Source organism: Alexandromys fortis, unplaced genomic scaffold (genome assembly GCF_014885135.2).
Source record: "Alexandromys fortis isolate MF-2015 unplaced genomic scaffold, M_Fortis_MF-2015_v1.1 scaffold_2_1_26212458, whole genome shotgun sequence".
Classification (NCBI taxonomy): domain Eukaryota; kingdom Metazoa; phylum Chordata; class Mammalia; order Rodentia; family Cricetidae; genus Alexandromys; species Alexandromys fortis.
The window spans coordinates 15,440,844-15,504,268 of NW_026067930.1; the positions used below are offsets into that span (position 1 = coordinate 15,440,844).

The 63,425-nt window shown below is 42.5% G+C and overlaps 1 protein-coding gene and 1 pseudogene across 1 annotated transcript; both read left to right on the forward strand.

Annotated features, from left to right (window-relative positions):
* Positions 1-23,242: 23,242 nt before the first annotated feature.
* Tmem65 (transmembrane protein 65) lies at positions 23,243-60,561 on the forward strand. Its single transcript, XM_050145149.1, has 8 exons — positions 23,243-23,966; positions 38,389-38,469; positions 45,947-45,991; positions 49,119-49,186; positions 53,417-53,471; positions 54,145-54,187; positions 55,883-55,988; positions 57,745-60,561. Exons 1-8 carry the CDS (start codon positions 23,681-23,683, stop codon positions 57,844-57,846), a joined length of 786 nt encoding a protein of 261 aa, XP_050001106.1. The 5' UTR covers positions 23,243-23,680; the 3' UTR covers positions 57,847-60,561.
* Positions 27,820-27,958, forward strand: LOC126503615 (uncharacterized; annotated as a pseudogene).
* Positions 60,562-63,425: the final 2,864 nt, after the last annotated feature.

Sequence of the window (63,425 nt, forward strand, 5' to 3'; positions counted from 1 at the left end):
TGACTTGCACTTGGGGGAGCGCATCCAGGCGTTTTGATGGACCGATTTCCATGGGCAGCCTGAGGAGCAGCAGCAGGAGGGGTAACAAGGTGGAAGACTGGCCCGAGATGGGTGGTTGTTCACAGAAAGACCATTTGGTCAGTCCCAAGTCCTAACATGGCGTCTTTATGTCTCTGCTTCTTATGTTAAAGGTAGCAGGATGTGTCTAAGGGACTCTACTGGGCTCTTACAGGGTGGCAAAGCTTTGCAGGCCTCTTGTTTCCCTATCAATTGAGAATTAAACAAAGTCTACGATTGTCCAAGCACGTCTATTCTTTCTTACAGGGGAGCATTTTAACAAAACCATAGTGCCCCCCCCCCCGCCTGGCTTCCCCAACAGCCCAGTGAATAAGTGAACATTCAGCATGGAGCCAGACAAGCTGTTGAATTACTTCCCCACACCCCCAAGCTTCTAACCATATACAAAGTGAGTTTGTTCTGGCCCTTAATGGACATCTTATCCAAATACTAACCGCCTGGACTCTGCCACCACCACTCCCTGGGAGGAGAGAGACATTGGTGCTGGTGCTCTGGTGGGAATATCCAAGCAGCCAGGTCGCAGCCATTCACACAGCTCAGGCAGAAAGCATCAGTCTCTGAGTTTCATCCGCACCCCATTCATCTTTTGTGGTCGCTGCTCTCCACATCCCTAAGATGCCATGATTGGTATTGGCTACTTAACCACAGCCCCGAATTTTTGGTTCCCCAGGTTATACCTCATTTATTATACATGCCGCTTTACAATTCGTATGGCTTTGCATATCCTTTGAGGTTTGGTTGGCAATAACACTACATTACAATTCATATGAATAGTTGGGCATATACGGAAATGACTCCAGAGGCATTCTGAAGAATGTCGTGCAAACAGATGGAGTGGGTGGAATAGCGGTTTCCCCTCCTGGTGTTTGCCTGGGAGCTCACCTGACCTTGCATGGTCATTGCAGAGGTAGTCAGGACGGAGTTATACCGGATTAAGATGGCTATGAAATCTGGTGGCTGGTGGCCTTACGTGAAGAGCCGGGGACCCACAAAGACACTCGAAGAAGGCAGTGTGACTTTGAGATCAGACAGAGGAGTGATGGCCCTACAAGCCAAAGGCTCTCCAGAGCCACCTGGACAAATCAGGGAGAAGTTTCCTCTTAACCCCCCAGAGAGGGCACGGTCTTGCCAACATCTCAACTTTAGACTTAAGGCCTGGAGGACAATGAGGGCCTAGACTCTCATCCGTTAAGCACTTAGTTTGTGCCAAATTGTGGCTGCCATCTTAGTGAATGACACCCAGTCTTAGGGGAACGTTTTCCACGACTCATCTGTTCACGCATTCACTCATCCACCACTTTTGTATTCCAGGTGCAGAGGGACACCCACCTGCACCTAGGGAACACGTGGGTCACTGGTGCAACTTCTGCCCTCAGTGGTTTTAGCACTGGGTTCAAGGCTGTGCGGCCTCTGCAGTTGTGCACAGTTCAAAGTTCAGAAGCACTGGATCCTGTGTTTGGCCCTCTGCTGTTGCTGTCTTGAAAAAAAAAATCCTAATTTTTGAATAAGTAACTCTCCACTTTATCTTGCACTGAGCCCCACTAGTTGTTATGATGTGTCTTGTCCTCACTGGGGCAATTATGCCATTACTGATGGTATCGAGAGGACACACAGGAGGACCCACTAAGGTAATGTGGAAGGATTCCTTGGCGGGGGTGTTCATAGAGTGAATTAGAAAAGCAGGCATCTACAAAGCTGTATGCTGTGGCCACGTAAGCACCTGCCGAGAAATAAATCTTTAACAAATGTGTGAACTCACTTTTTTTAAAGTTGTGTTTTTCTGTGTGCTTATCACGTGCAACAATAGTAGTACAATAACTCGTGCGCGTATAACCTTAAAATATGTCGTGTACATTGGGGTCCTCTTTCACTAGTGTGTATTCATGCTACAGACTAAGGGATTTCCGTGTGGTGTTCCTACATACATGGGAGGCACGTGATATTCTTCACGCCTTGAATAAACCTTCTCATTTCCCCTCCCATACAACCTTTCCTTCTCTGCATCCCAAATAGTTCTTCTTTGCTTTCGTGTCCTTTCTGGATGTCCTAGATCCCACAAGTAAGAGCGAACATGCAGGACTTGTCCTTCTGAACCTGGCTTGGTGTGTGTGTGTGTGTGTGTGTGTGTGTGTGTGCGCGCGCGCGCGCGCGCGAAGGTCTGTGTGTATCTCCCGTTTTATTTCTCTCTCCATTCACGGATAGGCTCTAGGCTGATGCCACAATTTGGGCTGTTGTGGTCAGTGCAGCGGTCATGATGGGTGTGTAGATATCGTGACAGTAAACAGACCTTGACTTGAGAATGTCCCGGAAGTGGTATAGATGCTTCATATGGAAGTTCTTTTTTAAAGTTTTTGAGGAAACTTCACACTGATTTGCATAACAGCTGTTCCCATTTACATCCCTAAGTACCAATTGGCCAGGATTCTCTCATCCTGGCCAACATTTGATGTTTTTTTTCTTTCCTTAATGGCAGTTGTTCTGGCTGGGGTGGGAAGGAATTTCAATGTAATTTTTAATTTGCATTTCCCTGATGGTGAAACATATTGATTATTAAGGTCTTTTCTGACTCTTGGAATCAGCAAGAAACCTTCAAGGGCCATAATGGCTTACAGGAAGGAGACTCAGCAAAATACGAGGAAACTACCTAGAAAGTCCTTATTTTTTATGTGACAGCTTCAGAGAACAAGATGGACACTTAAGAATAATAGTATATAAGTATATAAGCAAGTGAGATCCCAAGCCCGGGGCCTCGCTCGACTGCGTTACCAAATGACCGTAAGCTCCATGTGCACATTGAAGTCAAGGTGGCATTTGCTTATCTTTTGCATTGCCTTTTAGAAAAAGATTGCTTGAGATGTATTTCTGTTAAGAGAGTGAGTATTATAGTAAGTCGATAAGGTCTAAATTTTTAGTATATGTCATCAAGTCTATTCTTTTAAAATTTATTGTATGTGTATGAGCACATCATAGGAATGTATGCTCTGTACCACATGAGTGCCTGGCATTCTTGGAAGCCTGAAATGGGCATTAGATTCCCTTGGAACTGGAGTTACAGATGGTTGTAAGCCGCCACGTGGTTGCTGGGAATTGAACTCAGGTCCTCTGGAGGAGCAGTCAGTGCTCTTAACTACTGATCCATCTCTCCAGGCACTAAATAAATATTTTATAGAGCTAAATATCTTTTTTTTTAAAAAAAAAAAATAGGGCTCACATCCTAGGCCTGATTGACTGGCACCCCAGGCAACAGTCCAAACCAGGGACATCCACATGGACTTCGGTGGTGACATGGGCCATGGACATTGACACAGATCCCCGTTACTACATGGCCATGGACTCAGACATGACCCTCAGCGGCAGCATGGGCTGGGTCTTCGCCATGGTCTCAGGTGGTTAGGCAGGCTACTCACACATCTGGCGATTCCTTTCTACCCTTGCGTCTTAGATCCGCCTCTCTTCATGGTGCTCAAACCATTCTGCTTCTATTTCTCTCCCATCTCTCCACTCCAAAGGTGGTTCGTCCTGCAGGGGCCAAGAATTGGGTGGGGTCTCTAAGTGTCTTCTTCCTGCCCACTCTGTGTGGTGGCAGGCAGGGCCTCTTGGAGTCTTCAAGTGTTTGTGCAATCGAACAGTAGTTCAACATAGAGTTGCGGTCTTATGGTTGAACGGCCACCACAACCAACTAGAGAGTTCAGCGGATGGGCCAAGGGTGAGAAAGACATGTCCAGTCAGTTGTGGGGTCTCCATTCTGCAGGTACTGCTCTTCTTTCCTGGGCTAGAATTGCAGCTCTGGGAGTCACAGGACTCATGCGTGGTCTGTTTTCTTAAAGGAAGAAGGCATAGGCCCATAGCACTTGAGTTTGTTACCGGCTCTATTGATGGGCAGTGTCAGTCACCCTTTCCCAAGGAGCAAGCACAGCAACCAACCGCCTTCACGTCTCCAGTTCTGCCTCACTTCATCATGAGCAAAGCATTTCTCCACGACCTATTTGCTCGCTCTTTTCTCCCCCAACACTCCATCACCTACTTGGTCCCCGACAGGGTGCCCAGCATTGTTGTCTTTGTGCTTCCAGGAGTGCCCAGCTAGCACCTGCAGAGTTGTCTGTCTCTAAACAAGTGCAAACATGTTTTGTATAGAAACTGATGTTGAGAAATGGGAGGTCTTTGACAAAGAAAAGCTTGTTTGTGATTCTGGGCTTTCCTAAATCTTGCCTTTAGTTTGGTTCTTAGATGTCCCCTAAAGACATCTAAAGCGCTAAAGGCACGATCCCCAGAGCTCTACTCAGAGGCAGAGCCTTTAAGAGGTAGGGCCCATCGGGAGGCCTTTAGGTCACTGGGAGGTGCCCTTGAAGGGGGCAGTGGGGCATCAGCCCCTCCCCCTTTGTCTCTTTTGCTCTTGGCTATGAAATGAGTTTTGCTCCCTCACACGGTCCTACTGTGATATGCTGTGTTGCTCAAAGTAATGTGGCCAATCAATCATAGACTAGAACCTCTTAAACTGTGACTTACAAGAAGCTTTTTGTCGCAAGCTGATTACCTCATGCATTTGTTAAAGTAAAAAAAAAATCAGTTTAATATAAGATCCTTGAAGACAGTCATTAATATGCCCAGATATAGAGTGGGAGAAATGGCTCAGTGTTTAAGAGAGAGAATGCTGCTCTTGTATAGGAACTGATTTCGGTTCTAACAACCATGCCAGGTTAACTGCTGTGCCTAGGGATATGAGGTGATGGCCCCTTCTGGCCTCTACAGGTACTGCACCCATATGTGCATATTCCAACACAGACAGACACACACACACATATTCACATAATTTAAAAAAATTATAAAAATTTTAACATGTTCAGATAATTGTGACTCTCAAAATTAACACATAGTTCTTGCCCTCAAGGAATTTGTAGTCATGTAGGACTTTAAGGACTTACAGATTGTTAGTGCACTGATCTTTGGAACCTGGATCAGCCAGTTCCTCATTATGTCACACCTTCTGGTATCAAAAAAATACCCAAGGGTAATGGTTTCAAAGGTTGTTCTGCTTAACCAGGGAACACTTCAGATTCTGGCAGGATATTGTTCATTAAGTACGTTGGGTTTATTAATCATTAAGAGTTATTCTGTGTGATTTCTTGTTGATGAGATACCACGGTCTATCTTTATTTATGTTAATCTCATCAATTCTGAACTGCATTTGAACACATGCACTGAAGGCTACTCACAGGGAGAGGAGCCACGTTTTAAGTAGCAACAATAAATTGCTTAGCCAAGGCTGTTTAGTGGATGTTAGTCAAGAATGCAAGTAAATTTCCAAACACAGTAAGTACTGGAATATGTCAAGGTCAAAGTCAGACTAGGCAAGGGGTCTTAGATATTTTTGGAAGTAGCTATAATTAAGACTCAGCAACCCTTCTTATGTCTGGAAAATGTTGTGTCATGCACTTGTTCCCGTGTTGACATTTGTTGAGGAGCCCACAATCACAGGGTGTGGAGAGGCCAGCAGAGGGTGTTTTCTGACTGCCAGCTATGAAGAGGGTGCTCTGTGTCTTCTCTGACAAATGACATCACTGAATCATTAGGACACTTCTGTGATTTTTTTTAAGCCCCGTTTTGCAGATGGGGAAACAATTTTCTCTAGGTTATGGAGTTAGTAAATTGAAGAGATAAAAAAGTGTAAACCCATACAATGAAATACGAGAGTTATCCAGGAAACCAGGTACAGTGGATGTTGTATCGGAATGTACTGGTTAGCAGTAAAATATACTAGAACATAAATAAATACAATAGTGCATCCATCTGAGCTTGTCCTGCTGATTGGAAAAGACTGGTTATTTGAATACCTGGTGAATAGAATCTCTTTTAAGAGATGTAATTGCAAGCCCCAATTTATTCATTTCAGAGAGTTTTGTTTTGATATATCCATTTCAGTACCTGGCACTGAACCCAGGGTCTCATGTATACCAGGCAAGCCCCTCACCACTATGTTATATCTCAAGCCCCCTAAAGACTCCAATTTTTGTTTTTCTTTTATTGCAATGATGGCAGTTCTACCCAGAGCCTTGTGTGTGCTAAGCAAGCCCTGTACCACTGAGTTCCATCCTACCTCAGATGGGCGAAACTAAATTGACTTCTTGTATTCTTTCATTTTTCCAAAACTGTTTTTGTATCTGGTAAACTACACTCTTTTTTTTGGGGGGTGGGGAAGATACAGAAAGAACATCTGAACTTGTTAGAAGTTTTTATTTATTTATTTATTGAGACTCTGCTTTGTTGCCAGGTCTAGCTAGGTACTGGGGGATATAACTGGATATTGGGGGGATGAAGTTCTCACTATCAGGTAGTCATGTATTCTAGTACCAATCTGTTGGATGAGAAGATATCATATAATTGCACAAGGTGGCATTTGATCATGACAAACGCAATGGAGAAAATAAAGATGAAGTGACAGAGGGGTGTGTGTGTGTGTATGTGTGTGTGTGCATGTGTGTGTGTATGCGGGTGTGTGTGTGTGTGTGAGAGAGAGAGAGAGAGAGAGAAAGAGAGAGAGAGAGAGAGCGTACAGTGTGTCTACTGTCTACTCCCAGAATATGCAGAGGTGCCCATGATGCTCAAGTCCCTTGAGTTTATCAGAAACCTGCAGGAGAAAGCAAGATAGAGTTTTCACATCCAATTTGGATTAGCATTAAATAGCCAGAAGCCAAAAATGCCATAGCTGTAGCCACTGTTCTATTGTTCTAATAATGTGGTGAAAAAGTAAAATTTGCATTTTACAGTGTTTTTATGGTTTCCAATAAGCTTAGTCTTTATGTAGTATAGGTATAGCTGTGGCTAGATTAACAAAGACTCTCTTCCCCTCCTCTCCCTCCCCCCCCTCCTTTCTATCTGCCTCTTTCCCTATCTCTCTCTCCGTGTATGACCTCATGGGAGTATTCCTCCTGCCTGAGGGAGGAAAATGTCAGAGAAATTTTTCAAAGAGGCAATACTATTCAGTTGAGACTGTGTAGGAGCAAACCCAGTAGATGGAGCAGAAATGAGGAGGGGAGGGAGGCTTCAAGACAGTGTCTGATGGAGGAGGAAGCTTGCACAGGGTTCCAGGAAGCACTGCCTACCAGTGTGTCAAGAGCTGGTACGTGTGAAGCTGGCAGTGTAAGGTTGTGCGGGGGTGTGGCAACGCCGTGCCTTATCAAGACAGCAATTGGAAGTCACCAAGGAGTTTGAAGACAGTGAATGACATTCTTTTTACAAAAAAGAATTAGCATATATTCATTGTACAAAGTGATATTTAAATAAAAGTCTCATTCAGGAGTGTCATGCAATTTCCCAGTGAGTGACATTCTTCAGAGTGCATTTTGCAGATAACTGTGGCAGCTGCAAACAATAGACCCAGGTGCCGGTGCAGCTCAGTGGGAGAGGACCCCTCGCTCTGGAGAAACGGCCATGAGGTAGACAGCAGCCGGCCTAGGGTCTGCCTGTGAGGAGGGAGGATCGTTCCACGTTTCTCCAGTTTCAGGCGACAAGTTCCAAGTCCTGGCTTGGGCAGTCTGGGGAACAGTGATTGAAGTTCACTAAAAGAAAAGGCTGAAGGAGGGGGTGAAAAAGGACCAGGCCCCAAGGAGGGTGCCCTTTGCCTGCACGCAAGGGGACCTGTCCGACCTTGAGAGTGATTGTGAAGATTATTTTAACTCAGGATGTTTGAGAATCTGTCAGCTGCAGCAGAAACCTCAGTTTCCCTTATCACTCCAGAAGCAGAAAGTCTGGGAGTGTGATTGCTATAAATCCTCTCTCCGGGGAATTTATACAATCACGAACACACACACACACACACACACACACACACACACACACACACACACACACACACGCCACCACCACCACCACGAGTACCCACGGGGACTACTCACACATACATAATTAAGCATAAGCACCCACTTCCTTTTCTAACCTCTGATCTAGAGCTCACTTGCTGAGTTCCTCGCCCTAGTCTGTTCATCCTGGAAACCCCTGTTCGTTCTCGAGAGAGCCACTCCTTCCGTGCCCTCCCTACCTGCCTCGCATATCTAAAGGCTATGCGGTTTTTCTTTTTTCTCTTATTAATATGCCTTTGTCAGTTTCACTTGTAAATACTTAAGCCTAAGAGAGGATCACCTCGCTAACACCACTAAACTGTGGTAGATATTCCTTTGCAGACTTCAAAGAGAAACCCAGGAACTAGGGTCCTGCTTGAAATCACACTCCGTAGCTGGGATTTGAACCTTTGTCGTCGTTGTTTCGTTTCTTATACCACATCTCGGGTTTTTCTTGTTTTATGTTCTGGCTTAATGCTGAGTTGTCTGAATTCCACTGTGGTAGAGAGTGGGGGTTTCAAGATGAACGCTTCGGGGAGGGATGCAGACGATGTGTAATGAGACCCGACAGACAGCACCTCTTGGTGCAGGTTTGTGCAAAGGACTGGGTCCAAACAGAAGGGACTTTCCTCCAAGCTTCAGAGACCCTGCCTGTGCTGCCAGCAGCGAGCGCTGAACTTTACTGTCCTGTGACTAGGATCTGAAAGCGAAAGAGACAAGAAAAAGGAATGTGTGCTGTGGAGAAATGGAAATGGTGTGGAAATACTTCCTGCCCAGAGAAGTCACAGCTGCTCAGGAATCCCAGCAGAGGTCATCAACGGTCATGTGCACCTGTGGAACTCAGGATATTTTGAGATAATCATTTTGCTAGGCATGGTAATCCCAGGAGAAGGACGTGCCAGGACCTTACCGGGTAAGCCACAGCCACGCGGCAATACACAGATGAATAAAAATGGGTCATTTTAAGATGTAAGCGTTAGCTAATAAAAAGCCCGGGCTAATAGGCCAAACAGTGTTGCAATTAATATAGTTTCTGTGTGATTACTTGGGTCTGAGCAATCAGGAAATGAAAGAGCAGTCTCAGCCTACACCACTCCCTGTGGGGCCACACCTACTCAAAAAACCACCTCGTGGCTGTATCTTTTGTGATGAAAGGGCACCATCCAGCCTAGTACAGCTTGGCGATTACTAATTTACTTTTAGACTTCATAGAATTGCCTATTCTAGACACTTCACAATGGGATTTTGACTCAAGAACTTGGACGGATACTAGTGCTGTGTGGTGGTTTGAATGAGATGTCCCCATAAGTCTTGGATATTTAAACACTTGATCCCTAGTTGGTGGAAGATTAGGAGGTGTGGCCTTTCTGGAAGAAGTATATCACGTGGGACAGGCTTTGAGGTTTCAAGAGTCTTTCTGTTCTCAATGTGTTCTGTGCCTCCAACTTGTAGTTCAATGTGAGCTCTCAGCTGTTCTTCTCTCCTTGCCTTTGTGCGGTCATCACAGACTCTAGCCCTTGAGAAGTGAAAGTCTAACTAAATGCTTTCTTTTATAGGTTGCCTTGGTCATGGTGCTTTATCATAGCAATAGAAACCCTAAGATATGTTGCCTAGTTAGAGTAGATTGAGGGTAAATAGTGTAGACTCTAGATCTTTAGCCCATGTTGTATTGGAAATGCCTACTGGAGATTCAAGTCTAGAAGTGAAGTGAGCATCTAGACACACAGATCTGGACAGGGTCACCTGGAAGTGAATGTGGGAATCACTGGCATGTAGGACCAGTTACAACTAAGAAGTCACTCGGGGTGAAGAGGAGAGGGAAAGAGAAGTGTGCTGGGCACTCACAGGGGGATGAGGAGGGATGTTTATAGAAGACGTAGAAGAAGGAATGATCGATGAGAAGGTAGGAAACTCAGCAGAGTGTTGTGGATCGATTAATAAAAACCCAGAGACAGATATTGGGGTTCAACCTGAAGGTCAGAAGAGCAAAACAGCCAGCCACTGGCTCTTACCTCTACCTCAGTCTGAAATGGTGATCCTGCCTTCAAGAATCCTCAGAATGGGACTAACTGCGAGCAGTCTCCTTCTGTTTTATATTTCTCTCTAGTGCTGAGATTAAAGGTGTGCCCCACTATTGCCTGGTGTCTATGGCAACTAGTGTGCCTACTGGGATTAAAGGTGTGTGTCACCACTGCCTGGTCTGTAAGGGTGGCCATGATGGCTGTTTTACTCTCTGATCTTCAGGAGTGCTTTATTTATTAAAATACAAATGAAATATCACCATAGAGTGTCTTCACAGAAGAAAAAAGTTTTTGTTTATTTTAAGAATGAGGGAACAGCTCATTGTTTCACACTCTTGAGGTTGATGGAAAATCATAAAATACAAGTAAGCACTGTGTTTGGCAACTATATTTATTAATCAGGAATCTCCAGAGAAACAGAACAATGGGACAAATGTAAATATTTAAGGACAAGGGACAGGGCTGTAGCTCAGTGGTAGAGTACTTGTCTACTATAGATGAGGCTCTAAGTTCAAACCAAGACCCCAGGGCTGCTAATAAAATCATTGTAAATATTTAAGAGGCTGTGCATTCTGGGAACTGGTAATGACAGTGTGGAGGCCAAGAAGTCTAAGGACATGCTGTCTAAAAACCGGAGAAGGAGAAAAGCCAGTGGTATCATTTCAGTTAAGTTAACAGATAAAATTAAACATCACAACCATGGAGACCTCACTATTCCTCTGATAAAAAGCAGCTTGATGGAGTAGTTGGGGGTGAAGGCTATCTGGTGAGTGTGGGAATAAATGTATTACAAGGAAGTGGAAATTCTGGTCACTACCTTTCCACCCAGACAGTCTTTCCTGAAAGAAAATAGAAAAATCACGTTTTCTGTTATGGATCTGGAGGTTTGTCCTGCTCTGAAGATTGGGGATAATGGACTATGCTTTTATGCCGTGAAAGTTCTCAGTGCAGGGACTTAACCAAGCAAGAGAGATTCCTGGAATCGTTTTGTTGAGAAGACAGGGTTGAAAGAACAAATCTCTGATAATAGACTCAGAGATTTGTGTATTAAAGGAAGGGAAGACCTCGAGAGCTACAGAAAGTTATGGTAGAGAGACAGAGACTCTTCCGGCCACGTTTTGATGTCTAAAGAACGGTGCTGTTTGGTAAGATCTGTGTTCAGCCGGTTCCCTTGTGGGACGGAGTCAGAGGAGAGCAAAGACAACAGTGATGAGTTACTTTACAAGGAACTTGTAAGGTCTTGGTCTCCAAACTGAGTTCAAAGGGAAGGAAGAACATGGACAATGGGCATGGGGTAGAATCGATAGGTCAGAGGCAAGGGAAGGGTCATAGGTCTGAGGTGACAAGGTCTGAGGATGAATGATCCAGAATAGCAGAGGCTGCAGCAGAAAGTGTTTGTGTTGCCCTGCCATGGCTGTGACTGTGAACACAGGGAGCTGCAGTGAGGGCCAGTGCTCGGTCAGCCAGGAGAACAGAGGGCAGGGTGCCTGCACCACGCCGGGCAGAGGAGAGATGGCCAATGGGCATGGCAAGTGAACAAGACTGAAATGTATCAGTTCTTTGTGCTTCGGTTGCTTTTTTCCGGAGACAGTGAAAGATCTGTGTTTAACTGGCTATTTTGGCTCTTGGTCAATAGGAGAATTGGTCCGTACCTAGGATCCTAAGTACATACTAGGAGAAAGCCCAAGAAAAACAGAGAATTAACAATAGCTTGGTGTCTGATTAGGACATGCCGGTTTGGTTACTCCTAATGAATCTTGTATTTAGGGTTATCACATTGAAACATTTCCTCAAAGATATATTTTCTAGTATCTCAAGGGTGTCATTAATTGAAGCAATTATTTGGGGGTGGTTAAAAAGGATAATGATAAGGGGAGATTAATAAATCATTACATATGAAGCTTGAGGCAGGTAATAGATAATTTACAGAGGGATGCTGCCCCTGGAGTTATCAGGAAGAAAAACAGACTTTTGAATTCAAGAGACCTTGAAGCTCACCTAAGGACAAGGCTGAAATAACTCAGTGTCTCTCAGTTTTAAGGTCAGCACGTTGGTACTTGAATTTGACTAGGCTTTGCAGGGGAAAACATTTGAACTCTGGAACTCTAGAAACCAAAGGCTTAAGTTCTCCTTATCACTTATTAGCTTAGTGACCTTGGAAATTTACTTAACCTATGGGCACTTCCAGTTTCTCATTAAAAAAAAAAAGGAAGATTAAAATTGCTCCTACCTCGTAAGGTTATAAATGGAGATGAGAAAAAGCAATCAAGGGTTTAGTACAGTAACTGACTATGCTAAGTCTGCCAAACTGAACAGTCATCATCCATGAACTAGGGATAGCAAAAGCTTCATTGCAGGCCTTTAAGAAGATTGGGGTGAAATAGGCAATGTATCAAGGACACAGTCGCACACTAAAGGCCAAGTAATAGTTAGCTGCCATGACTTTGCCATGGCGCATCAAATTTAGTTCCAACTCTTTATAGTAACTGAAAGCGAGGGAGAAAAAGCCAAGCTCTTCATCACCTGCACACACCACCCTTGTTCATGCCGACCTCTGGGGTCTTTGTACAGGTGGAACAGATTTTCATGGCAGTAGATTCCAGAAGCAGGGTCATTTACTGGGTCTAAAAAGATAAAGTGTGAAGTAAACAGAGTCTCATTTAGCCATGTTATATTTGGGAGCCTACAACTGCCCCGAATCTCACTAGTCTTGATCTGCTCTTTCCTCTGCAGACATTACTGTTGTTTAAGAACCACCTGTGAGTCCTGAGCCAGAGCTCTTGTTAACAGCCGGTGACTGTTCTCAACCCTGAGAGCAGAACCGGAGCCTAATTTTTACAATATGGTCTAGCTGTTTGTACAAAACTCTTTCCATGAGCTACTGATACAGACACACAGCTTCAGAAACACGGCTACCATCATTCTCTGAATTTGTCCAGGAATGGAATTGAGGCTCAAGACGTTAAATTGATCCAAAGGTTGCGGCTTCTGAGAAGTAAAGGCAAACTCTTAGTCTAGATTCTCTGTGATTCTTACAGCTTTGCTCTCAACTATTATGTATATATACAGTGGACATGACATTCAACGTTTTCATATTACTTACTTTTCCTTTTAGCAATTAAAAAATTTCCCTTAGCAATCTAATGATCATGTTCCCATCCTGGTAGAAGCCAGGGCAGCATCAGTGGGTCCTGTTATGACAGTTCCCTAAGCTTACTCTTCCCCTTTGCCTTTCAAATGACAGCGTGCCATAAAATCTAAGGTTGACTGACCACATAGTTTAAAAATCCAATGAACGTGTTGAGGATTCCACGAGCAGGACGAAATGCTATCGACAACGACGAATTTGAAGGCGGGATCATTCAGGGAGGCTCCTGGGTCCTAGAGTACACCAGAGACGGTGGCGGGGGTTCCTTAGAAGAATTCATCACTCCTGGAAAACATCTCCAAGAATTCCCTGGGAATGAAGAAGCTATTAGACCTTCCCCCTTGAAGAAAGGGAAAGAGTGGACAAGTAGAGAATATGAAGGCAATGGTGGCAGGACTGTGGGTACGGAGCGGAGCGTGGGGACAGTGGCTAGTTCTGAGGGAGTGGTGTTTGGCCCGAGGACAGGGAAGGAATGAGACATTCAGCTAGACAAGCAGAATCCAGTCAGATCCATACATCCATTTTAAGATGTGGATGTTTTGCAAAGATAGTTTTTTTTTTTTTTTTTTTTTTTTTTTTTTTTTTTTTTTTTTTTTTTTTTTTTTTTTTGCAAAGGGGTAGTTTTCCAAGTATAGACAGGTGACACCACTCAGCAAATCCCGATGGTCAAACCCCACCAAGGACAGGCGGGCTGGACAGGAGGAAGTACTAGCTGTCAAGCTTTATGGGAAGGAGTGTTTGAAACTGCTCAGGCACGGCCATTGTATCTTTGAACTCACTTCAGTGACGGTGACCCACACAAGACCTGTACAAGATCAACCCAACATGCCAGTCGGCATCCAACACAGGCAGCACTTGTTGGCCTCAGCGGGTTACGAAAACAGGGAGAGGAGCTGAAAGCAAGTAATATTAAAGCAGCAGACACACAAGACTACCATTCCTGTTAGGTGCTAGTCACAAGCCCCAAGCTGTTTCCAGGACCCACTGTTCTAAACCAGGGTTCCCACATCCTAGGATCAGTTCACAGACCTCAGGGAAATACATTTGTCAGCTTATCCTCAGGAATGGTACTGAGAATCCAGATGAAGAGATGTACAGGAAGAAGCATAGGGGAGGGGAGGGGAGGGGGAGCTTCCTCTTCTTCCTAGACATGCTTCTCTCCTGGGTTCTATGAGGCTAGCTATCCTGAAGCTCTCCAAACCCTTTTGGGTGTTCATGGAGATTTCATCATACAACTTTTCATTGCCTCATTTCCAGGTAGACCAGTTGTCTAGAGGTATAATTCTGTTGATTAATGGGCCTCTGCCCTGTATTTGATCCCATTTCCTGAACCTCTTGGCTTGCCTTTTTGATATGATAAAGCATACCTGATATGAACCACAAAACACAGTTTTAGACTTCAATGCCTAATAATTGTATAATCTGCCCTCACCCTAGACTTCTGGAAATAGATTTCTAGGTTGGAAATAATTTATTTGGTTGAGTCTCTTCTGGATTCCAGAGATCACTGTTCAGACATCAGACACCACCCTCAAATGAAATCCTTCCTACTTGGACTTCCCCCACCAACAATCACCATGAACTTTGCATCTAGAAAGTTAAGTAAGAGTCTTTTCTTTATCCATAATGATTGGAATGTCATGATGAAATATATCAAAGAACATTTTTTCCCCAACAATTGTTCTGAGACCCCAGTAGACCCTCTCAGTATAGAAATTTGTTACCTACAACTTTGGGAACTTTGTTGACGTATGTTTCTTTGACCATTTTCTCCTTAACATAAGCAAAATTCCTTTTAAAAATCACATCTAGGGCTTCATGGAAGAAGCAATCGCTTTGCCATGAACTTATACTTTGAATTCTATTGACTATTTTGGACTTCTTAGGTTGATTTTTTTTTCATTTTTGTCATATGTTTATGTTTCTCACATTGTGGTGGGCGTGCCTGCAGGGAAATGAACTGCCAGAGACAAGAAGGAGCTTGCACAACTTACCTGGTGCTCATTCCAACCTCTAGAGTCCAACACCAGGTCAACTTGTTTTAGACATGTTTAAGTATGGTATAATTTTGGAAAAAAGTTTCTTGGTAACAATTATCCCAATCCCATATGCACGATAAAGCTTAAGGTGTGAGTCCACCAAGACTCCTTTATAAAGTTCATGTGACCTCGGCTGTGAAGATGGACTGGTGTGGTCTCTGATGAAGATAGCATAGAGGCCAGCATGCTGTAAAGTATGCGTGACACCTCCTCTAAGAATGGCTCTATTGACCTAGAGAGGAAGCCAAAGGTCTAGGGAGGAGACCTCTGGGATAAACGTAATAGTCTGGGGGACGTGAGTGTGACCCAGCCCTTTAGATAGCAAAGGTCACCAGGTTATCAACAATTCCAACTCCCATCCTTACCTGAGGAAAAGGTATCCATTTCCTCCAGCGAGGAGAAAACCCTGCATGACTAACATTGCTGGTTTTTCCAGTGCTGATCTGTGAGTGCTCCTGCCCTCTACATCACTTCATCTACTTAATTTTTTTACTGCAATATTATCATTTAGACACGCATCGCTTGGCATATTTTAAATTTGACCTATGTTTCATTATTATTTTTCGAGAATTTCATGCATGAGTACAAAGGTACATTACTTCCACCCCACACTCTCCACTCCTCCCATATTCCTCCCTTCCTCTCGACCTCATGACCTCTTCTTCTTTAATTATTGTTACACACATACGCACATGAACATATAAATAGGACCCGATGGCCGTGTAGTGTTGCTCATACGTATGTGTGTTTAGGGATGGCCACTTAGGATTGGCTAATCTACCAGGAGGTTCATTTTTAATTTTTAAGAGATTTTCTTATGTGTTTTGAATGTCCCCACTTTTGTATACTCCTAGTTTTATAGATGTCGTATTTCTCCTGATTTTGCAAGGAATGTTTGTGTTACCACCTTTGTTTTGACACTTTTTGAGGCAGGGCCCCACCATGTAGCCCAGACTAGCTTCAAACTCAGGATCACCCTGCTTCTGTCTTCTGAGTGCTGGTAGTACCGGTCTGTGCCGCCCTACCTGGCTTATGTTATGCATTTTCAAAAGTTTTGATTTGTTTCCTGTGTTTTTTTTTAGAGCTACCCAAAAGCAACAAGAAGTAGTAGCTGTTTTGGATGTGTCTTTCTGGCTTCCATTAACTAGTGAGTTTCATCTCCTGGGTCAGTTTGTATTCAAGAATGAACGTCAACGCACTGCGGTGGCAGGACTCGTCAAACCATGGGCCGTGTTGTAGGCCAGTCTGGCTCAACTCTTTCGTCGGATGCTCAGAAAAGACTCCTTTTCTGCATGGGTACCAGTGTTCTAGAAGCAGAGCGGAAGAATGGCAGCAGGCCCAGAGGTCAGAACCATGTGTGTTTCTCCCCCTTTGCTTACGTGTGCAGCTTCTGCCTGCTGATGTCCCTCTGGCAGGAAGCGTCTAGATCTTTCCTCGTATGAGGAAGAGGCAAAGTCCCAGCTGCATGGGTTTATATTCCTCTTTTTTAATATTTGTAGCTCAAGTATATCAACGTCTCTATTTTCACAAGTGCCCCCCGTCTTTGAGGCTTTGTTTGGATCCAACTCTGCTCCATTTCAGCGTTGGTCTTCCCCCATCCGTAGCTTGCCAGGCTGCTCCCCTCTGCTTTAACTACTGTGCATCTTTTACTTTGTTGCTCCTATTTATTCTCCCACTGACTATGAGTCTGATTTCTTTTAAACCCATTTATACCAATCTCAGTGTCTTTTGCCACATAGAATCATGAAATAAGCATATTTTCATTCCTAATTTACTTGATTTTGATGATACATTTGAAGATTTATTTTTAATTATGTATGGGCAGGCTGGGAGTGGGGTTTTTACATTTGAGTACAGTTCCCACAGAGGGCAGAAGAGGGTGCTGGATCCCCCAGAACTGGAGTTATGGGGGTTGTGTGCCTCCTGATTTGGGAGCTGGGCACTGAACCTCAGTCTTCTCCACCAGCCGTCGAAGCTTTTAGCCGCTGAGCCACCATTCCACTCTTTGTTGGTGCATTTGAACCAGGTTTATGCCTCTGTGAACCTCATCACTCTTTGGTTTCTATGGCCATAATTTTTCTCTCTTGACATAATATTCCAAGTTTTGCTTTGACTGTCCTCGTCTGTTGTTTATCCCTTAATTTCCTCCCTGATACTCAGCTCCTCTTATGTTTCTTCTTTCCTCCCTCCCTCCCTCTCTCCCTCCCTTCCCTCTCCTTACCTTTCTCCAGCCCTCCTTTTCCTTTCTTTCTCTCCTCCTTCTCCTCCTTCTGTTTTGATACTGAGCCCCCCCCCCCCGTGTTTGCAGGCACCCTACCACTAAGGTATGCCTCTACCTTACTTCCTTTTTGTGTTTTTTATTTTGAGACAGGGGTTCATAAAGCTACCCAGGCCGACCTTGAACTTGCAACCCTTCTACTTCAGCCTCTGCGCATCTGGGATCAAGGGCCTGCAGGACTAGGTGGCTAGGAGGGTTATTTTCATTTGCACATATTCCATAGATTTAACTCTTTCCTTATCACTGTTGATTCGCAAATCTACACCTGTGGCTCCGAATTCACAGACAGCTTAGAAACCAGAGAGAACAGAGTCTTTCTTCCTGTACCCCAGACGGGAAAACAACACATTATGGAGTCAAAATTAGTTACTTTAGGCAGATTTGGGAAGTAGCAAGAGTGAAAGAAAGCATCAACTTCACAAGACTAACATCTGGAGCCCCAAAGGATCAATTATTGCCCACATGTGCGCTTAGCTACATATCCAGCATCCCTAATCGCAGTAACCCAGCAGAGGAAGGCATATTTCTCCACCATGAAAAGTCTGCTTAGTGTTGAACCACCTTACCAGACAGCTAGTATTCTTACGGGAGCTTGGTGATTTGGAATCCATGGAACTTCAGTTTCAGCACGTGTGAATCTCTCCATGGTAGGAGTGAGTCGCATGGTTGAACAGAGACACACACAGAGGGAATATGTCACATCTCTGTTCATTGTCCAAGGCAAGTCACGTGGCCATTTCTGACTGTTGGACAACAATGACAGGTAGCTTTGATAAAATTAGGTCAGAAGAGGCCTTATAGAGTTTATAGGGTCCCTCCACTCCCGGTAACTTCCTGAGTGACTGGTACAGAGTGTACTGAGTGGAACTCAGATGGATTTTGGGATGGTGATACATCTTTTTGAAAGGTGTTCAGAAAAGTCTTAATCAATGTCTCATTTTTCTTCCAAAAGAACAGGGACATTGAAATCCTTCCGCTGACCTTTCTGCTGGCCTCCAAGGTAGAATCATTTGTCAATCATTTCAAAGCCTTCCTATTTTTACCTTGATTAAAATATTTCTCCAAACTCCAACATAGAGAGCATGCTGGAAACAAGAAAAGTTACAAAGTATTTCCCTGAAGAGAGGTGTGTATGTGTTCATGTGTGCCTGTATGGGTCTAGGTATGTATATGCCTCCCTTTCTGTGTTTACATGCATGTGTGCTTGTTATGTTGGACATGGATGCAGTTGTATTCTTGCTGATTGTGGGTAAATAAAGATGAGCCTCATGGGGCAACTTGACCAAAGCAGCTTTCAGTTTTGGATCTAGTTCATAGCCCTTTCTTAGATTTATTTTTTTTTTTTTTGAGACAGGGTTTCTCTGTGGCTTTTGTAGCCTGTCCTGGAACTAGCTTTTGTAGACCAGGCTGGCCTCAAACTCACACAGATCCGCCTGCCTCTGCCTTCAAGTGCTGGGATGTCTTTTACTACCTCCCAGTAATGCTATCCCGTTATGAATCCATTAAGTGATTACTCTATTGATTAAGTCAGAGCCCTCATGATTTAATCGTCTCTGAAAATGCCATTATAAGCACCTAGAGGTGTGATTCGCTAATCCCCCAAGGCCTCTATTAATCCAATCACTTGACAATCAAGATTAAGCATGGCCAGTCTACAGACCCCACTTCTACATGGGAACAAAAGAATTTCAAGGCATGCTCTTAAAACTCTATATAGACAATGTGACTCAAGGGCCTTGATTTGGTCTGTCTGGCTGTGTGATCTGTGACCTGTGGAACAACTCAATTTGGTGGACATATTTGGAGGCTGCTATCATAATCCTCTGGATGACTTTGGAATTTTTCAAATCTAGTTGCCGAACAAAGAAATCCGAAGTATCCTTTGAAACGACCTCTTGGAGGAGAGGCCCTGAGCCTCCAGCCATGAGTGCAATGTCAGGTACATGCATGAGGTCATCTTGGACCATCCAGCCCGCTCAGGCTTCAGATGACAATAGCTGAAAGAATGTGCTAGAGCCACAGTCCTTGGATTTGAGTCTTTACTGTGAATTGGCTGCACTGCCCCCATGATAACCGTCAGCTTTTCTATTGCTCGTCTGTCTGAGATGAAGACATAGCGTACAGTTAGCTGATCTGTTGAATGGGCATACATCTGCTTTATAGGGCTGTGATAAAAACCAATGAGGTGCTACATATGAAGTGTTTGGAACAGCATCTGACACATAGTCAATGTTCAGCAACGCTAGTCGCCATTACCCGGCTCCCATAGACACCCCCAAACCTATATTTGACTGGACCCTAATTTGATAACTTCCTAGCCAGCTGATGGATGCGAACTAGCCAGACCTTCTAACCACTTCCTTTCTCTGAAAACCTGAATAGCCCAGAGCTGAGCAAAGAGAGAAGAGAGGGAGTAAGAGGTTTTGTGGTTTGTACGTGTATATTCTGTGGAGAGGCACAGGATAAATCAGGCCTGCAGGTGGGTAGCAAGAAAGGCACTGAGTATATATGACATGTCAGAGAGGTGACGCTGTTAACAGGGTTAGAATGTGGGAGAGGGAGAGAAGGGGTGGAGCTCCAGGAGGTGTATTTAGCCTGGGCTCATCCCAGCCAGTTCTTCACTTCTAAAGGTAACAAACAGCATACTCTAGTTCAACACATATGCATTTCTTCTAGGTGCAGCCTGTCTCATAAGTGTCTTGCGTCTCCATTTCATTTTTCCTACTATTTTACACATGAAAGGCATTCCAGTAAGTCCCCATATGAACAAATACTTTTCAGGTCAGGTTTGTAGTATCTCTTTTATCATCTAAGGCAAATCACAAGGAAAAGCCCACAGTTAGTAGGCAGGTGGGCTATCCAAGCCAGTGGACAACAGGAATTTAATTTGTTGAGTGTAGTTGAACTTTCTTTGGGACTGCCAGCTCCCCAGTGATAATACAGAGACTTATTATTAATTATGAAAGCTTGGCCTTTAACTTAGGCTTGCCCCACTAGCTCCATAACTTAAATTAACCTGCTTCTACTAATCTACGTTCTGCCACACTTTTTTTTACCTCTCTTCCTTTCTGTATGTCCAACTCTCTTCCTGTGTCTTGCTCGCATATTACATGTAAGCCTAGATTCTTCCCAAGTTCCTCTTTTTCCCGGGAAGTCCCACCTAACCTCTCTTGCCTAGCTATTGGTTATTCAGCTCTTTACCAAACCAATCAGGCGCCCTAGGCAGGCAAGGTAAAACAGTGACCCATACTGTTTGCTCAAATATCCTGCAGCAGTTGGGAATGACTATTGACAATATACTACTTAAATTTTAAAGAAAAGGTTTTTTTTTTTTTTATGTAGTTCAGGCTGGACTTGAACTTACTATGTAGTTAAGGCTGGCCTAGAACTCCTTGATCCTCCTCCCTCTGCCTTCTAAGTGCTGAGATTACAAGTGTGCCCCACCAGTCCCAGCTTAATAATGTACTATTAATATGTTTAGGAAATGGCTGATTAGTGCATCAGGCAGGGTTCTGCAGAGAAACATAATCTATAGTGTGTGTGTGTGTGTGTGCACATGCATGCGCGCTTTCAGTCCATCAATGACCATCTGCATGCTAGAGAGGCTGAGAACACAAAAGCCACTCAGTATTGTGAGGATGAGTGGTCACAGATCAGCACTGGAAGAACCAGGAATGTTAATCACACAGCGTTGTCTCCTCAATGGAGGAAATGGATACATTTTCCTCCCAGAAGGCTGGCAGTGGATTTTTTTTTTTGTTTTTCGGATAGGGTTTCTCTGTAGCTTTGGAGCCTGTTCTGGAACTAGCTCTTGTAGACCAGGCTGGCCTTGAACTCTCAGAGACCGGCCTGCCTCCCGAGTGCTGGGATTAAGGGTGTGCGCCACTGTGGCCTGGCTAGGCAGGCAGTGGATGTTGTTAATGACCTGGTGACCTTTGCTATCTGTAAGCGCCAGGCCTCACCTACATCTCCCAGAATGCTTGTCCCAGGCTCTTCCTCCCCAGACCTTTAGCTTTGTTTCTCAGTCAGTAGAACCCATGTTTACCTCTATGCTATCTCAGTTAGAGACTTGACCAGATCCTAGGCCCTTAAACTCTACATCCCAGCTTCATGGTAGAGGTCACATGGTACACTGCCAAAGACATTCGATGAGGTACATCTTACCCTTTATTGTGCACATGGGATTGGGACAGTTGTTACCAGGAAACTTTCTTCAAGAGTTATACTGTACTTAACTATGTCTAAGATAAACTAGCCTGGTGTCAGACTCCAGACTAAGTCATGCTGAACCCAGTTCCCTCCTTGTCTCTGGTGGTGTGTTCCTCTGCTGGCTGTAGAGCTAGCAGGGACTCCTACACAGTACAGGAAGCACAGTCCAAACCCGGTGCCGAGGACCTGGGAGATTCCTGGAGGGTTTCTGGTCTGCATTCCAGATCGGAAGGTTGAAGAAGCGTCAGTAACAAAGATGGACATGTTCACCAGTAAGATTCAAAGGCAGGCAAACAAGCGGCACTGACTTCCCAAAGTCTTCTTCCTCTCTGGTCACCTGGCAGAAGGTGCTACCCAATCTAGCCAAGGGTCTTTCCCCCTCAGCTTGGACACATCAATTTTAACTAAAGCGTTTATGAAAATACAACTGATTGGGCCCTCTGACATACTTTAGATCACCTCTCAATTATTTGCAGTAACCAAGGAAGTCTAAGTACATGAAATAGTTATTACTCTGATATATTAAGGGAATAATCACAAGAAAAAAAAAAGACATGTGCTCCAGGCAGGTGCACATTTTTTCCAAATACTTTGGATCTGAGGCTGATTTCATCTGCAGATTCAGAACCATAGTTAGAGAGGGCTGACAGTACCGTCTTACCCGCTTATAGCATATTTACGAGACACAAGGTCTGAGCTGGCAGCAGCCGTGGTTACGATAAAGATGGGGATTTGGAGCTTGATTACACTTGAGTAGATTTATCGTCTAAGCAGATTTATTTTCTAAGATAGGGTGCCTAAGTGTCCTTAGATAGGTTCAGATAAAGCTGTGATCTTCCCCCTTACAAAGAAGGGAAAGCTTCATGGAGTAGGGGACACCTGACCCAGGCCTCGGAGATATCTAGGGTCTGGAGACGAAGGACCACGGAATTTTCTCTTCTGCGTGGCACACAGAAAGACGTAAATCACTAGAGACCACTCACATAAGGTTTTACTACATGTTTGCCTCTGGCTCCAGAATTAGCAATCTGCAAGTAAGCGGCTGTCATCAGGCTAGGGAAAAGGTGTTTTCCTCCCTAAACCTTGAAGTCTCAGTCTCAAACCCATCCGCCTCTTCTAGGGACGGGTAGAACCGGCCCAGCTCTCCCCAGGGAGCGGCCAGAGCGGGCGTTTCAGCGCCGAGCTGTCTGGCTGCGGTGGGCACCGACTCCGCAAAGGGCGCGGCTCTTTGTGCTCCATTTCCCACAGGCCTGGGCAGGTGCGGTGACCCCACGAGGCTCTTAGGCGCCCCGCTGTTCCACCAGGATCATTCAAGCTCCGGATTTAGAGAGATGCTGCAGAGAGCCGCGCGGCAGCCGTAGCACCGCGCCGACCGCGGGTCCTAAACTCTGCTGTTCCCTGCTGTGCATTTAACAAAAGCAGACACCACGAACCCGGGTACGAGCCCCTTCCTTCCCTCGCTACGCAAGGGAGTGGGCGGAGACTCCAGGGTGAGGTTCCTCTAGGGAGACTTTGCGCCTGCGTGGCTCCGCCCAAGCCCCGCCTCCTCTCCGCCGCCCCGCCCTGCCATCCCGCGCTCCACCGCTAGGGGTGGCGGCTGCGGCTCCGGTCTGATTGACGGCGCGGTAGCTTTGAGGGCGCAGCAGCCCTACCGAGCAGGGACTGCGGGAGGCCGGAGGGTGGGAAAGCGGCCGGCGGCGGAGGGCGGCGCCGAAGGAGGGCGGCGCGCGGTGACTCATCCCTCTGGAAGATCAGACACGCTCGCTGAGCCCGCCCGCCCGCGCCGCCGCTCCTCAACCGGGAGGCGCCCGCCCGCTCGCACCGCCCTCCCCGCTCCGAGCTCCCGGCCCGGCTGCCGCACAGAAAGTTTTTCCGGGCTCAGGGCCTGCGGGAAGCGGGGCTGGCACGGCAGGGGAGGCGATCGCCGTGCGGGCCCTCCGAGTGCATGGTGCCCGGTGCCCGGGCCGTGCGTCTGGAGGAGCCGGGGCGGGGCGGGGCTGAGCCCAGCTCCTGAGCCTCTGTCCAGCTGCGTCCGAAGCCAGGGACTGTCGCGGGGGTCGCGCTCCAACGCCATGTCCCGGCTGCTGCCGCTGCTGGGGAGCCGGACGGTGCGCAGCCTGAGGCCGGGCCCTGCCGCCGCGCCCCGCCCGCCGTCCTGGTGCGGCTGTGGCCGGGGACTGCTGGCGCTCGGGGTCCCCGGCGGTCCCCGGCTCCTGGGCACCCACCCCAAGAAGGAGCCCATGGAGGCGCTGAACACTGCGCAAGGCGCGCGCGATTTCATCTACAGTCTGCACTCCACCGAGAGGAGCTGCTTGCTCAAAGAGCTGCACCGCTTCGAGTCCATTGCCATCGCCCAAGGTAAGCGGGTGGGGCCGCCTGGGAAGACCTCGTTCTTGGACCCCTGTCACCTCCCCACCCGCTGACCCCGCGCCTGGGACCGACCGAAAGGGGAAACTTTCCACCTCCTAAGTGTCCCCGAGGCAGGTAGGACACGCACACGCACGGGTCGTGCCTGGCAGCTGGGGCCAAGCCTGGCTGGGGCCTCGCTAGCCATGGAATTCAGGAGCTTCAGCCTGAAATGCCTGCTGACTCTTGGGATTGTGTTTTGGTTTGTCCCGTGTGCCTCCTCTCTCCGGCCCTCCATTCCCTAAGCCTTTGGTGTCTTCCTGAAACATGCACCCATGCAGGTGGCATGCCCTGCCTGCTCTAAGAAAGGGCTACGAACTGAGCAGGCAAGAAGAAACTTTCTTGAAGGTGCGTGGATGTCCCCCTCAAAAGGGGTGTAACTTCCCGAGTCAGGGATGCTCTAGGGTGTGCGTTGTTGCATCTGGTTGTGGACCGGCCCAAGGAAATCTTTTCGCGGAATGGAAAGAATGTATCGAGCCAGTCACTATGTGTGTCCTGGAAGCCTGGAGATTCGAATTGAACTCCAGTTTTTGTTTCCTTCGAGTTGGAAAGAATAAGGGAGTTCTGGGGTGGCTGAAGTTAGGGAATCTGTGGCTTGACAATGAAGAGCACGCGTCTACTTAAAAATAATTGGGAAAGGATGAAGGGACAGCTATTTTTAAACAGACACGTTAAGATAGGATATTTTTAAGACGAGCGCGGAATGTGGTAGGTCAGATTTGAGTGTAGGTGAAAAGGCCAAAAGTTCAGAAAAAGACTCAAAAGGATGCAAAGATAAAAATGGATTAAGTCTTAAAATATATTTTTTGCTACATAAAATTCTGTTGTATACACAGAACACACTACTGTTTTATATCACGCTCGAATGTGTCGGAAAGTTTTTAGATAGTTGAAGTTGGCACTGTATAATGTATAAACATTCCATACATTCTGAAGTGTGGAGCGCATGTATTTGGAATGTGTCTTTCAGGCCCCTTAAAAGTTTGTCCATTGGCCTGTGCCTGAGAGGAAAGTGAGTTTTACCTCGTATTAACATACCTTACCTTTATTAATTAAGAAACTTTTTTTTTTATTAGTTATACCCTTTAACTACTTTAGTTTTTTTTTCTCAGTTTAGGGGATTGTGAACTAATATAAAGTAGTGGATAATTTCAAACATTGCTTACCCACAATGCTTTTTACAGGAAAATGCAGCATCCCAATCACTTCAGTCGGCGAATCACAGTATTACAGGAAGTCATACTGAATACGAGCACATTTTTAGTCTGTGTGTGTTCTCTGTGTGTGGCTTAAAAATATGTTCTCTGAAAAGCAATATAGATCGTCTTGTCTTAGAAGGTCAAATTTTGTCGCTCAGGCAAGACTATGTCAACGTCCAGTTTCCCTTTTCCAAAGCAAGACCTTGGAAGTTCTACGTCGTCAACATGTTATGTTATGAGCGAGGACGCTGTGACTATAATTTTATAGTCGTTATTGAAAAGCGTGTTCCACAATACCTGACCTGCTCAGTTTTATCTCACACGTTACTATTTTTGCACACGCTGGCAGTGCATCAGGTAGGAGTGCCACATTTTCCAACGAAGGCAGTACTTTTAAATCTAAGATGGTTTTAGATATCCTTGGAAGAACCTAGAAACTCAAGTCCATGGAGGTCATTAGCATCAGTAAAGCCTAACGACCTAAGTTATTTGAGGATGCCATTGGTAATGTAAACGTGTTTGTTCAGGAGAAAAGGGTGAATATCTAGGAAAGGATGTGGTGGGTGAATGCTCCCTGTTTATAGGCCAGAGGACTTTGGCGTTTGCCCAGCTGTTTCTGTTGATGCTCCTGACTAAATCATTGCCTTTTGAGTTAAGTGACACTTAGAGGTGCTGCTGCATTAATTTTTTAGCCCGCCTCGGTGCTCACTTACAGTTTCCATCACCAGTACATGTAGTTATGAGGACAGCTGGACTTACTTAGTAAGTTACTTTTGATCAATCACGAGGGGTCTTACTGCATTGGGAATGTGTGCAGCTCATGTATGCTATTGCTGAAATCGATGTAGCTTCCCCCCCAAAAGAAAACCTCTCATGTTTTTCTTTGCTTTCCCAGCGTTTCTTCTTAATTTTTAATTATATTTTAATCTCTTATTTTTGTATGTGAGTGTGCCTCTTCATGCTTTTGGAGGCCAGAGGACAATGTAGTGGGAGTCATCCCGTCTTTCCTCCCAATGATATCACACCCAACCCTTTGGCTGGGCAGCAAGCGCCTAGTGAGCCCTCTCACCCGTCTTCATGATGTTTTAAAATGCTATCTAGTGTACTAATGTATTAAAATATGAGTACTAGCTGTCCTTTCTAATGACAGCCAATCACTTGAAAGGGCTGTTTCTTACTATAGAAAGCCTGTGTGCCCTTGGGAAGATGCTTAGATCATCCAAGGAAGTGTTCTGACTTTGATGAAACATTACAGAAAGAAAAAAAAATCATCTTTCTTTGAGATGGGTCGTGAGATCTGCTGAAATTTGGCACTTGGTCCATATCTTTCTTGTGTGCCACAGCAGGCCTGTGGTAGGATTTGTGAGAAGATAGCAGCTCTCCAGAATTAGTTCACAGCCGTGAGGCCGACTTTGCGGGGTTGCTTATCTTAGTGAGTTGGGTTGTATTGATTTTAAAATTACAAGCCGATTTCTTTCCCAATTTGAAGAAGTTTATGTCGCACTCTGACCTGCACACTGGCTCTCTCTCCCAGAAGCGGGCTGCATTCCGCTGATGGCTCTTTGGTAGGACTAAAGACAAGCCGAAGTTGTTACAGTTGCCTTTTAGAAGCTGAAGTTGTTACAGTTGCCGTTTACATTCCCTTTACAAGCCGAAGTTGTTACAGTTGCCTTTTAGCTTTAGCCAAGTTTTTATTTTTATTTTTATTTTTGAGACAGGGTTTCTCCGTAGCTTTTTTGGTTTCTGTCCTGGAACTAGCTCTTCTAGACCAGGCTGGCCTCGAACTCACAGAGATCCGCCTGCCTCTGCCCCCCAAGTGCTGGGATTAAAGGCATGCGCCACCATCGCCGGGCTTTTTAAGCCAAGATTTTAAAACAGTCTTTCTTCTTCCTCATTTTTGTTTATAACATTTCTGTTTACATTTTTTTTTTTGGTTTTGAACCAAGGTAACAGTCACTGTATTAGTTGTTACCTGATACAGGAAAACAAATTATGCAGAAACACAGAGCAAGTCTCTCACACTTTCCTTCACAGTTCTGGATTCCTGGAGCCACTGACTTGGGTTTTCCTTATTCTTAGTGTTTCATGATATGGAAATCAAGCTTTTGGCTTTTTGAGATCTTGGCTGGGGCATTCCCTCCCAGCAGGACTCACATGGCTATTGGCTGGCATTGTCGGTTCTTTGTAACATGGACCTTTCTACAGGGTTGGTAGCTTTCAAGGTAGAATTCCTGGAGAGGTGGGTGATAGAGGAGGCAAGATGGGTGCTCAGGGAAGGAAGGATGTCTGGAAGCCAGTCTTTTATAGTGCAGTCTTAGGAGTAACAGCTCTTGTGTGCTGTGGTACCTTGTAGGAGGGTCCTCTACAGGATGTGAATATTGCATCAGTGATTGGGAGCCAATGAGGTCATGCTGGAGGCTGATTGCCATACTTACTGAGGTTTAATGGGCAGTTACTGGAGAGTTACGTAAGACAAGAGCTGGCTTTGGGAGAGATACCATAAGAGACGAGATTTGAAAAAAGCTTCTTAGGGAATATTATTGTTAAATGTATTCAAAACTTTAAAAAAGATTTATTTTATATGGCAAATAAGCTATACCAAGGTGACACTTACCTGGCTGAGGGGATACCATAATCAAGTAGGTGGTTTTCCTAGGATGTGCTCACCCCTGCGGTTTCCCCAAATGGGGCAAACTTGACTGTATATTTTGTGGTAGGGAGGGACTGTGTTCATGTTTTACTCTGAAAAGAAAAAAATATTTCAAGGTGAATAGTGCAGTTTTTCTGACAACAGGAGACGCATTTGCTTACAATTTTGCTTCTTTGTGTAAACAGTAATTGTGTACTTTTAAAGTTTATTTTTACCACTTACGTACTCCACTCCATGTTATCTAGATAATTCTAAACTGTATGTCTTCACTCCTCCCCTTTTGTGATTGTTTATTTAAGGTAGGCCAAGCCTCTGTTTGAAGTGCTGGCAAGTAACCTAAAGGGCCTTTGACACAGTAAAAGTCTGGCTTCTCTTGGGCTGGACTTCTAGTGTCCTTAGACGCGATCAAGTTTTGTCGTGGAGATTGTTCTTCTAGGAGTCTTGTGCCTTTAAAAACTCCCTATTCTCCAGAGTCTGTTCTTCAGGATCATATGAGAAAGAAGCAGTTGTGCCAACATCCTAGCCTCTGGGATAGATTAGAATGGTCTCAGCTTTTGCTCCAAGAGAAAAAAAAAGCACTTCCTATGCCAATTAAGACACAGGAATAAAGACTTTTCAGTGCCTTGATTGAGATAATAAAAGAGAAATGCAGGAGGGGTAGCCCCAACTGGACTCAGCAAGAGGGCAGGAGTGGCTAACCAGAGGATCCAAAAAGGGTTTACTCACAGGGGGCTGGGCCAATTAGAACTGCTGATTCAGGCAGAGACAGGTTTCCTCAATCACGTGAGTGGCATATTCAGAATGGCTGCAGCATTTAGGTAATAGGTTAGAGCTCCTAGAGGAAATGTTCAAGATGGATAAGAGAAGCTGTAAAACTTTGTGTCAGTTTTCATTGCTGCTGTGCCAAGTTAGTACCCATTCCTGCTAAAAACAACACACTGTTACTCTTCTAGAGTTTTGGCAACTCAGTATCCAAAGTGAGTCTTGAAGGGTGTTTGTCAGCAAGATCCAGTCCTTCTGGAGTCTCCGGGGAGAATCTCTTCCTTTTTTCTTCCAGCTTTTAGCATTCCTTGGCTCTTGGCCCCATCTCTTGATCTCTGCTTTGGGTGACATTTTTGTTTTTGTTTTTGTTGTTGTGTTTTGTGCCTTCCCTTTGTAGGGACTCTTGTGACTACATTTAGTTTTCAATTAGCAATTATTATGCCCTGGACAAGCCTCATTGCACATGCCCCTTTATAAAGCTTGTGACAACATTTAGGACTCAACCAGATAATTCATAATAATCTCCCCTTAAAATCTTAAATTACACTTGTAAAGTCCCTTTACTATATAGGTAGCATACTCAAAGGTTGGATGATAAGTCTGTGGACATCTTTGAGGCCCCTGATCCAGCTTCCTCTAGACTTGTTATGATCTAGTCTCGAAAGCCCACACTGCCCTCCTTGCTGCATGCTGTTGATCAAGAAAGCACATCTCTAGGGCTCATCCCACATTCAAGGAAAGAGAACTTAGTATTTTATGCGAGTGATTCTGCCAAATAATTGTAGTTCCTTCGTATCTGTATATTAAATGAATTTCCTGTTGAAGGTTTTACAGATCATTGTGTTAGTTTTTTATAGGGTATAAGATCCCCTTTTGAACATTGGTTCCCATACCAGGTGCTGCTACAGCGATTCTTTTTAGCTGCTGAGATGCACAGTGTTCATCTCTTTCTATCAGGATTTACCACGTTCTAGGTGTTGGCATTTTGGGCTGGGTAATTCTTTGCTTTGGGGGCTGTCTCATAGGATATTAAAATACAGTCCTCCTCTCTGTGCCTACCATTTGCTGGTGGCCCCCTTCCACACTCTCCTAGCTATGTTGGCCAAAAATGTCTCTAAGTGTAGCTAAATGTTTCTTGGATGGTAGGGAATGTGGAGCCTTGCAGAGAGAGGATTATCAAAATCTGGCTGAGAGATGTCGTTTATATGAAACGTTGAAATTGTTTCTTTAGCTGTTGGGACTTGTCTCTCCTCTCATTAGCTTCATGTTTGCCCCGACTTCACTGTTTTGTTTGACAGCGATTTGTGTCCTGAGGATAATTCTTAACCTAATTAGTAAACTTGTCATCTGTCTGATCAATGAACTTTATTGATAACTATTTTCCTTGATTGTGTTGTTTCTTCATTTAACTAAATTCAAAACATTAGCAAGTTAGAAAGTATGACTTTCAAATAAATCAAATGTCACTCTTCTTTGATTTACTATTTGGCATTTTCTCCTCCTCCTCCTTCTCCTCTTCTTCTTCTATAGCAGTTATGGCAAGCAAGTTTTTAATGAACAAATTTGTGGGTAGGAGAGTTGGAACACTATAAAACCAGTGATTTATAGGATCATGAATAGGATTGCATGGAACTGAAAGAAGTTGCATGATCTTAAATGTTGGGTATGACTTGATATTAAGTCATTCTTAGTAGAGAATTCGTTTTTCTAAAAATAGTGATGTTTGCATAATCACATTCTTGTCTGCTTTCCTGTGGCGTGCCTGCTTATAAAATCACTGGAACAAACAGACCAAATCCCTGAGTGCAGATTTTATTAACATATTATTCTAGTCAGTTGAATTAATTAGTAGGTAGCTTTATAGGATTTCAGTCATGTCTTTGGCTTACTGCTTTATATCTTCTTTAAGGCACATAATCATGTAACAAGTAGTTACAAGTTAAAAATCACCTCAAACAGTCCAATTAATGTGAGGTTCTTGTAAAAAGAATTTGCAACTACGAAACATTTATTCTTCTGACTTTTGATGTGCTACATTTGAACATACTCCCTTCTCTGCCTTAGATAAAGTGTGAGAATGTGTACAGCGTACCCTCCACTAAATGCCAGAGGCCTTCCATACTGCAGTTTGGTATGATGATTTTCTCTGAGCCTACTTCTATTTGTAGACACACTAGTCATTATACCTAATGCCCGCGGAACACAGCTGTTTTAGGTTTTTAGACAGTCGTAGTGAGAGTGAGGTAGGTTGGGCTTAGCCTGCTTTCCACCCCCCTCCACTCCCCACCCCTCAGGGCACTCACACATTCTGCTCTGTTCTCATTCATTCCCGGTGACTCTTTCCTGCTCTGTGAGGAGGTGTGCTTCTGGCATTTCTGCTGGTGTTTCCACTGCGTGCCGTTCTGTTATTTGTTACCATTCCACAGTGCTTATAATTTATTTTTCTTTTATTAGTAAAATAAAACCCGTGTCCCTCCACGCCCCCCCCCCAACAGAAGGTTTAATTCTGATTGATACTTCAGGGACCAATACTCATTTGTCTTTCCAGCCAACCAGTGACATCCATCACCTGGTTATAGATCCAGCCTCAGCTTTCTCAGGGAAGATTTCCTTGGGAGTGTTTTTATTAATAACATCTAGGATATGGCTGGATTATCATTGTTCTAAACACTCAAAAAGTAGTTGTCTTTTTATGAATCTTTAAGCTGCTAGAAATTTAAGTTAGAATGATGTTCTTGGCTTAGATCAGATTTCCTGTTTTCCTTCTGAATTTGAGGATAGACTGTTTAGCATGTTAAAAAAAATCTGTAATTTAAAAGTCAGTCTGGAATTTTGTCAGGTAACTTCTGGGTTTTTGTTGTATATTATTGTTACAGGGATTGCTGTTATAGGCATGTCTTCACTACTGCTGTGTGTAGGTTACTGGGTAGCTGCTAGATACACTGAACTGAATTTTCATGTACTTACCCTGTTTACTATTCTTGGAGGATGTTTTCTTTTCTTTTTTTTTTTTAGATTGACAAACAGAGGCTAAGGGTACTTTGTCCAAGATCTTTCAAGCTGCGTGTCCTATTTGAGTTATAACCCTGCTTTGCCTGGGTTTAAAACTTCAATTCGTATTCTTCCTTTTTGAATATTTATACTGGGATGAATATACAAATATCCAAAAAATAATAACTAAAATCAATACTTGCCAGTGTTATCTCTTTTGTATGTTTGCTTGTGTTTTGGAGGTAGGGTCGCCTCAAACTCCTAAGTGCCGGCATTGTAGGCCTGCATTACCATACCCAGCTGGTATCATAACTTAGCCTGTATATGTGCACAAATACATATTCAACACACACACACACACACACACACACACACACACACGGCATCATTACTTTGTCAGTAAGGGACCTCAGTGTGTAGCATAGTTAATAAGATTGGGTAGAAGTTTGGAGAAGTCTGGACACCAGTGTTTGAGTTCATTCACAGCCTTCTGTAAATTGTGCGCCTGTGAGATAATGACGGAGAGCTATTCCGTGGGCACCAGCGTTCAGAGGGAGCAGAGTGAAAGGAGAAGCTCCTAGGAGGTCGCTCTGAGATGCACCAGTGCTTCCTGGATGGGGAGAGGAAGGAAAACCAGAAGTAGATGGCTGCGGATGTCTAGACGGAGATGGAAAAATAGCAGTAATGTGATTTGAAAGCTGAGTAAGGAAGAGAGCATTTCAGACGAGTGGGTGATGGGGCAGTTCAGGTGGTGAGAGGGGCACTGGGTGGGGGTGTCCCTTGGCGTTAAGAACAAGAGGGAGCAGTGTCTGTTTCAGAAGTCGTTTATGGTGGTCACACGGGGAGCGGCCAAATTTAGATGGCGAAAAAGGAAACACAGATAAGGAAGGGTTTGACTCTGTGAAGGGAACTTGGGGTACAGAAGGGAGCTGTGGGGCTAGAGTTTACCCTGTGGGGGCTCATTGCCACAGGTGGCTCCTGAGTAGGATTCTAGTTCATCACAGACGTAATTTCTGAGCTGTGTAAATTCACACATAGCTTGTCTTTCTCTGTCTCTACCCCTTTCCGACCCTCAGTTTATTTGCAAATTGTACTACCCTTCGAAACATGGCTTCATCGCAGGATGACATTTTAACATCTTTCCTGGAGCCAGCAATAAAAGTGACCTTGTAGGCAGCCATCTAGAGGGTCATCTTCCATTGCTGTAATCTCAGCAATCTTCTCTGTTTGAGGAAAACTGAAAAGTAATTAAGGATTTTCATGATGAAAAAACTTAAATTTCACATGTAAACGAGTCACACTCTTTGGCAGCCTTCTGTAGAGAATGTGTGGCTGTTCAGCAGGTGGGATCTGTTCTTGGTGAGAAGCTTATAGGCAGAGTGGGATTTGCCAGCATTTACATTTGCACCATATGCAGGAAAAGTGAGCAATGTCTAGTTTGTATGTAGATAAGTTATCAGCTATGAGCAGTTCAGGCTCAGAAGCTGTAGAAGTAAATTTCTGGGGCATCAGGTGCCCTTTGGTTGGGAGACGTGAATTCGCATAGCTCTCTGTTCCTAGGAAGATGGGGAAATGGGGCTAGCAGTCCTGGATTTGAGCCTCGTTTGTTGACCTTGAGCGGCAGTCAGAAGCACGGTGTAGTGGAGTTACACTATATGTTATGGGCAACCATCATCAGGAACACTTTGGGTTCATTGTGGATAATTTTGAGTAGAAATCTTCAAGGAGATGCAGGCAGACTCCTAGCATCTCTGCACTCCCATCAGCCCTTCACGCTGCCTTGCCTGCTCTTCCTCTCTAGCTGGACTCTTAATGGTGTACGGTTGCATCCGTCCCGGGCAAACAACTGCTAATGTCTCCTCTGCCCTTGTAGGCTCTTGACAAGGTTCCAGTTGCTTGCCCTGGACTGCCGTTCTCTTAGGGGTCTGAAATAAGATTTTAAATGCGAATTGACTTTGGTCTTATTTCATTATAGACGTGGGTAATGTTTCTTGTAGCTCTCGGTATTTCCGTGGAAAGCAGACTTACTTTAACAGCGTTTATTATACGTGTGTTATCTGAAAATAGGATATGAATGAAGAGTCTGTCTCAGTAGGTTTAAAGGCTTTACACTTCCTCCTGAGTTCCCAGGGATTTCCATGTTTTACAGGTTCAGGGACTGTATTTTAAATAACAAAGGTTAGAACTTTTTTTTATTTGTTTGTTTATTTTAAGGCAGTAGGAAGTTGAAGCCATGCAGATAGCAAATGTAGGTAGATTTGAGTTGAGAAGTATAAACTAGTATCATCATGATGCTATAAGGTGTGGTACATTTTACAAAGTGGTAGAATTTTATATTTGCATGTGCACATGGTCTTATATTTTAAAGAAATTATCCTAGAATTTTTTTTTTCTGCTTTGAAGGGGTTTGCTTCTTAAAGATGTTAGGAAGAATGACCTGTTAACATGGTTTTGTAGCTACAAAGCATAAATAATGTATAACAGAGGCTACATTCTGATGCTGTGCCCAATGCCAGATACAAGATAGAACTTAGCTTGGAGTTTTGGAGGCAGAGTCTTGAGAAGCCTAACTGTTCAAGCCCTGCAGCTGTCTCGTGGCTGCATTCCTTCATGGTGCAGACAGCAGTATGGGAGTCCTGTGGAAGCCATTAGCATGTGGGTAGAGGCATAAGTGGTACAGTCTCCAGACGGGAAGTCAGGGGCAGGGGGAGGAAGGATGTACATGAGAGACAGACAGACCCTGGATCTCATAGGTTCCCATAATCCCTTTCTAGGGCATATCCCCAAGGACCTAAGGAATTACTTGGCCTTGTAGAGAGAGATTCTGTCACCCTCAGCAGCACTACCCTAGGGCCCACCGTACCTTTGGAATGCAGTCAGGCTATGCTCAAACCATGGCCGTGGTGAACCGCATATACCATGGTGCTCCAGAAACTCGGAATTGCCTGGTGACAGCATCACTGTTTAAATGCACTCCGTGACGTTCCCACGACTGGAATTCCCTGACAGCGCTTTTCTCAGATGTGCCCCGATTAAGTGATGCATGGCTGGATTACTTTTTATTTATTTTATTTTATGCTATTTCCTGTTGTTGCCTAGAACATGCTCCCCAGTCAAGCACTTCATCAGGGAATATCTCCAGACACAGAGCATTTTCATCTGCCTTTTGAAAGTGCTGCTCTCCTCCCGTGATTTCTGCACTTATTTTTGATTACTCAGAATTTTTTGGTACAAGCTCACATTTACAGACTTCCAAGTATTGTTCAATAAACATTTCTTCCCTTCCCTGAATCATTAGGAATTGAATTCCTGGGATGAAGCCCCGTTGTCTCAGTCATAGGTTACAGAACCTTGGGAATCAGTCTGTGCTACAAAGAATAACAGGCAAGAAGTATATCGGGTTCTGTTGCTGCAGCCCTTACTGTAGGAGAGAAGGGGAGAGCCAGGCCCAGCTTCGGCAGGGAAAGGAATAAAATTTTGGTATAATAAAATCTGAAGAGAAGACTCAGCTGCCCGTGGGGCGAGGTCTAGAGTTGGGATGGCCCTTCTTCATTGTTCTGAGGTGGTGGGGAGTTCTTAGTCTCGCTTCTGTGAAGGGGACTGTTGACAGTAGACGGTTCTGGGCAGAGTCTAGAGCCTTAGGTAAATCAGTATTCTCCAGCTTCAGCCTCCCCCGCTCCCCCAGACCGTGGCTGCTGAGAGCCCTCTCTTAGGCCTGCAGGCAACTGAAGCTTGTATTGTACAGCCAGTGTTCACTGCGATCAGAGCACTTTGGTGTGCGTTTCCTATAAACTAGAACACCAGATGAGAAGAGGTATTGGCTAAGGGTTAACCAAGACTAAGGATGTTTGAAGAAATTTTAGAGACCCTACTAGTTTGTAAACTAATTAAAAATACAGTTAAAAGGGGGGAAAAGGGCGTTCGAACAGTGGTACCACGAGTGAACAGTACTGCTCCCAGGAGACAGTTTTTTAGTGAAAATCTCAGTGCTGTGTACAGGCCGTCTCCCTATGAGTTACTGGCCAGGGAGGCCCCGGAGTCATCCATACAGTAGCGGCTGTTGCTGCTGTTCCTGCTATGTTACCCATCACCACTAGGTTGTAAGACTCTGTTGCTGAAGATACCACATTGGTTGTAGGACTTGGTGAAATCAATCCTTGAGCTGACCAGAGAATTCTCTCTCCCCTGGCTAGCTTTCCTGGTGCTAAAAGGTGCTGTGTAGCCTGCTGGGGCATGGGAGGGAGGAGAGACATCAGTGGTCTTACCCAGTACTGCATGCTGCAACACTGACCTGCCAGTCAAGTTGTGCCTACAGCTGCAATAAAGGCAGGACAGTTTATAGGGTAACCAACCCCTCTCTTGATTGGATTTGAGGCCTGCTCCCCAGGATTGAAGTCATGCCTGGAGCTGAAAATACTGAAAACCCAAGTCTTGAGAAGCCATAGGCCCAAGGGGAGAACTTACTGATACTGTTTTGCTAAGTGGTCATGTTGTCAAACTTCTCTCTAAATATTTATCTGTATATATGCTGCCCCTAGCCTTAGTCAGAGAAGCTGCTTCCTCTGTCAGGTGGTGGCTCATGCAGATGTACTTGACTGTTCAGAGTGCTGGGCGTGAGTGACTGAGCCATCGGTAGTAGTGGGGCAGCTGTAGCAGGGCTCAGGGGGCATTGCGGAAGAGTGGGTAGAAGGACGGGGAGCTGTGACTGCTATTAGTGTTAATATATCTCTTTTCTAGTCACCGATTCTGTCTGTCACCAGCGTGCCACCACCGGCACTGCCGTTGCCTTCTCGTGCCAATGTCCTTTCACTTTTGTTTGGGCACTGACACCCAGTGCACGCCCCTACCACTCCTCAATCAAAGTGGATTTCAGTACCTTGTTCCAGCCTGACCTCCGGCCCTGCTATGCATCTGCTCCCACACCCAGCTTTAGCCGTGAGACCTGTTGTGTGTATCACTCTGCCTTCCTCACCTTTTGCATAAATGCCCTGCCCGACTTAGACTCATCTCATGACTGTTGGGCTACATCTATGGGAAGGAATCATTCCCCATTTCTCCTCTCCCGCTTGTTTACAATGGGCAGTGTTTTAAGGCTAAGCCCAAAGCCTTGCTCTTCGGGAAGGCTGTCCTCTGTCAGGAGCGCAGTTCTTCCTGCAGGAAGGTCACAGTGTGCGGTCCAGCACTCTACTTACCTGTGTCTGTTTTTACACTCTGCCAGCTCTGTGTATGTAACTCTTGGATACCAGGGACAATTTTCTATGAGTTTTTTTTTTTAAAGATAACTATTAAGGTTTTATTTTGTTTTCCAGTCATAAGTGGAAAGGCATATTGAAAAACTTTCTAGCCAGTTTGTGGTAAAATTCCCTTATTTTTAAATGCAAGGTTTAACAGATGAACTTGACTTCATTATAGATTAGTAAAAACCTACGCTGATAGTCGAATGCTAGTAAAATTGAATAATTTAGAAAGAAAAATTTAGCCTCTGAGGAAAATAATTTCTTAATTTGCATATGTAAAGTTTATGCATAATTTATTAATCTATTTTTCATTTGCTTAGGCTGTTTCTGTTTTATATGGTTCCCAGGATTTAAATGATGGTGATTTAGTTAAACAGTGTTATCTCCAAAATACGTGGCTGCAATTTTTAACCTCGAGTAATTGTATAAAGTGCAAACTTTTCTACAAATTTTGTTGAGCGCCTCAATTCACAAATCACTCTGTAAACACAGGTGTGTGTGGTGCTCCTGACCAATCTCATCACAGGTGTTCATACTTGGTTACTGTGTATCCATTCTGCTCTTCATTGTCAGAAGAGCATGCTGTGTGTTTCTTCTTGTCTCCTAGTGATAAACCCGTGGAACATTTCACAGAGTGGATAACCAATAGGGAATTGAAGATCAAGCATGGTTGCACATAACTGTGGTTGTAACTACTTGGGAAAATGAGGCAAGAGGGTTTTTTTGAACTCAGGGGTTTCAGCTACCCTGGGCAGTGCACTATGACCCTGTCTCAGCAAACAACCATCAGACGAATGGGCAAATGAACCAGGAGTTGATGGAGAAAATGAAAGTGGTGCATCATGGACAAGAAGAGTGTGGACTGAGTGTGAGCGCACACTTCTAATCCCAGGCCAATTGTTATAGTGAGGAGGACAGAGAGGAGGAGGACGCGGTGTGATTGTTGGGTTGCTTTGTATTATCCTAGCCAGAGACCCGAGACCAGGGTGATGGTATTTTGATAAAGATTTAATAAAGTTATCATGCCTGGGTATAGTGTCACATGACAGAAGCTGTCCTCTGGCTTTCACACGGGTGCACCTGCCTCATCTTCACCCTTTCCTTTTTCTGTCTTAAGAAAGGGTTTCACTAAGCTCAGGCTGCCCTGGGACTTGACTCTGTGGTCCAGGCTGGCCTTAGTGCTGGGGTTATAGGCATGTACTCCTGGGTGATGGGGGTTGGGAAGTAATTCTTTAAGGTCACAGAACACTTTAAATTTTTTCTACTGGCTATTATTATTATTGTTGTTGTTATTATTGTTACTCAGTGTTGGGGATCTAAGACACACCAGAGCCTCGCCCGCTAGGAGCCAGACCTAGCCCCCATTGGCTATAACAGCAGCATTTAATACTGCATCCAGTTATACAGTCCTGTGCATAGGAAGGACTGCCTGTATACTAGCATATAGCACTTAAAAATTCTTAACATATTTTATTCGTGCACACATTGTAATGACTCCATTGCTTGACTGCATTCTGATTTTAGAATATTTTTAGCATGCAGATTTCCCAAACCCGAGATGGTCATTGTGAAGCATGCGAAGGAGGTATCGTCAGCAGAGACCCCTGACAGTTTTGGTACAGTACAACCTGACAGTGTTGTTTGGCCGATGTTTATTGCAAATAGCTAAGCATCTAATTGACAGGACTTCTTGCTTGTTCAGAATAGAATGCTTCAAAACTTTCCTTTTGCATTAATATTTTAGACTGCCAGCAGAATGTCTGCATTATCTAACCCTGGCCTGTAGATGTGATTAGGTAATAACCGCACACTTAACTAACTAAGGGACTGAGTTTGTGGTGCTGAGAAAACAACAGCCAGGGAGCAGCTCGTGTCTTAGTGCTCCACAAGGAGGCAGAGACAAGAGCTTTACTAGTTCAAAGCCACCCTGGGCTACGAAACAACACCCTATCTCAGTGCACATCCTCCCGCCCCCGTATATAGACACGTGCTCTTGAATAGTCTAAAAGTTTACGTAAGTTCTAAGTTCATGGTAAAGCCAGAAGTGAAAGGCTGTTTTGTTCTTGGTTTTTTTGATTTGCTATCTGTACAGTTGCATATAATAGTAGAGGTGGAATTGTGTGAATTTGTGTTTATGTTTGAAGTTCACACGGGGAAAAATAGTTTAAAATCAACATTCTCTATCCTGGTTTCAATCCATAGTCTATTTAACATTCAGTATTAACTAGTTAACACTTAGCCATGCCCAGCAATGCAGTCCAGTGGATGAAAAATATCTGAATGATTTTATGGCTTTATGGGTTAAAGAAATTTTGTAAGGCTAAGGATTAAATACTACTCAGAAAGTATTTGTCAAGGACGAAAACTGAGTTGCCAGAACTTCAGAGGAATACAGGAGGCACAAGCCTGTGTGTGCACGTTTGTACTCACATTGGCACACTAGTTCCTTACCTGTAAAATCCTCTACTCTGTTCAACTTTGCTAATTCTAATGCAGTGTAAAAAGAAAGTAAGCAGGCAAGCATGCACATTTAATGCTGGTATCTTTTGAAGAATAGTTTTGGTTTGAGTTATTCTGAAGGCTGTTCCCAGTGTGGGCACTAACGAAAGGCTGTTCCAGAGCGGACTGCTGACGCTCATCCCCAGCAGTTACTGCAGTGCCGAGTGGGAACTGCACTAACAGGAGGTCACAGATGGTGCTCGGCGTTGGAAACTTAGTATCTAGTTATGCCCCTAGTTTTCCCGTCTCTTTTAGGGAGTTTCCTTCCGAAAGCTATCAGTATGCAGTAAAGAAGAACACAATTGAAAGGTTGAAAGTTTTTTTTTTTTTTAAGACAGGGTTTCTTTGGAGCTTTGGAGCCTGTCCTAGAATTCACTTTGTAGACCAGGTTGGCCTGGCACTCACAGAGATCCACCTGTCTCTGCTGGAGTTAAAGGTGTGCGTCACCTGGAGAGCACAGTTGAATCTTTGGGAATGCAGAGACTTCAGACTCTCGATTGCGCACCTATGACAGTGTGTTCAGGCCTTGGCATCTGTTCATTGTCACATCAGGCATTTGCATCAGCCCTGCAGAGTTTTAGTTCAGTGCAGTTTCAGGACAGTGGATCTATCTGTTCAGGGTTAGAGATGGAGATTGACCCTGTACTGGAGGCCACATAGTTTTGAAACCAGCAGAAACAGATCTGATGTGTGATCCCCAACCTCCATCCATGTAGCTTTTTATCTGGTGATCATGGTGAGCCTTATGGATTTTTTTTTTTACTTTCTTTTTCATGGTGAGTGGTGGTGAGGTACGTCAGATTTCTTATTTTCTTTTAAATGACAGGTGTTTGAAATTATGTCTGAGGGAAATTTTATCTTAGGAGAGAGGGAAAACCACTTGAAGAGGATCTGGTATTTAATTGCAGCTTTCTTTCTGTTTGAAATACTGATGCATAGCCAATGTCATGATAGTGCTATGTATTTACATGCTGTTATTTTTTTTTACTGCCCTTTATTTTTCTGTTGGGGGTTTATTCAATCAAAGGGAATTCAAATCTAGAATCTAGGTTGTGAACCAGCTTTCTGTCATGATTAAATCACCATCCCTATGGCTACATCTTCACATCATCAAAGAGAGAATATAGACCACATTTCCTGGTGGCCATGCTTCTTGCCTTTAGACCTGATAGTTCTTAGCTGTGGCAGACTCTACGGTATTGTTAAACAGTTTTGAACCCCTGCTGCTAATAGCATTTCCCATTTTTGTCATATTCTAAGCAGCCCTGAATTTGCTTCTAGAACGAGGCAGCATCCCACTGAGAACCACGAGCTTCAGTTCCAAGATTCCTTCCGTCACTCGTTTTCTGTGGGAGAACCCTTATTTTAGGGATGGTGGAAAGAGAAAAGGGTGGCAACCAACTGAGAAAAACCTCTGTTCTTTCCTCGATGTTAAGCAGTTTTATTTTAAAATGAATGTCTTTGGGGTTACGCAACCATACTCACAGACAGATGTACTATTTGTGGTATTCTACGATAGGTAGATTTTTCTAGCTCAGTTTAAGTTTTTCTTTTGTAGCACACATGGCTATATGTTTTTTGTTTTAAAAAGAGAAAGCTAAATACCCACAGTAAGTAAAAGTAGCAGAATCTGACTTTTCCTAGAGTTACACTGTTGCTTTACCGAATTAACCTGTTAAAAGAAGCATTGCATGTACTAATAGTTTCTTGCTGTTCACAGGCATAAAAGCGGGGGAGCCTGTGTTAAGACATCTGTAATTGTTGCACATACACAGCTGCATATGTAAAAGCAACTGCACACCAGTGGTATGTGTGGTTATCTTAAAAGACAGGTACTGTGAAGTGAAAGATAGGAAAATAAAATGATGATATCTTTAGTGTGGTAATTATTACTTAAGGCTGAGTTTAACAGGTCAGTAAATTAGTGTCTAGTTGAGCACTGCAGCCTTCTTGTCACACTGGGTATGCCTGTTTCAGATGTGCAGTCTGTCACTGGCCCAGGAGCTCCTAGGTACTAGTAAGCTGGGTGTGGTCCCGCCTTACGTTGCCCATCAGGTCCTCCAGAAGATCTAGGGAGTGCATAGTTCCGCTCAGCTCTGAGCAGGAGTATCTTTGCTAATATAATGTGTATCTCACAATAAGCACTTCTAATAGCTAAATAAAGTTACAGGACCACATGGGTTTAACCCAAGGCATGTATTTAAAATACGATTTTGAAATCTTTATATAAAAGGCCCCATTAACTAAACTCTCCTAATCAATTGAGTTCTTTGCTGTTTCTAAAGAGTGTTCATTTTTTGTTTCTTGCAAGTGTGCTGCCTAGCCATGTTTATGTAGTGTTATAAATTCCTTTTTGGTGCATGGCTTCTTGTCGTCTAATAAAACTAGCTAAATTATTTTGCCTGCAGCATGGCTTGAATCTTGTACTCTTTAACGCAACGTTGAATTTCATCATGCACTTCATATTTTTTGTTCCCATTAAAAGCTAAACAGATATTCATAATGCCCGGAATCTTATCTCTCTGGGTGTTGTTTAAAGCACCAATTTTGTACTTGTTCTCCCTCATGAGTTCCTTAGTGGACTCATTTGTGCTGCTTGCTCTCCTCCCTGGGGCAGATGCCGGGTGGGTCTGGAGGAGGCCAGCGTTCAGAAGGCAGGCGCCGACTCTAGAGGCTATCTGCCCTCACCGAGGGAAGCTGTTTTGCTGCTTAAACTTACTAAAAACGATGTAAAAAAATATTTTTCTTGATTTTTTTTCCATGCTTACGGCAATAGTCTGAAATAAAGCACTATATTTAGAGTTATCTTGTGGTGTGAGCACAATAGCAAATGGAGTTGGACTCAGACTCTTGGTGTTTCCAAACTGTCGTTTCAAGCTTAGAGTTATAGGATATAAAGTGTGGTTAATTTAATGAGCGTTCAGCATTAAAAAACAGATCATAGTTTCTGTTTAATAAGATATTAAAGGTTATTGTATGCCGTGGGTCTACATTTCTGCTTTCCAGAGCCAGTTGCTGTAAACACATTTTATAATTCAATGGTAGAAACTAAAACACGGAAATTGTAGCTTTCTCACTTATATTGCTCTTATTACAGTCTTTTGGTTCAATTTGAAAATATGTCTTCAGAACAATTAGAAAAGAAGTATACCAACAAGCATAGCTTATTCTAAAAATTCCATAAAATTTTATTAATATTGATAAAATTATCTTTAAAGGAAAGTGTGTTAAAGGAGAGATATAGGTTAAATCTTATCTTACAATAAATTCAGGTTTATTGTTATTCTTGTCTAGAGTCTTATCATTTAAAGGAAGTTGACAGTTGGAGCTGGAAAATTTTTTTTAAACAGATTTATTTATTTGTTATGTATACAGTGTTTTGCTTGCTTGTATGCCTACAGCTAGAAGAGAGCACCAGATCTCATTTCAGATGGCTGTGAGCCACCATGTGGTTGCTGAGAATTGAACTCAGGACCTCTGGAAGATCAGTTACTGCTCTTAACCTCTGAGCCATATCTTCAGCTCTGGAGCTTGAAATTTTTAAAAATTTCTTAATTACATTTTATCTAAATCTCAAAACAATAAAATATTTTCATCAAGTTTGACCTAGAATGCAAGCTGGGCTCAGTGTGCACCTGTAGCTGTGGCCCTTGAGTGTCTGAGGCTGGAGGACCACCGGTTTCAGTGAGCCTTGTCAGGGAAACGAGACCTCCTTCCCAAGAAACGGTGGAAAAGCAGCAGGGTGGGGTTCACCGGCCATACTTTTCCTGGGAGACATTTTATAGCTTTAGAGCCGTCTTTAAATTTTTGTCTTGATTTTACTTTGGATTCAATAACACCACAAGGAAGCACCACTTAATATGACTTTTCTGAAGAATACGAAAGATTTAGGTATAAATCCTAAGTTAAAAACACCAACAACTAGTTAAAGTATCCAATAAGGAATTGATCTGCTGTACATTTGTCTAAGTTAGCTGACTGAAAATCCCAGATTAAAAAATTAGTGAATTTTGTTGTAAGAATCATTTTGACAAAGGAAGATCAGCTATAAACAAATGCTATTTTCTCTTCTCTGGATAACCATATATTCACTATGCTTGTTTTTGTGTAGTTTATTTTATTAATAACTTTGCTGTGAATACATATTCATATGACTTATTAGTCTCTGAAAGCAGTAGTAAGGCATATAGTCTTTTGCCATTGAAATAAATTGTTTTGGGAATGTGCCTGTCAGAAAATTGTTTCTTCAAGTAGGGTAAGGGCTTGATGGTTTCATAAATAAAATTGATTTTTCTTCACTAGGGAAAAATGTGATCTCATAAAAGACACAGCAAAAATAATTGAGAAACCTGGCTTTACTCAACCGCTCTTCTTTTGTTGGTCTCGAGCCCCTTTCTTGGTGATCATGACACCTTATAGATTCAGCAATTAATAATGATTTCAAGTGCAAAAGCGATATTAGAAATATTAGTGTCATCTTAAATACTAGAAGTCACACATATAATTCTGTAAAACACGTAAGTGTCATTATATAAAGCCAAGGAAGAGAAAAACTGTCTTACCAATAAGAGAAAATATTCTACATATGTTGAGTGACCACATGTCCAAGACTAATGTTGGCATAGTATGATCGGTCTGACCCCAGACTCCTGTGTGTGTGTGTGGTGCGTGTGGTATATGTGTGCATGTGTGTTGTAGGAGACCACTTGCTTGTTCATGGCTGCTCAGACTCGAGATAACCACACAGAAACTGTATTAATTAAATAACTGCTTGGCCAATTAGCTCTAGCTTCTTATTGGCTAGCTCTTACATCTTAATTTAACCCATTTCTATTAATCTGTGTATTACATGTTGCTGTCGTTTACTGGCAAGGTTCTGGCACGTCTCTTCCCAGCGGGGCTACATGGTGTCTCTGACTCCACCTCCTTTCTTCCAGCATTCAGTTTAGTGTTCTCCACCTACCTCTATTCTGCTCTGCTCAGGCCCAAGACAGATTCTTTATTAACCAATGGTATTCACAGCATACAGAGGGGACTCCCACATCATATATATGTGTGTATGTGTCTGTATCTGTGGTATGCGTATGGTGTGTATATGTTGTGTGGTGTATGTGATTTGGTGTGGATATGTATGTGTGTATGTGGATATGTATGTGTGTGGTATGTATGTGCATGCATGTGTACATGAATGTCCGTTTATGTGGTGTGGTGTGTGTTTGTATGTGTGTAGTGTGAGTATCCTAGGATTGAAGCAAATACTCTGGTTAGGTTATAGGGTTTCTACAGCAGTGCAGGCTCAGATGGAGGCTTACTGTCCTTGTTACGGAAGGTGCTGGGCACAAAGGTGCATCTTTCCAGGTGTATCTTTCGGTTAGGACCCACACCCTACTTTCCAGCACCTCCCAACAATGCCGCAGTTTCACGACTTTGTAAAGGATGAATTGTTGATGAAGCCAGAGCCCCAGTGACCCAGTCACTTCCCAGAGTCCCTCCTCTGAATTTGCTGCACTCAAACTGAGCTTTCAACCTAGGAGCCCTCTGGGAAACAAACCTATACAGGTTCTCCTCTGTGCTACCAACTCATTCTACTTGGCTGGGGGAGGAAAGAGAAGGCAAAGTGTTGACCTTTCCTACCGTCACAGATGCTGAGATGTTCTGATTGAGGAACCAGCTTATTGTCATTTTGTAATAATTCTAAATTGATTTAAATTATTATCCTAGATTTGCCTAAATTCTTCTAAATGTAACGAGACATGATACTTTTGTTGATACTCGGAAAAACTTTCTCATGTATTACATATTGCCTCTTGGCTTTTTGACTAAAGATCAAGTGCCTGCCATACATTATAAATAATATATTATGACTTGTTATATTAAATAGTAACTATACCTTTTTGGTTGTTTTAGTGTATAGACTATGTATTCTAGTAGTATAGTTTTAAAAAATTCAAATTTCAGTGTATTGTTAAATGGACATTGTACAAGCTAGTAAAACCAGTGTTGTAATGACATTTTTAAGATGTAATTTCCAAGTGGCTGTGGTAGCACAGGGCTGGTATTTCAGCACTTGGAATATGGAGGCAGGAAGACTGGGGATTCGAGGCCAACTAGGATTGTATAATAAGAGCCTGTCTCTAAATAAATAAACAACTAATATAAATATATCAGAGTGTCTTTTTTTCTGCTGTCAGTATTGGTTTGTATATATTTAAGTCATCCAGAGTTTCCATTTAAAGACAAGTATTATTTCTGGAATGTGATTCTATTGTAATAGATGCAAACGGGTTTCCTGCATGTGATGCCATGACCTAAATAAAAGAGAGCCCCCCGCGTGTGACACCTGCGTGTGGCCCCTGCGCGTGACTCACACCGTGTGGCCCCTGTGTGTTACCTACCCACGGCATGTGGCCCCTGCGTGTGACCCATGGCGTGCGGCTGAAACTGCTTAGCACCTACTCCTGTAGTTCACTCCAAACCAATATTCTTTAAAGTGGATATTTGGATCTACTAACCCAAATATATCTTTGTTTTTCGTAAGTCTGTTGCTGTACACTAGTAACTAACTCTTGCTCCATACCGTTTCTTCTCCTTTAGAGAAATTGGAAGCTCAACCACCCACTCCAGGACAGCTGAGATATGGTAATGGCTCTATAATTGTTAAATTGGCATGCATCTCTGTTTTGAACCTGAAGGAACTGTTTCTTAGAATGGCACAAAAATCAGTGAATTAAACTTCTCTGATAGACTGGATTGTCCTTTTTTTTTTTTTCATATAGGAGTACTTTCTAAACCTGGTTGAAGATATATCACAACATTATGGGATAATTAATATTTTTAAATGTTCTTGTCATCTAGTAATAAGAGGAAAATTGTTAGAAGTTTTATTAATTTGCAGGAAAATGTGTATTTTTGTTTACTTCCTAGGCCAAATTTAAATTAGATAACTGCAGATCTTAATTTTAGATTCAGGCTAACTGATGCAGAAAGTGTTTCTGGGTAGTGTTTGTATCTGTAAGAAAGTAAGTGAGTTCGTTTGAGGAGGAAGAAACCTCACTGTGGAGCTCTACCGTCTTTCTTTCCTGTTATGATAAGAATGAGTATTGCAGGTTAATATGGGAGTGGTGTAAAACAGTTTAGGGTCTTATTAGAAGACAGTGGAAGAATCATTTAAAGTGTGGTGGTGAATTTGAGTAGGTGGTAATTAAGTAGGCAATTAAATATTAAATGTGATTTGCTAACAGCTGCCTAGCTATAGAATAGTGTTTGCCACAGGGAATTGAAGAAATAGCAAATTAGTAGGAGAGCATTCTTCACTGGAAGGCAAATTCAAATGACTAGGAAAAAAAACTAATGATCGTTCCTTTTTTTTCCTCTCATAGGTAGAATGTAATTTATGTTAGGAATTAGTATCTTTTCCTCAAACACCAAAACAATTTAAGAATTTTTTAAGATCTCCCTTCCCAGGTAATCATTCCTGATTCTCCCAGCCCAGATTCCTAACTCGGTACTGATACTACATACAGTACTATTATCATTATTTTGTAGGTGATGTTGAAATTAACTGTGTATGTGGTTAGGCTTCTATGTCTAAAGCCTCTGAGATGTGGAAACCAAGTTTCATGGCTTTGTCTCTCGAGTTCCCAGCAGGGTGCCCAGTGCATAATTTTTTTTTGAGAAATTTTATTTTCCTCCTTTGAATTAAAAGTAGTTTTTTATTTATATGGCAAACGGATTAATATATTACACATAAAGACCTATTCCATAGTTGATTAGTTGATTAGTATGGCAGTATGCCTTAGCTTCACTGACTAGGCTTCTACCAGGATAAACTCTTAGTGCAATCTTGATGCCATCTGCACCTTATTTTAAGGTATTTGTTCGAATACTAAGTAATCTCAGCTGATTTCTTGGTTGTTTGCCATATTTGTGTTTCAGAAACCACGGAGAGGGCTGTGTCTAGGACAGGTTTCCCTTCACTGTGTGGGCTTCTTTGGGTGACTTCAAAATTTCCAGCGTACTTTTTTGCCCATTAAGTTTATGTTGTAGCTGGAAGGTAGGGTTGTGTGTGTGTTTTGGAAGCTGCTTACTGTAACAAGTTGAATGTCAGTAGGTGCCCAACGGACATAGGGTGGAAAGTGAGAGAAAGAAGGCTGAGGTCTGGAGTTGAGCCCCATCTCATGAGTATGATATGATGTTTGGCTTTTACCATCTTGATAATTTTCATAGTAACAAGCACAACGGGATATTCCGCTCTTCGTCATGAGCATTGTTACTGTAACAGGCAGAGACCTGAAATAACTGGTTATATCTGTTGCATGCTGTGTACAGTATCAATATATGTAATAATCCATACACGGTGGTGTCTATTATTATGCTGAAGATGGTATTTCTTTGATAGACGTTGTGGATAGAAGTGTTAATTTTTTTGAATTACTGCCTACTAGTTTTCCCTGATGGTACAGAAGTCATACCATAGAATATCATATTTTCATAACTTCTGGACTATATTTCAGTTACAGTGTATATTTAATTGCACTAAAAGAAAAAAAAAGAATCTGAAGTCACTAACAAATATAACCAACTGTCTTAAGGGAGCACTGTTTTTAAATATAGTATAAAAATCAATTTTTTTCTCAGTTTCCTTGACTCCTCAATTTGTTGAGGAAGTTGTCAGTTGAGCTGATGTTGGCTGTGCCTTAGAAGTTGTAATGATCAAATAAAATAGTTTTTTCCTGTTCCCAGCCTTAATCTGTTTCACAGTATGCCTCCACTAGTCTAAATATAGAATTAGCTTCTTTTCCAGGTTAGTATCCTCAACTTAATTCCTTTTGAGCATCTGCTCTGTACTCAGCATTGTACAGTATGCTGAGGATACAAATTAGAAAAATGAAGCTAGATTATAAAAAAAACAAACCCACAGTTTTCCTTCTTTGACTTTTAATAATCCAGGTTTCAGGTTATGTGCCAGATAGATGAGGTGAGAGGTGTCTTTGGTAGGAAGAGGCCTTCAAGGCACAGCTTGATGTGGAGCAAATACCAATTCTTGCAGTTTTCAGTAGCACTGAAATTTTGGTGGGTTCCGAGATGCTAAGGACTGCCTGTCCACAGGTGTCAGATGAAGGTAATCACCATTTCCTAAAATCTCTTTAAAAAGTTGACTAGGAACTGAGTGGTGGTGGTGGCACACGCCTTTAATCCCAGCACTCGGGAGGCAGAGGCAGGCGGATCTCTGTGAGTTCGAGGCCAGTCTGGTCTACAGAGCTAGTTCCAGAACAGATTCCAAAGGTACACAGCAAAACCCTATCTCAAAAAAAACAAAACAAAACAAAACAAAAAAACCAAGCAAACAAAAAAGTTGACTAGGAAGTAAAAGCAATCAAATAACTTTCCTGGAATTTGAATATGGACATTTTTAAAAATTATTATTATAGCTACAGAGATTAGTACTGTTGTGATAGACACAAGATAGAAGTAGGCTGATGTGAGTCAGGTTAAGTGGGGCCATCATGTGCTAAGAATTTACTGTCCGTGAACTGTATGTAAATGCATTGCTGGTAAGAAAACATAAAGGCCTGAATTGTTCTTCTGTGTTACATGTTTGTGTTTTGTCTTTCAGTTTAGCTTCTGTAAGTAAACTTACACCAGCAGCAGGATCTGTGATTGTTATTAAATCTGTTTAGAAGCTTTAATTACACAGCCTGTTTTGGTCATTCTAAAAGTTATCAAAATTTTAAAATATATTTTTTTGTGTTTTGATGTTTTTCAGTATTCTTCCACAATGCGATACCTTTCATAGGGTTTGGCTTTTTGGATAATGCAATTATGATTGTTGCGGTAAGTCTTCTTACCGCTTCTGTTTTGATTTAGTAAATTAGTGTGTTTTACATATTCTTAATAATTTATATATTATACCAATTAAGTTAATTAACAGTGAACAAATTCAATTTTTAAAGTATCGTATATTAATCATAGAACTTTTAGCAAAGCATGTAGACAATTGCTTATGTTGTATATAATTCTGTTCTGACATTTTTTATTAAGGAGCAAATGTATGTAAAAATCTCTGGTTTATTTAGTTATACTGGTACTTGTTATCACATATAGCTTTGATTAGTTCCTTGTCCAATTTTCTCATTCTACAATATGTTGGTAGGTGTTTTGGGGCATAGACAAGGCTTTGGTCTCAACATTTAACCCAACGATGCCTTAAGATTCATTTAACAACATCCTCTGCCTTTGCTGTATTATGTAGTATTTTAAAGAGTTTGCCTCTGCTGTGACCATTGCAATCTCAGGAATGCCTGGTTTGCCTTTCTTATATTAATGTCATCTCTTTTAGTGGACACCAATATTTGGTACAATTCCCCAACAAATTAGTGATTAAAACACAGCTATTTTAAGACTTTCCCAGAGTTTATTTACTGTTTTATATAAAGAATGATTTTCTCATAGTTCAGTCAAGGCAATTACTAACTTTTAAACATGCCTTTAGAATGCTTTATGCGGTCATCTTTCTTGGATATCAGCAGTAAATAGACTGAAGGTTACCTAAATCCTTGAAAGAGGAAAAAGTATAATTACTTATTTTTTTCTGGGTACCAGTTTGAGGGTCCAAAGGGTGTATGTATGTATGTACGTATATATGTATATATTTATTTATATATATATTTAGATTCATTTGAAAGAGAAAATGCTTCTCTGAATTAGAATCTACCTTACTTTAAAATTTTTCTATTAACTATTGTTGAAGAAACTACTCAGAAAGGTAGAGGAAGAGAGGTAGGGGATGGTGGGAAGGGAGGGAGATGGAAGCGTTTACTTTTGGAGTTTTAGAATTTATCTGTGCTATGAATGAACGTAAGTAGATTTAGGTATAAAATAGAGATTTTAAAAAGTAATTTACATAGTCATTTGATAGACGGCAGGTGTGTTTTAGAGTCTCGAAAGTCAGTTCATTTGAGATAGCTTGGTTGCTGCAGGGCCTGTCTAGCCTTACATCCAGATGAAGAGGGTCCAGCTGCTCCCTGATTTAAGAGGGGTTCGGGGGCCACTGTCAGCAGTGTGACCCTGGCCTGTGTACAGCTTGGGGTCACAAGCACCTCTGTAGGGTTTTTTGTTCGCATGCTGTGGCAAGTCCAGACTTCTCAAGGCTGATGCACATTAAGTAAGTGTCCCTAAAATGTAATTCTAGAATAATGATATATAATAATATATATATAACAATAAATTTTTTAGGATTATGATGCTTTCCTAGTATACATATAAGAATAAAAGTGATCTGCGTATATAAAAAAAAGTCTGAAGAGTATTTAAGTAATTAAAACTCAACTAACATTGAGTTGGCTAAATTACTGTTATTAATGAAAGCATACCTACTTGTAATAAAAGCTCCTTTATGCTGTTTCTAAACCTTAGTCGACTGTGTGCCCTGCTCAGGTTTTCTGATGGAGAGCACTGCTGTGCTAAATATTTCACGCTCCCATTATTTCGCTCAACCTGTTAGTGCTCCAGCCACCATTTTAGTAAACTTCCTTAATAAGACACAGCTTAAAGGCGCAGGTGCTGAAAACTGCCCTTGCTGTTGGCGGTTGTGGAGTGGTTCACTTTGGGCACAGTCAAGAGAGGGAGGTGTATGGACGCTAATAGCTTCCGAGAGCTCCAATCAGACCGGTCCTCTTATAAAATGCCATAGAGCGGGTGTCTGTGTGCAGACGGAGCATCGAAATCCGGACTGGACCAAACCCAGCAGAGCACGTCAGAGACTCCAGACACCTCCTCTTTGTCATGTTGTGTCCTGCAGGCCTGTGCCTCATCCTTAGTACTCAGAGTGTTTTTCCAGACCTGAGGTCTTACCTCCAAATTACCAATAACCTGTGTAACATTGAAATCCATCTTCGAGGATGCACTCCCTTGGGTAAAGTTTTTACAGAATAGATATTTTAAATCACTGACTTCAACACCAGATGAAAAGAGATGGTTCTGTCTGTTTCCGTAGTTGAAGGCTGTTTCAGAGAGCTGACCTTTTCCAGTTTTTATTTGACCCCAGACATTAGAATAGATAAATAATACAATGGCAGAATCTCCGAGAAGGGAACAAGTAGTCTTGACTGCCCTAGCAATGTGTTTTTTCCTGCTTGTCTTCACTCTTTTCCATGTTTTAAAGCACAGATGATCTTTTCACATTGTGGAGCTGGTGTGAGCTTTTCAGACAGGGCAAAGTTGAGTCTTCTGCCCTGTCATGCTATAAACTTACTTCCCCCTTCCTTTTAGATGTACACTCCTGGCTGCTACTTGGTGATCATGAGAACGAGTTTCTGTATAATCAGTTAGAATAGGGCAAGTAATACTCAGCCTTAGGTTATATAGTTTAATTTTATATTACTAAATTGCTTTTTATAATTTATATGTTAGTCATTTGGGGAATTGCTTTTTGTTTTTTTTTTTTTTTTACAATTCACTTAAGATAGAAAGTTTTAGAATAGATTAATCCTAAGTGTAATTAAAGTGATAAATGAAGTGTTAGATTTATTTGTAATTCCCATCTCATCTATTAAAACAATTTTTCTTTTTTTAAATACAGAGGAAAGTAAAGAAGTGTGGGATTGTCTTTGAATTTGTTCTCTTAGAAGAACCTTTAAGCACCCCAAATTTTACCAAATGATAAAGCACACAGATACTTCCTTCTCTGTGTGGGCGGTGATGGGGCTCCAGCTCAGAACCTGCGCATGCTAGCGGATCCCCTCTACTCAGAGAGCTACATCTTCAGCTCACACAAATAGTTTTTCCGACGCATATTTTTAAAGAGGTTCTTCTTGGGTCATTGACAATGATTCATTGCTGTCACATTTATTGTTTGCTGTGTGGCCTGTGCACAGCGCCGCTGTAGGTGCTCTGCCGTCTTGGCATTTATGTAAGATGGACTTACTTACACAACAGAGATCTGTATCTTTGTTAATTTCTCCTGTTTGGGCTGTCCTTTCACGTCCCTTTCGTCTTCCTCAGAAATCTGCTATTTTAGCTCCTTCAGAGAGTGGTGTATCAGGCTGTTTGGTCATATTCAACAAGAGTTACATCTTCAAGGGGCAGAGCTGAAGGCAGAGGGACAGGAGAATTGAGGAAAGTGTTTTACAGACCGAGCAGTGGGACATTCACGTAACACGTTAGATACTCTTGTTTTCCTTAGTGTTAAGAGTTGAATTTCTTTTTCTTTCTTTCTTTCTTTCTTTCTTTCTTTCTTTCTTTCTTTCTTTCTTTCTTTCTTTCTTTCTTTCTTTCTAATTTTGAATGCTAGTCTTCTAGGGAGCTCTTGCAAACTTAAGTTTACCTTCGTGAAGGATTGGAGCTGGATTAGCAAAGTAGACTTAGGGCCTCCTCCTCTGTGTGACAGACAGCCCAGGGGAGTCCCTGCATCCTGCCACTTCAGCTCCTCCTGTAGAGTGGGCCGGAAACGTGAGCCCCCTTCTTTCCCCAAGGGGAAGGATAAATGTGGGACCCTTTGACGCCCTATAATAAATCAGTCCAGTGGGATGCTGTGGGCCTCATTCTTCCTGCAGGTGTCGGACTGAGTGTTGTTCGACTTGAACACGGGAATTCTAGCGGGACTGCCCAATGGTTAGGGAACTAAAGGCTGTGAGGAAAGTCTTACTAATGGCAGTTTTCCTAGAAGATCATTCCGTCTTTCAAATCTTGATAGAGTAAATAACAGCACAATATATTTCAGAATTTAGCATCTATGGGTCAGTCTTTTTGCTTAAGGAGTTTTAAAGCACATTTCTCTGTGATAGAAAAGCAGAATTAAGAACATAGAAATGAGATTCTTAGTGAAGAATTATTACGTGTGTTGCTATTTATTTTGAGGGAGGATCAGTTTTACTGGATGAAATGTTAGTGGTTATTTCTTCATGAATTACCATCACTTCATATATTGTGCACATTTATGGGTATTTTTGTGTGTAATTATGTTATAACAGCATGTGGATATTACTACATAGTCTGTTTTTATTAGCACATTGATATTCTTTGATAGCCATGCCAGCTTTAACTTCTTTTCCAATTACTCTTCAGGGAACCCAGATCGAATTGTCTATTGGAATTATTTTGGGAATTTCAACAATGGCAGGTATATAATAATAACAAATGTTAAAATTCTGCTGTCTGCATGTTGTTTAGAAATGTCAGCAAGTTGGGTTTAGAAGACAATTCATTTGAAATGCTTTGCTCATTGAGGTGTTGATTTGTTTAGATATCTCTAACCCTAATCTTCTGGTTCCAGTTTTCTGTAGATAGCAGGTTTCTCCTGAGAATTGTAACTAGTTTGTGTTAGGTAGTGGCTAACACTGCTTCACTGAATTGTCTGTGTGAAGGCAAGTTTTTCTCAGAATTCAGTCTTACCATTGAACGTTTACTTGAAGCGTTTTTCCTTCCTTTACTTTCTTGTACTTGGAGTTGCTTATGTAGCTTTGCTCCTGAGCTTCCAATATCTAAATTCCCCGAGACAAATACCACACTAAAGACACAACTATGAAATTTTAATATTGAAGTAAAAATAGAAGATTTCTCCTGTACTCTGCAGACACTCTATTAGTGGAGGTACGATATTCTAATTTTAGGATCATGCTCTCTTTAATCTCTTGGCACCTAGAGCTATCCCTGAGCTGCTTCTAACAGAGCTGTTACAGCAGAGAAATACGGTGACCCCAGCAGCCAAAGCTCAGTGTTTCTCACGTGATATAATACTGTGACCTCTGCCGGCTTTGTTTTGACGATTCATTGTGTGTGTTTCAAATTTCCAGCTGCTGCTTTGGGAAATCTTGTTTCAGATTTAGCTGGACTTGGGTAAGTCCACTCATAATTTGTTTCTGCAGCTACATACTTACATGTTCTTGTCTTTATTCTCCTCTAATTAATAAGCCCTTTAAAAGGATAATTATTTTCCTTTGGATTCTAAAACTAAACATATAAGTTTAATGTTTCTAAATTAGTAATACTAAATATGTGGTGGAAATCAAATATAGTTGTTGACAATGAGTCAAACTGGATTAGTGGTTCTGAGAATGGATAGAACCATGCCACTTTGTTATATCCTAAAATGATAAAAATATAAGCAGGATGGAACAGAGAATTAAAAGTAAACCTCTGTCATTTACCCCACTTCCTTATACTTGCAAAAATCTCAAAGATAAAGAAATTAGAGGATACTGACCTACAAAGGAAATAATGTCCAACGTTCTCCCTACCTTTCTTCTCCCTCCCTCCCTCTCTCCCACTGATGTTAAGGGGTTGATCATAGGGTTTTATTCATGCTAAGGATGTGCCCTACCACTGAGCCACACCTCAGCCTCCAAAGCTTATGTTTACCTGGCCATTTTCCCCTTTCATCTGGCAGAATGATAACACAGCGGAGGATGGCTGCTCCGAAAAGCCCTATTCCTCACTTTCTTCCAGGTGGCAGATGGCCTGGGCTGCTTCCTGGGCTTGGGAAAGCTGAGAAGTTGGCATTAAATATTAGCACAAACATCTCTCTCTTGCTCTGTCGTTGACATTGTTTTCCTTTCTTGGCTACTCATGTGGTATATTTTGAGATTTGGGTTTGGCTCACAGTAGGCAGTGACAGTTTTATAGGTGCTCTGTCCCTCAATATTAGGCATCTATACTTGAGTTTGGGGCCAAAGCTAATTATAAGTTTTTTTTTCTTTAGGGCCATGATTGGGATTTTATAGTTTAAGAATTTTTGACATAAATCTTATCTTGGTGCAGTGTCCTTGATATTCCATTTTCAAACTTCAAGCTTAATATTGACAACATTGCCGCTTCTGTGTTGCTTTCTGTTGTATTAGAACCAACTAATAGATTTTCAAGCCACTTAGCTTTAGATTGGGTGTGAACATTTTTATAAGCACTTTTACGCTTGAGAACTGTTTCCTCTCTTCTATTTTCAGTGTCTTTCACAAATATCACATTTTATGTGTTCTTTGATGCATACTTTCAAAACACTTGATATCTGAAGCCGGAATGTATCTTCTGGTTGTCAGTGTATGTAACTGGCAAGCTGTTTTCTTCTGACAGTACAAGAATTATACCCAACAGTGGTGGTAACTTAGACTCCCCGATTAGGCTAAAAGTTCTAGGCTGTCATTCTTAAGTGTGTTATTAGTCTGGAGAATTTTAAAAACTGTTGCTTTCTGATCATAGTTACCAGATTAAATCATATGTTCAAGTAATTTGCTTAGAGTTTGAAGTAAGTGCGGCAATTTTAATTATTTATAAAAAATTATATGCCTTGATTGGCCTCTTAAAGATAATGATAAGGAATAAATGCTCTGAGTCACTGTGTATGAAATGTGAGTTGGAAAGTATCTTAAAACTGGGTTATCTATATAGAATAAAAATAGAAGCTGTAAAATTTTTGTGCTTTGTCTGGATTGATGAACACGGGCGAAACTCCCGCTTCTCTTTGTAGAGATTTGTTTTTACTGTATGAAGGCGTTTGCATGTCTCTTAAAACTCTCTCATTCTTTTGTTCTCTTGAAGCCTTGCAGGTTATGTTGAGGCCTTGGCTTCCAGGTTAGGCCTATCAATTCCTGATCTCACACCAAAGCAAGTTGACATGTGGCAGACGCGTGTTAGCACACATCTGGTAAGTGATGTGGCCCATGGGCCTGGATCTGGTGGTTAGCGTGGCAGTTCTAGACTATAACTGATTTGAATGGAGTTGCTAGGAAAAGTTAGCCAGGCCTAGGCCGTTCTCAGAAAAATAGTGTGATATCCCTTTATTTTCATGTATTCCAGCTTGATTAATTAAGGACTTGAACACCCAAAGGTTCTGTTCTTCATTGATTATTCAATGATGGAGCTGATCCCCATTGTACTGAAGTCGTTCCTTGGTGTTCATTCCTGAGCCTTTCTGTGGACCGGTAGGGGAGGAACGATCAAATAGCAGTGGATTGAAATATTAATGGAGGCAAGCATCACCCTGCTCTAGCATTTTTAAAGGGAGCAAGAGGGGGACCCTTGGTCACCCTGGGTGATAGTGAAAGTTATTTTAACAGAATTGGCAGGCAGTTGGGGGTCTCTTAGCAGAGGTCACAACCTAGGGCAATCGGGAGCCAAAATGAATCGTCTCTGTTGAAATATAAATGATCAAAATATGAGATCAAAATAAGAATTGAGGACTGACTTTACTAGGTTCTGGACAGAGCAAATTTCTTCTTGTTATATCTCTGAAACTGTAGTACCTTTTAAAATAGTTACATAATGAGATTGGCAGATTTAATAATTAATATAAACATGGGTGTACCACCACCACTACAGCAAACAACAAGCTGCCGTAGTAACAGATTGAAAGGGTGTTGTATACGCTGTTGTCAGAACGTTGATGTCTTCCTTGAAAGTTGTTACTGGTACTCCATGACGCTATCCAGAACATTTCCCTCCGCATTTCCCACTGCAGATCATGCAGTTTGTACAGCTTCTGTAGTGCCAGATGGGGCTTGTTTTGTCTCTCTGTGTTCATACGTAGAGCTCCAGGAGGAGAGACCAACTCTGTGTGATTGGTCCCTGTCTCGGGATTACCCAGCACAGAGAGTTTAATACACAACAGAATCTCAATGAATGATCTTATGAAAGAAGAAAACTTAGTTGAGGAGCCCGAGAGATAGCTCAGAAGTTAGGAGTGCATACTCCTCTTAAGGATCCAAGCGCTCAGGGCCCACAGCTTCCTGTAACTCTAGTTCCAGGGTATCCAGTGTCTTCTTAAAGACATATACATGCACACAAATAATATTTTTTAAAAGAAAACTTACAGCTAGGGTTACACAGAGAAACCCTGCCTTGAAAATAAACAGATTTTTTTTATTTAAAAAGAAAACTTAATTTTAAAGCATCTAAATTTGATAGTCATCATAGAAATGCAAAGTTTAGACTCATTTATAGAAGTGAGAATTTTAAACTTTCACAAGGTAGGTTTCACAGTGTAGATTGCAGTGAGACAGAGTGCAACATTGTTTCTGTAGTGGTTGTATCTTCATGTAGCTAAGCATTCATGGGATTAAGTGCTGAAGGACTGTATACAAGGATATCAAATCCAAATACACTGTCCTGTGTTCTGGTCTTGTGACATTAAAATACACAAACTATTAAAATAATGTTTTCTACTTGGACATTTCTGTAATGTCATGTTCATGATAAGTTTTTCCCTTATTCCTCTGAACTTTAAAATGGCCTGTTGAGAGTTTGGTAGTTTATTTAGTACTTAGGTTTCTATCATCGACAGGAACCCAGTTGTGGTGGCAGTTTCAGTGTGTGGCAGTTGACTGTTGTCGTCAGTGTTTATGCAAGGGGACCTCTTTTGTGGACACGGTAACTTTAAGAAATACTCTCTTCTGTTTCCTTAGGGCAAGGCTGTTGGGGTGACTATTGGCTGCATTCTAGGAATGTTCCCTTTGTTTTTCTTTGGAGGAGGCGAAGAAGACGAAAAACTGGAAACGACAAATTAATCACCTTAGAATCCCTATAAAAAGATGTAAACTAATGTACCTCAGTCATTAACAAATACTGTCACGGCATTTAGTGACGAGGACAGTGACAGTGCATAGGCTCGGGATCAAGTACTTCAGCATGTATTGTGGAAACACTAACTTATTGTGGCTTGGTCTTCTTAAGATATCTTTTAAAAAACCATTTAGTATATCATTTTATGTAAATCGCTGAGATGCTTTTCATCAATGGCAGTCAACATGTTATCTTTTTCCTTCTCTCTATGTATCAACATATTATTTAACTTTTAGTCATTGATACTGTACTGTACTGACTTGGGATTTGCTTATTTGTTATGTAACATGTACATGCATGGAAATACCTATTTATGTTTTTTTTTCTTGATGATTATAATCCAAAGCTAGGGTTTCTCCAAATTATGTAAGATGTTTAACATCAGTTAAATTTTGACTCCCTGCCTGGAGGCGTCACTTCTGTGCTGTTTCACAGTAAACATTAACAATCATGTACTTTCACTCATTTCTGAAGCTTTCGCATCTGTTCAAAGTGAATACAGACTTTAGGTGTTTTAAGTATATCCAGTTCTTTTAATTTTGAACCACATTGTCTTAAGGGCCAGAGGCCAATCGGAAAGATTGACTCTCTGGCCTTCCTTTTACACACACCATACATGCTAACAAGTGTTTTGGCCTTCCTTTTACACACACCATACATGCTAACTAGTGTACTTATTTTTAGTCGACTTTTTACCTTTGATTTCCCAACCTTGAATAATCGCTCAGTGAGTTTTGGTTTGGGAGGGAAAGACGGTGCTTCAGTGCTTACCGTCTTTAAAATAGGGATTAAGAAATTAGATTTTTTAAAATCTAAAGATTTTAAGATGACATTTGAGAACTATGCTAATTTCCCTTTCTTTGTAAGGGAAATAGGAAATGGAGACTTTAAGGAGGTTTATGGAGGAAGCGGCAGGGTTCAGGTGTTTGGAAGGTCCATGACCAGTTCTGCTTCTTTGGAAGGATTTCCCTCCTAAAGTGTTATTGTCTCATCAGAATGGGATGAGTCTAATTATTCCTTGCTCAGAATCCTAATCTCATTAGCTCTCGCTTTGTGATTTTTTCCCCCCTCTGAATGAAGTTTTTAGAAATAACATGTGTTTCATATTTTGCCCTATAACCTCGTCAATCATGTCATGAGGCGAGAGCCTTTCCCCCAGTTTTGGAGATTTTTCTTCTGTGGTGATGATGGCACATGGCTGGTGAAAACTGCTGAGTCTGAGCTTGTATGTCTGACCTAAATCATGTGGGAATCCTAAGTTTTAATTTTTGAACCCCTGAGGTTTTTTTCCCCATGTGATCTACACATGCTAAAAAGTTACATGTGACAGAATATTTGAACATAGGGAAGAGAGAAACCGAAGTTAGAATTTATTCTTTGGGGGAATTCAAGTTATTCACGTTTGCTAACTAGATGAAAAAGACAAACAGCATGACTATGCCTTTTAAATCTTACTTTGGAGTTTTGTTTGCACATAATTACTGTGAGCTCTTCTTAAAGATTTCTTTTCCATAAGAAAACATATCACGTACCGTCTCGTACACGTCACGTGCTGTCTCGTACACGTCAATACCGTCTCATACGTGTAACACATTGTCTCTGCCACACTTGGGATGATTTAGTGCTGTGCATTTATCATAGACTTTCAAGGACAAACAGACAGTATAAAAACCATCAAATTCTCGTACACCCAAGTAGCACTCTCCTTTGATCAGATTGGAATGACACGACTTGCCATCTCAGACAGGTCTGCCTCTTGTATCTTCTTCACGTATCACCCACGGGCACCAGGAAGAGGAGTCTAGGTCAATGGATTATAACACTTATTTCATTTTCTGTGTGAACTGTGAGTGCTTGTATCCATCCTTCGTATAGACAGATTAGAATGCGTGTTGCGTTTTCTGTGTGAACTGCGAGTGCTCGTGTCTCTCCTCTGTGTATCGGTAGCTTTCCTGTTTTTGTTTTCTTAGTGCTGTATTGTGGTGCTTAACTTTTCTTCTTATTAAATCCCATTTACAGAAACCTCTCTTGGAGTTCAGAAAGGAATTTGATTGTTCATTTCCTTTTTCTTTCTCTTAAAAATATTCCAGCCCTCACTACCAGAATTTCTGTGAACAGAATTATGCCGGTTTTGTTAAATCTTCAGTTATCTGAGTTGTCAAAACATGAAAGATGTAACTTTCACATTGAAAGACATTCAGATTTTCAGTAAAAAAAAATCGAATCATATTTAATCAGTAAAATGTGTTGAATCATTAAAATACTTAGTTTTCAAAAGCAGACAAACAAAATCCAGAGGCGTCGTTTCCTCAAGCTCTCGCTCCGACCTCACGTGGTCCTCTGCACAGTGTGGTTTCTGAAGATGGCTGCCTTTAAATCAGTGACTCCGTGAGAGCCTTGCGTAGTGTTTTCACCACAGAGAACCGGCATCAGCTGAAACTGGACCGCCCTGTCTCCTAGCGGCTGCTCTGTCAGCACCGCAGCTCCGGCGAACTGTCTCGTGAGCTGTAGGACTGTTCGTTCAGAATCTGTGTTGTTCCTGTATTATAACTTACTGACTTGTCGATGCATGTAAACTGGGTGCATTTTGTTGCCTCTGTATGTTAAATAGTGACCAATGTTTTTACGAAAGAATTGAACAAAAAATATCTTTTAAGACATTTGGAATGTGGTTTTTTTTTTAATTTATTTATTTATTATGTATACAATAGTCTGTCTGTTTGTATGTCTGCAGCCCAGAAGAAGGTATCAGACCTCATTACAGATGGTTGTGAGCCACCATGTGGTTGCCGGGAATTGAACTCAGGACCTTTGGAAGAGCAGGCAATGCTCTTAACCACTGAGCCATCTCTCCAGCCCCCTGTGGTTTTGATTTTAAAATTTGGTTTTCTTGATCTCAGAGGGCCTGGGCTATTCTATCACTGAAGGAAACAGGATTAATAAATGCAGGTTTGTTATGAGGTGACAGACACACGAAGACACTACTTGGAGCAGTTTTACACACACACACACAAATACACACACACACACCCCGTTACATGCACACACATATACACACCTACACAACATACACACATGTGCGAGCATACGCAAACACACACACCCTTAAAGTCCCCATTGACATTGAATCCTGTGGAGTATGAGAGAAGAATGATCCCATAAAACAGCCGTGAATGGCTGCTAAATCAGAGGGCCAGGTTCTTACAGCCTGAGCCATGCAGACAGCTCAGCCGTGCTCAGGTCACGCTATGCCTTTTCTCCAGGCAGGAGGACACTGTGAAAGCAGCAGAAAGGTTTTCAATTTTATTTATTAGTTCTTTGCAGATTTCATCCAGTGCATTTTGTCATCTTCACAGTCTCCATGCAAACTCTTTCTAGGCTCTTTTTCTACCCAGCTTTGAGTCCCAGCCCCGCCAGGGCCAAGCTGCGCTGCCAAATATTGGCTGTGTGGCTTCCGCTTAGTGTAGGTGACTTATCGGGGCCTGGCTGTAGTCACTCCTAGAGGAAACTGTCCCTTTCCCAGCAGCTAACAAGCACAATGGAAGATTGTGTGGACTTAGAAAGTGGCTTCTCATTCTTGTCATGCGTTATTTGGAAATGATAAGAAGGATGATGGTAACAACTCTGTCCCCTCCCCCTTTTATCAGCCTTGTTGCTGTATGCTGCCGTGTTCACACTGCAGTGTTTACACCACCACCACCACAGTTAGTACCACACCGCTGTTGGTGCGGCCCCCTGCTTTAAACCGAGGAAACCGAGGCGTGGTGAAGGCATACCGCTACTTGCCAGTGGACTTGAGTTAGTTACGTCCATGTATACAGCAAGTGCTCTTAGGTTCTATGCAATAGGGGCGTCATATGCTTGAACTATGAGTTAACTTTTAACAAAGATCTTTTTAAAATCCGTTTCTCATATGTAACCCAGCAATTCTTATTTGAAACCTCAAGGTGTACTTGGTAAATTCTGTGTATTTGGTTACATACGGTGGGCTAGGGACTTTCCAAAGCACCAATGACTATTGTTTGTTTAGGGGATAGTTTTGTTTTTGTTTTTGTTTTTTTTCCTTTTGTTTTCTTCACACAAGGTCTCACCCTGCTGATATCAAACTTGGGCAACTCTCCCATCTCTGCTTCTGAGTGCTAGAATTACAGGCCTGTACCACCGCACTGGGCTTGGTGTCTCTGACTTCGTGAAGCTTAATCTTCAGGGAGCAAAGGTGGGGAAGAGAACATAAAAATAAAGACACACTTAGTTTTTTTTTTTTTTAAATCTTTTGGTTAATAAATGAAACAAGCACAGGATCAGAAAATGCCAGTGATCATAAATGGGGTTTCCAGGGACGACTGGAGGAAGTGAGCATGCCCAGTACAGATGTCTGTCTGTGCAGAAAAGAATGTACTACATTTCTGGAAACTGGTGCTACATCTCAACCACATGAAATAATATTTCATCTTGAGGTGCCCTGTGTATGTTTCCCTCTTTGTCTCACTAGGTGAATGTCTGGACAGTTAGCTGTCTGTTGAAATCTGCCTCTGTGGCTACCACATATTCTGTCTCACCTGTCCCTTCTGTGAAGACATTCACCTGAGACAAGGCTCAGGTTTCTGAGTAGTGGCCTTGTTTATCGGGAACAGCATCATCCTGTTCTGTGTGGCTCCTTGGTATCAGATAACCTACACATGAAAAACACCTGGTCCAAAACACCCAGCGTGCACTAACAGATTCCTTGCAGGCAGAGAAGGGCTGGGGTGGGGATACAGTGGTAACTAGTTCTAGCAATGGTCATCACCCAGCAAAAATCCACTGTGACCGTCCAGCTAAAGCTGGCTAAAGGCTAGGGCTCATCTACTTGAAGAAACCAGCACAGGGAAGACTCAAAGATGAGAGATGTCCAGGGCTGAGGTGGCTTGCTTCTATGGTTGCCTTCAGCTTGGAGGCTTCCAGTTCTCCTTGGTAGTTTGGACTCTGGAGTTTTAAAAGCTGACTGCAAAAGAACAGAAACCAAGAGAGCTTCGGGCAGAGACACCAGGGGGTCTCAAGCTGTAGTTTGCCCTTGAGAACCCTGGGAAAAGGGGGTTGTGTAGGATAGAAAGGAAAACAAAGCAGAAGGCTTCACGTAACAGATTAGGGTGGCGGAGCTGTTGGGAGGAGGGCTCTGAAGGTGATGATTGGAAATTGGTTGAGGGGGAAACCAAAGGTGCAAGGAAGTTTATGCCCCACCCCTTTCTGCACACATGCTCGGGATTCTACATTTTAACCCCTGGAATTTGGGGATGTGTTATATAACATGGTTTTGCCTGTGGGATTAGGAACGTGGCTTCATTATCCAGTGTTGAAGTGAAAGAGAAGCTGTAGAAAAAGAGTGATCTGCAGCACAGAAGACCCCGTCACTGTTACTGACCTTGAGGATGGAGGAAAGGGGCCATGATCCAAGAATACGGGCCACCTTCAGAGCCTGAGAGTCAACAAGAAAACAAGGAACTGCATCGTGTACCCCCCCCCCCCCCCCCCCCCCCCCCCCGCC

Coding starts and splice junctions, on each gene's coding strand:
- Tmem65 (XM_050145149.1), top strand. CDS start 23,681: ATGTCCCGGCTGCTGCCGCTGCTGGGGAGCCGGACGGTGCGCAGCCTG. Junction 38,470..45,946: donor AGAGACCCCTGACAGTTTTG/GTACAGTACAAC, acceptor CTTCTCCTTTAG/AGAAATTGGAAGCTCAACCA. Junction 53,472..54,144: donor GGGAATTTCAACAATGGCAG/GTATATAATAAT, acceptor TCAAATTTCCAG/CTGCTGCTTTGGGAAATCTT.